This window comes from Xyrauchen texanus, chromosome 25, assembly GCF_025860055.1.
Source record: "Xyrauchen texanus isolate HMW12.3.18 chromosome 25, RBS_HiC_50CHRs, whole genome shotgun sequence".
Classification (NCBI taxonomy): domain Eukaryota; kingdom Metazoa; phylum Chordata; class Actinopteri; order Cypriniformes; family Catostomidae; genus Xyrauchen; species Xyrauchen texanus.
In genome coordinates, this window is record NC_068300.1 from 16,399,967 (window position 1) to 16,472,055 (window position 72,089).

The 72,089-nt window shown below is 36.2% G+C and overlaps 4 protein-coding genes and 1 long non-coding RNA gene across 6 annotated transcripts in view; 4 read left to right on the forward strand and 1 right to left on the reverse strand.

Moving 5' to 3' along the window:
• The first annotated feature begins 3,001 nt into the window (after positions 1-3,001).
• Positions 3,002-17,499, forward strand: LOC127619260 (solute carrier family 25 member 33-like). The gene is made up of 7 exons (XM_052092106.1): positions 3,002-3,145; positions 7,022-7,195; positions 10,420-10,497; positions 12,069-12,169; positions 12,870-12,936; positions 14,137-14,417; positions 15,806-17,499. Exons 1-7 carry the CDS (start codon positions 3,105-3,107, stop codon positions 16,006-16,008), a joined length of 945 nt encoding a protein of 314 aa, XP_051948066.1. The 5' UTR covers positions 3,002-3,104; the 3' UTR covers positions 16,009-17,499.
• Positions 17,500-18,986: 1,487 nt separating this feature from the next.
• On the reverse strand, positions 18,987-20,937 carry LOC127618367 (uncharacterized). Its single transcript, XR_007967426.1, has 5 exons — positions 20,427-20,937; positions 20,104-20,155; positions 19,767-20,013; positions 19,612-19,682; positions 18,987-19,298 (listed from the first exon to the last, which is right to left on the reverse strand). It is a non-coding gene; the product is annotated as an uncharacterized LOC127618367 (long non-coding RNA).
• A 1,771-nt stretch (positions 20,938-22,708) lies between these two features.
• LOC127618365 (transmembrane protein 201-like) lies at positions 22,709-42,305 on the forward strand. Of its 2 annotated transcripts, XM_052090754.1 has the most exons (11): positions 22,709-23,143; positions 24,244-24,364; positions 24,659-24,847; positions 25,191-25,370; positions 26,144-26,502; positions 27,946-28,143; positions 34,000-34,223; positions 38,902-38,961; positions 39,097-39,375; positions 39,820-39,948; positions 40,455-42,302. In XM_052090754.1, the coding sequence occupies exons 1-11, from the start codon at positions 23,007-23,009 to the stop codon at positions 40,550-40,552; spliced, it is 1,974 nt and encodes a 657-aa protein (XP_051946714.1). In that variant the 5' UTR covers positions 22,709-23,006; the 3' UTR covers positions 40,553-42,302. The 2 variants fall into 2 exon arrangements, with proteins under 2 accessions (XP_051946714.1, XP_051946715.1); XM_052090755.1 differs by lacking the exon at positions 27,946-28,143 and having other exon boundaries at positions 40,455-42,305.
• Positions 42,306-45,644: 3,339 nt separating this feature from the next.
• On the forward strand, positions 45,645-47,257 carry LOC127618366 (forkhead box protein L2-like). The gene has a single exon (XM_052090756.1). It carries the CDS (start codon positions 45,695-45,697, stop codon positions 46,553-46,555), a length of 861 nt encoding a protein of 286 aa, XP_051946716.1. The 5' UTR covers positions 45,645-45,694; the 3' UTR covers positions 46,556-47,257.
• A 4,022-nt stretch (positions 47,258-51,279) lies between these two features.
• The window catches only part of LOC127619325 (phosphatidylinositol 4,5-bisphosphate 3-kinase catalytic subunit delta isoform-like), a 31,703-nt gene continuing 10,893 nt past the window's right edge, over positions 51,280-72,089 (forward strand). Inside the window, exons 1-15 of the mRNA XM_052092207.1 lie at positions 51,280-51,523; positions 52,414-52,588; positions 53,741-53,969; positions 55,911-56,137; positions 57,784-57,963; positions 59,714-59,869; positions 62,302-62,391; positions 65,030-65,248; positions 67,775-67,871; positions 68,081-68,211; positions 68,357-68,407; positions 68,601-68,768; positions 69,326-69,447; positions 69,703-69,846; positions 69,952-70,051. Coding sequence (XP_051948167.1) covers positions 52,448-52,588; positions 53,741-53,969; positions 55,911-56,137; positions 57,784-57,963; positions 59,714-59,869; positions 62,302-62,391; positions 65,030-65,248; positions 67,775-67,871; positions 68,081-68,211; positions 68,357-68,407; positions 68,601-68,768; positions 69,326-69,447; positions 69,703-69,846; positions 69,952-70,051 — 2,055 coding nt within the window. The 5' untranslated portion in view covers positions 51,280-51,523; positions 52,414-52,447. The remainder of the gene's footprint in view (positions 51,524-52,413; positions 52,589-53,740; positions 53,970-55,910; positions 56,138-57,783; positions 57,964-59,713; positions 59,870-62,301; positions 62,392-65,029; positions 65,249-67,774; positions 67,872-68,080; positions 68,212-68,356; positions 68,408-68,600; positions 68,769-69,325; positions 69,448-69,702; positions 69,847-69,951; positions 70,052-72,089) is intronic.

Genomic DNA, 72,089 nt, shown 5'->3' on the forward strand with positions numbered 1-72,089 from the left:
ATTTACAGTTTACTGTACTGAACCTTTAAACATGAAAAACAGCACAGAACCTTTGTTGTTTTTAAGAGGTTTATTATTAACCAGGGGGTATCTTCAACAAGACAATGACTGTCTTTAGTTAGACATTTTTGACCAGCCAGCATAATTAGGTAAATCAAACAAGCCAATGTCAACAATACTGAATGACCCACTTATCAGTTCATAGTTGGGTGTTTGGTTTTTTCTTGCCTCCCTCTCTCACACACCCCCTCTTCTCATAGGCTGCTCTGCTTGTGGATTGTCTGTCCAGTGACAAATACATGTGACTGGTTATGGTTTCACATTCACTCCAAAGCCCTGGCAGGAGCATTTGCTTTGTCCAGAGACTAATGCATTGGGTTGCCTTATTGTATTTTATTGTATTCCATCGTATTTTCACGGCCCGGCCACCTTATCAGGTTGTGGTTCTACCTGACTGGACCGTGGCAGTATTCACCGCCTTTGTGTTTCTTTTTCCTGCTATGTTTGGTGGTGGTTATCACAGTGCGCCCTCCGGTGTTGTCACGGTCATACCACATTGCCATGTTGTGTGACGTCTTAGGAGGACCATAGTAAACGCTTGTTTACGTTTTGTCCTCATGTGTTCAGGTGTCGCTGGCATGCTGAATCAGCGTTTCCATGGGAACACTGATCATTACAACATTGAGCTGCGAGCGACAGCGGCCCCTTGTTTGTTTCTCTTATTTAAACTTCCACATGTGTCACATCAGATGCTGGATCATTGTCTACTTTCGTTGTGACTGTTACTGTTTGCGGTGTCTTAACCGTGTTCTGTTTAGTGTGAAGTTCCGTTCTGTTGGTTGGTTGCTTTGTCTCCGGTGGTGTACGTCCATCAGATCCCCGTTGCCTGGTGATCATGCTCGAGGAGGTTTCCTTGGTTTTGGCCCGCATGTCGTGAGACTGTTTCTGGGCTCTGCTTCGCACCACACCGCTCTTCAACGAATTGTTCTGGACCTCCACAACACATGCACTTTGTTGTGCTTTTGCGTTGACCAAAGACTCGTAGACAGTTTTCTACATGCTAAATCTGCTTTTGTGTCCTGTTTCCCCAGCACCGTTATATATACGCTTTATATATGATATACGGTATATATTATACGTACATTATACATTCTTCACATATCTGTGTAACAGTGCTTGACCAACCAGCACAGCATGCAATTTATTTATTTTTTGTCTTTCCAATAGTGATGGTTGGGTGATTATTAGTTTGGTTGACCGTTGTTAGGCTATATACAGTCTTGGGGAGGGTTGGGAGGGTTTCTTTTGAAATGTATTCCACTACAGATTACAGAATACAGCATGTATTCTGTAATCTGTAGTGGAATATATTTCAAAAGTAATTTGTAATTTTTTCCATTAGTTTACTCAAGGTCAGTAATGTATTCTTAATCCTTTGGATTACTTCTTCAGCACGGGTAGATTTTTTTTCTCTTGTAAAAACTCTGCCAGTACAGTAAGACAAAATACACAATATGTTAAAATACATTCTCTGAAAAAACGAAATATCTTATGTAGTGTTGTATCCAAATCAAGGTATTTCAAATTGATCTTGTTTAAGGATTTTTAGATATTTTTAGAGGAAAGCAATACAAAAATGATCAAGAATATGATTTTTGCCCTAATATCAAAGGTCTTACTAGAAAAAAAGAAATTATGATCCAACGTGTATTTTCTTGATTAAAAAAAATATGATTGTGTCTGGTAATAAGTGCATGTAAAAGGGCTAGAAATAGCAGTTTAGCTTAGCGTAAATCTGACAATTTACACAAGGTTTTTTTTCTGTTTCTTCTGCTCCAAACTTAATTCAAACTTCTCTGTCTGCTGGTATGAATGTAACACACCATAAGAAAGTGTTTCACCGCTGTTCAAATGCACTTTGGATCGCATCATTTATACATATAAATTATTCCATCTGAAAAGACTAAACATTAAATAAAATAAATGACAATTAAATGCAAAGTAATCTCTTTAGACATCAAAATACTTTTTGAATGTAACTTTATTCTGATTAACCATGATTTAATTTGTAACTCTAGTGGAATACAGTTACTTATATTTTGTATTTTATATATGTATTCCATTACTCCCTAACACTGGTCTTAGGTAAGTTACTTAAAAATGGTAATCCACTGCAAATTTATAATTATTTCTCTAAAATTGTAATCAGATTACTTTACTAATCAATTATTTGAAAAAGTAATCACATTACTAATTAATTACATTAAAATTTATTTCTAATACACTTTACTGCTCAACAAATTCAAAAAAAATTCTATATTTCTTGTTACACACTCAGCACCACACATTTTACCTTCACAATGACTCGTTATGAGGCCATAATTCATGTATTCTACATAAATACTATATTAGAAATAAGCATAACCCTATAATGTACTTAAAAGTAATTAAAGTAATCGAAAGTCAGTAACATAATCTGAATACAAAAAATAAAAATTACACTACTTTTTTTAACTAAAAAAAGTAACTGGATTAGAGTAACTAATTGCTTTATAATTGATTACAACACTGGTTATATACAAGTTTTCATTTGAATGTGTCTTTTGTTTAGATATGAAAAAACACTCAATTTAGAAATATCTATTATTTGTCTTGTTGATGAATGGTGTCAAAACATTTAAGAAATATAATTGTCCATTGCATTGCCTACTTATTAAAAGTGTTTTAAATTGAGCACTTTACATTAATTTATTCCTAATATTCAGTCTCTGTATTTCATCAACTACCATCTCCAAAGCACATCAAAGTTGATAACCTACATTACATGCTGTATTGAAAGTTTTATGAGCAGTGTATTATGTTACACATGATGTTCTGTTTCTGTTTGTGGCTGGAGGAATAGCGTGACGTCATAGACAACACCCCCGTCCAGCCTCTATGACGTAGATCACGCTCGGGTACTTATCGGGTTCTGCGCGTTATTCCGGGTTGAAAGCTGGAGAAGCCGGCTGTCGGGCTGACATCTTACCAGGCCGCTAGGCTAAGCGAACAAGTTTTTTGTAAAGTATAATCTAACGTTTTGCGAGGTACGATGGCACATTGAAATGGCCCAGAAAGATACGTTGTTACATCTCTTCGCAGGGGGGTAAGTGTAAATAACTTTTATATTGAGGTGAAACGAAATATGATGACGCTTGCCAGGCTGGAAGGTCGAACGCAACTTTATACGGAATATACGACATTAAAATGACTTCTATAGAATGGCACATTCGCATTCAAGCCAAAAATCCATTTTAATACGACTTGTTAATAATATCGCTGATATTGTTTGTTTTGAATGTGAGCTGTAGTAAAGAATGCTCTTGTTAGCTTTTAGCAAGCGGTGAAGCTAATCAGCGCAGCATCCCGTCACGCGACCGGTGCGTTTTAGATTCCATTTAGAAGCAGTTAGTTGTTAAATCAGTGAAGCACGCCAATGTAAATTATGAATACAATTGGTAAATGTTGTGTCTGGAGTGTGTCTTGGGCACCCTTTATCAGTAAATGTTTGAAGGATATACTGAGCGGTGTTGCGTTACGTATTAAAGCCCACGCGCTTTATCTTTAGCGAGCATTTCACGTTCTGCTATTGAAAATTTAAAAATAATACAATATATTTGAAGATAATTTATTATACAAGAGGCAACAAATATTATAATTTTTAATATTTTATTATAAATAAAATATCAGTAAGGAATAATTTTATGAATGCATCTTAATATTATTCTCTACATAGCACAAGACTTATTTTTTGGAGTTTCTACTTCATATTTTTGTTATTTAAAAATAAAATGAAGTGTGTGTGTGTGTGTGTGTAATATATATATTAGTATAAATAATGTCTAAAAATGTATTCGTTTTATATAGATTAATAAAAATAAAAAAAAAAACATTATATAGGCCTATATATATATATAAAAATACCAAGTTGAAACTCCAAAAAAGGATTGTGCTATATTGGGAATAATATTCAGAGTTTTTTTTTGTTTTTACATTTCTACATTTTGTATACAGTCTTGTGTCATAAAATGTATTTTAAAATGGGTGTGATGTCTTGACTTCAAATGGTTAAATTGTTTAATGGATTTATAGCGCTTATAAACTTGGTATTATATTTAAGTTATGTGGTATGCTAAGGAGATCTGTTTATGTATGTCTCCATTATTTTTGCTTCTTTGAGCAAAGCAATGTTAAATATGGTTTATTCCAAATATCAAACAAATGTCAAACATAAACTTTACTTTACCATAGTGAACATGTTTTGTTTGTATGGATATCCAAAACTAAATGATTATTGCTTAAGAGTCTGTTTATCTCCACTCATACTTTTGAATGAGTTTGAATATTTAAATTGAAGTGGGTTGTTGCTTTGGGCACCACACTTGACATGATCTCATGCAAGGTCATTCTACAATCATGTACAAACTACTTTGATCTGGTAATGACCTTCCACTCTCATATGACTGATATAAAAAAAAAATATTATCCTCTCTCTCAATAAGGCCACACTTTCAAAAGCACGAAAACACAATTGTTCTAGTGTCTTATGTGTGGCACATTGAAATGCGTTGCCTTTGCCTAAGTGCCACCTGCTCTTTTTAGTAAAATATGGAAGTGATAGGTTGGCTCATTCAAGGGCAGCATGTCCTTCCCATATCAAGCATGCATGTAATTCTCAGTTGGAGACACCTACTACATGCCAAAAATGTTATGCATTAGTGTATCTTATTTGAATGTAGGTGAACGTGTGACTAGTATTTAAAAGTACTCGTTTAGTATAAGCACAGTAATAAATGCACAATTGACTTGTGATGTCAGACATTGTAAAGAGTATTCGTGCCAGAAGGACTTTGAATTATGTACAAAGTAAGGATGGGAATTGAGTAATTTTGTAGTCTAGTATCTCTACCCACACACACACACACACACACACACACACACAGCACAAAAACATGAGTAATGAATGTTTTTTTGATAAGCTAACTTCAACAAACTTTGTGTTTTAAGAAGAAAAAAACAATTCATTCATTCAATTAGTATTATATTTCAATACATTTCTCAATGTATTAATGACTCTGTTGTAACTGCAAGATTTGGTGAAACATTCAGAGGGAAGGTACAGTATATTTCAGCATAGCCTACAGCAGGCAAATGTGCAAAAGAAAATCAATTTGCTTTTTTTATTTTATTTTTTTTTTTCTCTCCCCTCTTCCCCCCACTAGTAGGATTTCTAATGGTCAGTTAGTTGGTGCTGAACGAGTACTCAAATAATCGATTACTTGTGCACATCCCTAGTACCAATTATTGCACCAAAGCAAAAACCTTGACAAAAACAAACATTTTTGTCCATAATTTTAATGGTAATGGACTGCAAAAATGCTACAATAATAAAATGTAATTGGTTAATGGTTGTTATCTTAAATATATACTGAAAATAAATATAATGCATTTAACAAGACATGTATATTTACGGTAAAATGTAAAAATGATGTTTTTTGATGTAAAGTATAATTAACAGTAAACTGAATGTTATGTTTAACAGGAGTACATGTTGTTCAACTTATGGTAAAAACAATCAGGCATTCTGAGAATTCCCTGTGTGACAAATCACATTTCATAATAGAAGTTGTAATGAACTGTAAAATATACAGGCTTCAATATTACATCACTTAAAGCCTGAAACATGGTCGCCTTATTTTATTTATTTTTTTAATGGTAAATGTTTTGCAACCACAGCTGCCAGTAATTTACTGTACATTTTGCAGTTTTTTTTCAGTGTACAACTTAAAGTCAGAAAGGAGGCTAAACAAATCAGTTTGGGGAAAAAAGTCATTAGGAAAGGACTGAATTGACCATATCTGGCCTTTTTAATGGAACTATCTTCAGTTTAATCATTAAAAGCCATTTAAATAATGGTGTGCTTGAGTTTTCAGCTCAGTTATCCATTAGTTAAATTCAGGTTACATGCTATGAGGGCATCTGTTGTTTTACTCTATTCAAAGAACTGTCACGAAATGGGTATTATGTAATCACGGCCCAAACGGTCTGTTACAAAAATATAACCCTTCGTATTCAGTGAGCTGGATGCTTCTGTGAGAATACATGCCGTTTAGGAGTAGGTCAAGAAGAGACTTTCCTCTGGACTTAAGGCTTTATACGTCTGCCCTTGTAACTGATTGTGTCTCTTAGATGGTTTGGGGATTAATCTGTCCCTTGCATAGCAGTCTTGAGGTTAGATGCATGGTGCTCGTCACATGCCTTGTACATGCATAGCAGAACTCAAGACCCATGTCAACGTGTTGTGACTTCTGCAGCACGAACTGTGATTTGGTGTGTCACAATTTATTTGCCTTGACTCTTATTCGGAATAAACAAGCTACAAAATATATGAGTAGGGAAGAATGCTTTGAGAATTTTGTGCTACAGGTTGGACTGTATTTTTTTCCCCATCATTGGTTGGCTTATTTTTTAATTTTCCCTTATTTACACGGTCAGGCTTTGCATCATGTTACTTTTGAGTTGATTTATAGTCTCTGATATGACCTGCACTGGTGTAGGGCTGTAGTACATTCTTGCAGAGTGATCCTGCAATCAATGTCACCTGCGTCACATTGTTGGGGGTCAGTTTGCTCTCCTTGACCTACACTACTTTTAAAACTAGTAGCGTGAGGGTAGCCTGCCAGCATTGCTGACGCTCGCATGGGTATTTGCGTCTAGAGTTTAGTTTAAACTGGATTTTTGCTTCACCTCAAACAAGTGTAACGGCAGCATTTATCAAACTTTGCAATCACAAATGTTGGCCGTTTCCTTTTGATCTTAATTCTTTTTATGATTGTGACACCTTAATATAGCACATCATCATTTAAAATATAAAGCAATAAAATAATATCCGAGATTTAGACTTTGAACCACAAGGCATTGTAATTGAAACAGTTTTGTTGCAAAGACCCAGCATTCACAGTTGTTCTGTTGATGTTTACAGATGTGGTGGAACCGTAGGTGCCATCATGACTTGCCCCCTGGAGGTGTTAAAGACTAGACTGCAGTCTTCGGGCCTCACCCTCAGACCGGTTTTCCAGGTCCAGCTGGGCACAGTCAATGGTGCTGGATTCATTCGACCGGGAACCGTTACTCCTGGCCTGCTGCAGGTTTTCAGGTAAGCAAGACATTAGACAACATGATCTAGACCATGTTCAGAAGGTTATACTTCCATAACTACAATTAGTAATGCCGCAGTATATAATATGCTTGCTGTGCACAGTAAGCAATATTCTGTATGCTTAGAATAATGTGTAGTATACAACAGATCTTCATTGAATATTTTATTCCACCTTGTAATACACCCAACTTTATCTTCCATAACATCTGCTGCAATCTCTGAGTTATTTGATGGGACGGCCAAATAGCAAAAATTTTTTACACAAACTGGATTAAACATGCAAAATAACTTTATTTTCAAGATAACTATGCTATGAAGATGAACATATGTAATGTAAATGTAGCATACTTGCATTTATCATGGAATAATTAAGTTTCAATTACTTAATTAAAAATAAAAAAAATATATGCACTGCCTCGACAAAAGTGTCACTTACTCTAATATTTAGTTGGACCACCTTTTTAGCTTTGATTACAGCACGCATTCGTCGTGGCATTGTTTTGACAAATTTATGCAATGTCAGAACTTTTATTTCCGTCCAGATTTGCATAAATTTTATGATATCTTGTTACGATGACGGGAGAATCCAACTACTCATAGTCTTCTCCAGCACATCCCAAAGACTTGCAATTGGTTTAAGGTCAGGACTCTGTGATGGCCAATTCATGTGTGAAAAAGATTCCTCATGCTCACTAAAACACGCTCCACATTTGAGCCCGATTAATTTTGCCTTTGTCATCCTGGAATATGCCACTTCCATCAGAGAAGGAAAAAAATTCCATTGATGGGATAACTTGGTCATTCAGGTAATCAGCTGACTTCATTCTATTGCCGCATAACTTTGCTGATTCTAGACTTGAACAATTGAAGCATCGCCAGCTCGTAACACTGCCTCCAAAGGTTTGTACAGTGGGCACTAGCAAATTGAAGTAATTTTTTCACTATTAAACATAGCCGTGAGTTCTACTGTAAATTTGTACATAATTTCATTTCAAACGTTTTACATTTATGCATTTGGGAGGGGGTTTTATCCAAAGCGACTTACAGCGCACTTATTACAGGTACAATCTCCCTGGAGCAAACTGGAGTTAAGTGCCTTGCTCAAGGACACAATGGTGTTGAGACTGGGGATTGAACCGGCAACCTTCTGAATACCAGTTATGTGCTTTAGCCTTTTCGAGTTTTTTTTTTTTTTTTTTACCGCCACATATCTTCTGCGAAGCTGATGAGTCACCTCTATCCTTCCTGGTTTTAATAATGCATTGTACCATTCTTAACCCAATTCCAGTGATTTCAGCAATCTCCTTTTTACTTGATGCAGGCCAATAATTTTTTTTTTTTTTTTTGGGGCCAGGCTATGTATATCACACAGTCTTCAGTAGGACCATATCCGCATTAATCCATTTTAGTTTGCAAACACCATTTTAACAATTGTTTTCCAACGTATGCGGTTAGTGTGGAGAGCATTTTCAATGGAGGACCAAGTAGTAAGCTAGTATTCCATTATGAATATGGCTACAGCCTTCTACCCAGATTAAGTTTTTGTACACAGTTTTGGTCACGTTTTTGCCACTTGCGACAAATTTAGGTAAAAATGTTGGTTTTTGATCATTAGTGTTACATGTTCACCATTGGCCAATTTAATTAGCTTTGCAATGAATCTCCGCCTCCAGCAATGCACAAGCAATTACAAGCAACAATTGTAAATGACTGTAAAAATCAAGTTAGATCCGCAGACTCTGTAGGTTGGTGCCGTTTGACGTTATCAGAGTGGAAATCTGTCATCTGAATGCATTTAATGACACATTTATTGACCGTATTTATATGAAGGCAGATTAGGGCCTTGTGGTAATTATGCAGGCAGCTCATATACAGATGTTCACCACTGCTGCTGCTGATGAGGGGTGTTTTATGGCTGGCACTGGCCGGTTGCAGGCAGCCTTATGTAAACGCTGAGGAGTTCAGTGCATAAGTGATTAAGGTCCATTTGAATGTCTATTTCGGGGGAATCGGTCTGCCAAGGCTCCCAGGCCCATGAAATGTCAAATGATTCCCTCTTACTGTGCTCAAATTACACACTGTAAGCACAGGGTGTCCCTGACAGGAGTGTACTGGTCTGTTTGACTTCCAGACCTCAGGAGTTTTACTGAACTTTTAAACCTCTACCATGAAAATAACACCATGTCTGTGCTTTTACCATGTTGGTCGTAAGGAAACTTGTTTGTAACTACCTTTTTTTCCTTTTGAGTTTAACCGCTTAAATCTGCTGCATATTTTAGATGGTGCCTGTAATTTTTCAGAAGCCAAATTTAAAAACACCTTGCATGCATACAGTGAATTAATTGCTAAATATTGGTCTAATTTAACAGAAAATCCCCCAAAATATATAGATCGAAAAAAAGGATTCTAAAATGTTTCTTAATTTTTAAATCTTCATTATTTCATCACAGGTCAGTTCTGACCACAATTTTGAAAAAATGTAGAGGGTAAGCAAACACAACTGTCTGTGATCCAGTCTGCTTTATTTTGCAAAGTTATAAGTATCTGAAGTTCTTACAAATTCATTCTGCAATTCACAATTGCATTCAACAAAAAGTACATATATGCAGTCTTGTCACGTTCTATTAAGTTGATTCTTGCCCAAAAAAAAAAAAAATTTACTTCATTAAAATAGATGAAGGCTAACATTGTCTTCCATAAGGTGGAACACATACATTTGTTAACATCTTAAAAAAAAAAAAAAAAAAAAAAAAAAAAAAAAAAGAAATGTACCCTTTATGATGCTTTGCCTTTCAGGAAGTGCTATAGTGTGAAGATAAAAAATCTTTTCGGGAAAGCAGTTTTGCTCCCCACAAAATTGGTAAAATTGTATGATTTCATACGAGGGGTTCAAAGATTATTTTCTTAAGTAGAGTGATCTATAGCATATCTTCTGTTTTTCTGATTCAGACGTATAATAGTTGCTCAACCAGAGATATGAGGAAATAATTTTCACATTCAGCATTTAGCTTATGAGGAGGGGGGTGTGTGTCATATTGGTGTATCAAAGAAATTAATTTGCAAAAAATTGTTTCAGTACCATTGCGGCGGCATTGTTGCAGAGTTTAAACAAAGTGAAATGTAAACTGGTCTGCTGCAATCTGACCGAAATAAAGAACTACATGTTCACATTGTGGTTTAATCATCTCAGTTCATCTTATTTCTCCTTTTGTTCTTAATAGGTCAATTCTTGAAAAAGAAGGACCAAGATCTCTTTTCAGAGGATTGGGTCCAAATCTTGTTGGTGTTGCCCCCTCAAGGTAATTATGTGATTCAGTGCTTCTACAAATAAATGCTTGTCTATATGGTTCAGATTGTTGTCAAGGTTAAGTTGTACATTAAGCAGGGATGCATATATATATATATATATATATATATATATATATATATTATTAATTAATTACAGTGCTAATCCTTAACTGTTCCACTGTGTAATTTATGAAATATGAACAATCATAATGGGAATAGGTAACATTAGAGATTGAATAGTCCTGAGTCTTAACATTAGAAAATTCTCAACTCGTAAAATACAAGCACATTTGTTTCCCTCACAAAGTAGTGTTTTTAGCCATCAAGTCACTCTGATACTTCAAGATCTATGAACCGTGTTAGGTTGTTTTTGGGCTTGCTTTAAGCGCAGAGCCGTGCTGCAAGTAATGATGTGCAATTTCCAACATTTTGTTTGTTTCATTAAGCAAAAATGAATATGGGAAATGGCATGTCGTTACACACAGTAGTTGATCTTGAATTAAACTAGATCCAAAAAAAACGTAACAAGGTGCAGAAATGTTGAAATAACGGCGCAACATCAACTTGGCTCTCACTCGCATGAATACACTGTATGTGCACACGCACACTGTCGTTGAGATTCTCAGCTTCAAGCAAATAAGCCATAACAAATTATCGGCTAAAATATCTACAGTAATTCCATTTATAGACCCGATAATAATATTTAGATTTTTCCGTTATCTGCCAATAATATACTGGCCGATATATTGTGCACCCCTACAAAGTATTTTTATATATATTTTGAATTGTGGGATGTTTCAGTCAGCCTCAATGGTCTTTTTATTTTAAATGGTAAATTCAGCCCATTTTCTGCTCAAACAGATTCTTTGCAGTATTTTCAACATGTGTCATGGTCATTAGTAAAGCATTGTTTACCTCACTCTTTGTAAACAGATTAGTGTGATGGTATTTGCTTCGTATAAGCAAAGACACTGTACAGTTAGAGTATATGACCAAGGGCAAAAAAAAAAACCACCCTGAGATTGTCCAGTTCTTACTATAATCTCACAATGACAAATATAGGAAAAGGAGTTTGTTTTAAGAGAGAGTAAATTCTTAGAATAATTTTCTCTATATTGGTTTCCATTCTTCCTCCTAGATTGCCTTTTTTTATTATTATTATTATAATTATATTTTAAATTAATATTACTTAAGTAAGCTAGATAACATCAGTCAATATGGCCCATAAATTTAAAATATGATCTGAAGTTTTCTCTGACATTTTAGTCGATTCGGTCATTGTGTCCCACAGAGATCATGGCGGTGGTTCTAGGTGCTTGTTCAGCTCTTTTGTGCTGATGTACCCACAGTCTGTTCCAGACATGCAGCAAAAGAGATTGCCAGTGTGGAACAGACTGCACCGTCAGGAACTGTCTCTGCAAGCTGTTTGGCTTGATAGATAAAACATTGGCAACCTTTCAGTATATGTGGCCTTTTTCACATTAAAATGAACTCTGCACTGTCATGCGTGGAGAGGGGAAATGGGGGGTAGTGAGTCCAACAGATTATCACTCAGCTGTTAATGTACTGTTCTCTTCTTCAGGGCAATCTATTTTGCAGCCTATTCAAAGTCAAAAGAGACTTTCAATGGCATTTTTGTGCCAAACAGTGGAATGGTCCATATGTCCTCAGCTGGCTTTGCAGGTAAGTTCTTGCCAGTGATGTTTTATAATGATTTTTAAGACAATACAATAGACTTGGACTGTGTCTGAAATCCCATAGTTTCAGATTATATACTGAATTAATTTTAAATGGTTTTTGTCAACCATTGATTTAAGTACGTTCTTTTTTTTTTTGTTTATTTAGGAGTGAAGTATAAATAAATTCCTGCACATAGTGTATCTGTATGCTTATCCATGTATAAGCAATACAATAGACTTGGACTGTGTCTGAAATCCCATAGTTTCAGATTATATACTGAATTAATTTTAAATGGTTTTTGTCAACCATTGATTTAAGTACGTTCTTTTTTTTTTTGTTTATTTAGGAGTGAAGTATAAATAAATTCCTGCACATAGTGTATCTGTATGCTTATCCATGTATGCGTTGTCCCGCATGTTCCATTGGGGAAAACTATTTTCTCTGGTGTTAAGTACAATTTTTCCACGCGGAAACCTGTCTTTTGTCTCTACATGTAATATTTGAAAAGAGCCATCTGGTTCACAGTTCTCGTCTTTTTTATTTTATTTATTTATTTTATTTTTTTACATTTCTAATCTGACAAATCATGATAATGATTCTCAGAACTCCCTAGCCTAGTTTTTGGATGAAATGTGCTCAACTAATAGATGCTTTAAAGAAAAAGTGAATGTTTAGACCACTAATTGCAATTTTCTTTTTTCAGCTTTCTTGACAAACTCCCTGATGAATCCCATCTGGATGGTCAAAACAAGAATGCAGCTTGAAAAGAAGTATGTTGATGCCTTTACACTCAGACACCATTTTCCCATTCTCCTTGCTGTTAGACCAGAGAACTTATAGGATGAGACTGGTCATACAGTATAACATGCAGTATAAATGGGCGAAATTGTCACCCTAAATATGGCGGATAGACATCAGCTGTCCGTTTACATTAGGTCTAACCTGAAAAAAGGCCAATTTTATTTTACGCTATCTACTTGTTTTTTTTTACTAAGTATTTTAAATATTGTAAGGATTTAAATGTGATATAAGTGAATTCAGCCATTCTACCTTCAATGAGACTGAGCTTTTGAATTGGTCACACTCACTCTTTCCAAAGCACCATTCCGATAGGGTTGAAACGGACACAAAGCATGTTCCTATGGTTGTCAAACAAAACGGTATCGAAATGGTGCCCTCAAATTACAAATTCTAAATCAGAATATGATAATAAGTCTCAATTCGCTGCAAATACAAAACTATGAGAACATGCAAAATTGCTGTTTACAAAGTATAGAGCTGTCACAGAGACTGGTGAGTTATCTCATGACACTTACTTCAGTAATTTTGTATACATTTCCATGAAAAAAATCACTGCACTAAATATCTATTCTATCTAATATCTAAATATTCCAAATAAGCATAATTTGTCATCGTGAGACATGACAAATTATTTGTTTTAGACACTTAAGTTGAACCCCTTGTACATGTGAGTTTGAGCACACCCCATGTAACATGGAAGCTAATAATTGTTTGGGGGGGTGGGGTGGGGTGTAAAACCAATTGGCACTGTCTGTTATGCAATAGTCTGTTATGCAATAGTCATGAAGATTGGCATGTGATCCAAGCAACTACAGTATAAATATCCATCTTCACGCCTTCACTCACCAGTCAAGTCTTAGTGGGCGTTCTATATTTATGCTATAAAGAACGCCAGGCAGTAGATTGCTGAGGGTCAGATGAAAGATGTCAGATGGTGCGCTCCGAAAATAGTCTGCCATTTAGTTCAGTCCAACCACATTGTGCTTTTGTAAAGTTGATTTCAAGTAACTTGTGATTTTGTTTCTGACCTTGCTCATAGAATTCACGAAGTTCAAAACCTAAAAGAGGTTTTGAAACCAGAACAGTTGGCTCATGGTTCATCTTGTGAAATTCTTGACCTTTGTGATCCATTACTTCATCGTCTGACGGACTGTCTTTTTGTCCTCCAGGGCACGAGGGGAAAAGAAAATGAATGCGTTACAGTGTGCACGCTACGTGTACGGAACAGAAGGTGTGCGAGGTTTTTACCGGGGCCTGACCGCATCGTACGCTGGCATCTCAGAGACCATGATCTGCTTCCTTATTTATGAGACACTGAAAAAGTACCAAGCACAGAGGCGATTTACAACGCCCACAACTGACACCGAGAAGGGGGCTTCAGATTTCCTGGGCCTCATGGCTGCTGCTGCATTCGCCAAGGGCTGCGCCTCCTGCATAGCTTATCCACATGGTATGCACAAACACCTATCAGCCAGTTTATCTAAAGCTATTCACAGATTACTTCCTCTATAGCAATAAGACATACACTCAGGCCATCCATAAAAGTGCTGTTTGTGTGAGGAAAAAAATAACTATAATAACATGGTGCTGCACAAGGTCTTAATAGATAAAACGGGGAAAAAAGATCCAGATAACTTTTATGGGTTGTTACAACAACATGCTAATTCTTATTACCATAATACAAAATATATATAATGTTTCAGAACCATAATGCAAAAAAAATGTTTAAATTGTAAATACTTAAGTTTCAGCAATGCAAAGTAAATTAACCACATTTAACATAATACAAATAATAAATCTATTACCTTAATAAAAAAAAATAAAAAAAACACATTAAATGTTTTTTTAAGTATGTAATTTATTTGTAACGTTAATTTTTTTTAATTGTGTGACTAATTCCGTGACCGTATATTTGTAATATATACAAAACATTTATCATAATGCAAGAAATGTATATTGTTTTGTGAAGTGCTTTGCCTTGACAGCACTTTATTTATTTGTAAATTTTTTTTTTTTTTTTTGACAATTTAGCACTTTTAACTGCACGTTTTCATTACAACAATAATAAAATGTGTTCCAATTACCATAATGCAAAAAATATACTCTGCTGTTCAAAAATTTGGGGTCACTTGACTGATGTTCCTCATGATATTAAGGCATATGCTTAAATGTTTGAAATTGTTTTGTCTCCAAAAATATAATTGTGCCAACAAATTTTATTTCAATACAAAACAATTGTATTACTTTTTTTTTTTTTTTTTAATGGTTGAGTTAAGAAAAGAAGCCAATTAGTGCCCAGCATAGTGAAAAATCATCCCAGGGTGATACTCAAGAAAATGTCAAGAGTACATGTCTACAAATTCTAGGCAATGGGTGACTACTTTGAAGTGTGTGTGTGTGTGTGTGTGTGTGAGTGAGAAAGTGCTTAATTTATTTGGAAATGTGAGACTGTTTTAATGACAATTTAGCATTTTAATTACACCTTTTCATTACCGTAATGCACAAAATGTATATTGTTTAAAAGTACTGTTGTATCTGGATTAGAAATTGGAATGAAACACCAGAGGCCAGGGTACATAATGGCAGGATTATATGTTGTACTACCTTTCATTTATGCTGATTTTAATAAAATATTACAGTGAATCTAATGAGAATTATCATTTGGGAATTACATGAAATGAAAAGTAAAACTTCTAGACACAATGAGAATTTGGGATTAGTATAATTCTCCAACAATCTTAATGGTTCTAAAATTGGCTAAATTTTTATTGTAAAATATACATTATGCATGAACCATTCCCGCTTTCAATGAACAACCCTTCCTGGTGTCTCTTACAGAGGTCATTCGGACAAGACTACGAGAAGAGGGAAGCAAATACAAGTACTTCTTTCAGACGGCGCGCCTTGTTGCGGTTGAGGAAGGCTATACGGCTTTTTACAGAGGACTCATTCCACAGCTCATCAGACAGATCCCCAACACAGCCATAGTGCTTTCTACCTACGAGCTCATTGTCCATCTGCTGGGTGAACCCTCTAAATGAAGCTCCACAAAACAAGAACACAAAGAAACTTTGAGCTGCAGCTAAAGTGTGGACTGAATATAATCATGTGGTTACAGGAATGTTCTTGTATTGGGAAGTATGATTGAAATAATATCCAAAGACTTTTAAAGGCTTATTTTTTTTATTTAAGTTGAATGCACATGTTATCAGGAACATTTTGCTTGTTTGTGTTATGTAAATGGCACATATGGGATGGGTACTCCAGGAGTTTATGTACACTGTGTCACTGTACAAGGCAAAAGGTCATCTAAATACTCAAATAGTCCTTTTAAGTTAACTAAATTATTCTTAATATAGTAGCAGCTTTTTGTTGCGGTCATTAAATTCTTTGGGTCTACTATATCGGTAATGTCCAATGGTTATGTAGTTAATCATTAGTGGATCCTAGTTTAATGTTCTTGGAATGGAAATGACACCGAAATGAGGTTGTAGAATACCTCTTTAAGAGCTGACGATCTCCTGTTGCATTTTGAACATTTTAGATGCATTCTGGAGGCTGACCAATTAATTCTGATCTCTTTACTAGAGGGGTTTCATCTGTTTACTGTTTCTTTTCTGTGATCTGAAACTTTACAGAAAGGAGAGCCTTGATGCATATGCATCAGTTTGTTAAATAAAAGAAATAATGAAAAGTAATTGTTTTCTTTTTTTTTTTTTGAGCTGTAAAATCTGAATGCAAAAAGTGCCTTTTTAAAGCCTGTTGGGTGGAATTTGACTTAATACAACTACTTTGAAAATGGAGTAAGTGTGAATAATCCCATGATGCCTGTGGTATACATGAAGCTACATGAGGTACGAAAACAAAAATATGATCTTTGAGCCTACTAGTAAGGTCAAGGTATTATCTCATGTTGCACAATGCTGTGAGAGGTGAGGTGTTAATAAACAAGGTAAGTGGAATGTATTAATCTTTCATGTGGTGCAGCAGTGTGCTGATCATGTACCGTTTCAAATTATTTACTCTAAAGCATGTTAGCAACATCACATGTATTTAATATTTGGTTAACTTTCACTGAGCTCTTTATGTTGTGTATTCTGCTCACTACAATTGTACAGAGTGGTTATCTGAGTTACTGTAGCCTTTGTCAGCTCGAACCAGTCTAGCCATTCTCTATTGACCTCTCATCGACAAGATGTTTCTATCCGCAAAACTGCCGCTCACTGGATTTTCTTTTGGTTTTGGGTACCGTTCGGCGTAAATTAGAGGCTGTTAGAAAATCACAGGAGATCAGCAGTTACAGAAATACTCAAACCAGCCCATCTGGTGCCAACAATCAAGCCACGCTTCAGATCAATGAGATCAAATTTTTTTACCATTCACATCAACAATCAGAACATTAACTGAAGCTCCTGACCTGTATCTGCATGATTTTATGAATTGCTGCCACATGATTTGCTGATTATATAATCTCTTGAATAAGTAGGTCTACAGGTGTACCTAATAAAGTGCTCACTGAGTGTGTATGTGTGTATATATAGTCCTATTGTTGAAGCATCAGACTTAAACTTTATGGTGACCAAAAGATTACTTAAGGGACTTTTCCACTGCACGTTACGGTTCGACTCGCCTCAACTCTTTAACAGCTTAACTTTTCTATAATCAAACCTATTATGCATGCCTTTTTGTATTCTGTAGTTACCCTTTACCACAAGAGGGCGTATTCAGCATTTTCAACTTAAATTACGTGCCATACACTTGTTTAATAGGCAGCTGACATGAAAATAAAAATAGGTGATGGTAAGCATGTTCATTCACAAGTGAATTTTTTTTATATATATATACAAAACGCCCGTTTTTCAGGACACTGTATTTTAAAGATAATTTTGTAAAAAGCAAAATAAATTTACAGATCTTTATTGTAAAGGTTTTAAACAATGTTTTTCATCAGACACTTGCACACATAGACATCAAAGGGGGCTTGAGCGCCTGCCCTTGTTCTTCCTCTAGAAAAAGTGGCCTTTTTTAAAAAAAAAAAAGATGTGTATTTGTGTGTATAGCCTATGTATGTGTATACACACACACACACACATACACCACAGTTAGTTCCGGTACTCGAATCTGATTGGATGAGAGACGTTCCATGAGCACTGATGGTGTGAGGGCATCAGCACTCAGACTCTTGACTGTGTGTGTGTATGATTCCGCGTTCATGCTGTTCTAAACTAAAGGGAGTTTCTGGCTTTATTTTTGAAATTACATATGTAAGGCAGCAGGTGGTGGCAAAATATATTTTTTGTGTGTAATATGAGCCAGTTGGTGACGTAAAGTGTATCCGTTAGTCATTGTTTACATAGAACAGCATTCTGTGATCACTCCTATTACTAATACATTACCAAAGCTAGGAAATGGCTTTAAACGGACAACTTCAGGATTAAGGCTCATGCTGAGAGACACAACAGACTGATTTATTACAGAACTCAAGTGCTTACCTTTTATTGCAGTTTCCACATTGGATACATACTGATCAAAATGTAATGCTGTAATTACCTACGGCACTCGGCCTGAGCAATAGTATCCAGCTGCAGACCCGCAGCACCACCAGTGCCAGAACCTGAAGTGAGGGGCGGAGCTTACGTTCGAAACCGAGTAGCGCCACCTAACGTTTTGGAGAGTACTTTGCTTTTATTACAAATGAAACATCATACTTTATACGTATGTTATAATGATTATTTAAGGTACAGTACAATAAGCATTTTAAAACATTGATCTTGTGTAATATAATTGTATATAGTTATCTGTTTCATTGTATTATGAGAGTTACTTCCTGATCATGATGGTGAAAAAAAAAATGCTTGAAACTTATGGGCATTTTATATAAAATATACTTTATTTCACAAGAACATGTGCAGCATGCATTTTTCTTTTTTAACAAAAAACTAAAAAAGAGAGAAAATTAAGCATCAATTTAATAGAAACAATAAAAATATATACAACAAATGACCAATTCACCCCTAGGCCCATTTTACCATGACAATCCTGTATAAATTAAAATTAAAAATTAAAATGTATCAAATGAGGCATTCACTCTCAGGCCCATTTTGTCCTTACATTCTTGTAAAAATAACTCCATGTCATCCCTGAACACAAAATGAAATACAAAGGGCTCTCTGGAAGCTTCTGACTGTTCCAGGAGATTGTTGCGGGCCTTTTCCTTGTGGTCTTCATTCATTCGAATTAAAAGAGGCTCTTCCACTAGACCCCTGAGCAGATGGCTGTTGGAATGGAGCCATTTCACAGCTTCTTTCATGTGCTGGATTATTGGGAGCTCCTTCATTACAGAATATTAAAGGAAAATGTGACTTTATAAATGTGACATATAAATTTATTATATGTTAAGAGATTATATATACATATATATATATATACACACACACACACACACACACACGCCTCACTGCTGCTAAGTGTAGCTTGTTCTTCACATGGAAGGGACTCTTGTAGGGTTACTGCACTGGAATATATATATATATATATATATATATATATATATATATATATATATATATATATCTTGGTTAATTTAAAATTAATCAGAAGAGGGTGCAAATGTAACGGTAACGGAGTAAATGTCCAGTATCTACCTTTCAGAGAAAACCCCAAAGTTCTCCAGAAGAATAAGAGCCCACCATCTCCGTATGTTTGGAAAGTCGCACTGGAAGACAAAAATAGAGAAATCTTGATATTTCAACTGCTACAACAACATAAAGGTCAATTACTTGAACTGGTAATTACTTACAGATGTAAAATCAAAGGGTGCTCCCAAGACAAGATGTAGAGCATAATGGAAAACAGCAAAAATTAAGGAACATTATCTCTGTAAACGTCAAATTAAAAAAAATCTTCCTTGTTCCGTATTTAACAACTTAAAAAAATTAAAATAAAAACACCACCACACCAATCATTGGTTTAATTATATCAAAACAATGTCTCACCATCAACATGAAGACTCCACAGTCTACACCACCAATCTGTTGGGGGATATCCTAAAAAATAAAAATAAAAAAAAAGCATGAGTTTATTAAGGGTTTGACACTTCAGCACTTCCAACTTTAGCAGACTTCTTTATAACCAACCTTGTTTTTCAGTAGCACCCATGTGCCAGGTGCAATTTTGGCTGTCATCTTACTGCAACAAAAATACAAAAATAATAAAACAGATTTGTTAATATGAAGTTACATTGTGCAGCACACAGTTTGAAGCTCTGAATCCATGCAAAAACACAGTCAACAGTATTTGGGTCTTTCTTGTAAAAACTGTCACAGCATGCAAAATCAGAACATCATGCAAGTAACCATTAAGCAAGTTTATTAAACTGTTGAACGGCAAAACTTGAACACACACATTGAATTTTTCACCACATGATGTCAAAAACTTTAGACAACGTTACACAACTCACCATGCTCTCCGCCATGCTTGTCTCATTGTCAATAACTCCGCCCCTCACTTCAGGTTCTGGCGCTGGGGTTCTGAAACTGGTGGTGCTGCGGGTCTGCAGCTGGATATGTCTCGGCCTGCGGCAGAATCACAGCAGTGCTGATGTAGAGCCATATCGCACTCTTGCTCGTGTGAAATTGCTTATATATATTCCTGTTTGTACACAGCTTCCCTGTCAAACAAATATATTTATTTAATAAAAAATCTAAATGTCAGGTCGGGAGATGAGACTTTGTCGAGTTACGATGCCCTCCCTCCATGTCTCCGCGCAGATGAAGTGCAGCACACATCAGTGCCTCAGACACAAAGACAGGCAGTTAGCAATCCCTCCTGCTCTTATCCCAGTTGTGTTTTTCTTGGCTTGTGTGGACTGGAGGTGAGTGGTGATGAACAAAAGACTAAGCTACCAGTGCCTCGAGTTTACAGCTAATTAGCCAAAAGCCAAATATAGTTAACTTGTGTATAGCTAACATGCATGACTCATGAGCTACTTGCTAATGTAATAAGTTAACTAAATATTAGCTAAGGCAATATATCATAGCCATACAGGCTAATGTACTTAATGGAGACACTACAGGTGAATACAGTAAAATTTGTGTCTAATAACTTCATCACAATCACCACATTGATATGCAAATTAGGCGTTAACTAATTAGAATGCACTAATTTCGTTGTCTTTGTACAATGACAATAAAGTTGAATCTAATCTAATTTGCATATATTGAAGTGTTATGTATTCCAATATCCCCAAAATAATTAAAACGATTTATTGCCTTGTGCAAAATAAACAAATTATTAGTGAAACTATGTCCCTCTCCTTGGTGCAATCATTTATTCTAAATATATACTTGAAACTAGTAGCATAGAAAACATGCACATTGTGGCATAGTTTAATTTGCTGTTGCCTGCTCTTGTGATAAACCTAGTGAATACTAAAGAAGACCATGTTTTCCATGTTTGTTCAATGAACCATGAACAATTAATGAACATGCACCTGTGAACACTTACAGCTTTCGGATGGTAGGCAATTAAGGTCATAGTTATAAAAACTTAGGACACTAAAGAGACCTTTCTACTGACTCTGAAAAACACCAAAAGAAAGATGCCCAGGGTCCCTGCTCATCTGCATAAATGTGCCTTAGGCATGCTCCATGGAGGCATGAGGACTGCAGATCTGGCCAGGGCAATAAATTGCAATGTCCGTACTGTGAGACGCCTAAGACAGTGCTAAAGGCAGCCAGGATGGACAGTTTATTGTCCTCGCAGTGGGAGACGACGTGTAACAACACCTGCACAGGATCGGTACATCCGAATATAACATCTGCGCGTGGCAACAACAACTTCCCGAGTTACACCAGGAATGCACAATCCCTCCATCAGTGATCAGACTGTCCAAAATGGGCTGAGAGAGGCTGGACTGAGCCTGTTGTAAGGCAGGTCCTTATCAGACATCACTGGCAACAACGTCACCTATGGGCACAAACCCACCTTTACTGGACCAGACAGGACTGGCAAAAAATGCTCCCCACTGACGAGTCACGGTTTTGTCTCACCAGGGGTGATGGTCGGACTCATGTTTATCATCAAAGGAATGAGCGTTACACTGAGGCCTGTACTCTTAAGCGGGATCGATGTGGAGGGTCCGTCATGGTCTGGGTCGGTGTGTCACCGCATCATCGGACTGAGCTTGTTGTCATTGCAGGCAATCTCAACACTGTGCATTGCAGGGAAGACCTCCTCCTCCCTCATGTGGTACCCTTCCTGCATGCTCATCCTGACATGACCCTCTGCTGTGTGGCAGCAGTGCTTAAAATTGTGTTCACATCAACTATCAGAATGGGGAAAAATGTGATCTCAGTGATTTCGACAGTGGCATGATTATTGGCGCTAGATGGTCTGGTTTGAGTATTTCTGTAACTGCTAATCTCCTGGGATTTAGAGTTTACTCTGGATGGTGCCAAAAACAAAAAACATCCAGTGAGGGGCAGTTCTGTGGACAGAAACACTATGTTGATGATGAGAGGTCAACAGAGAATGGCCAGACTGGTTTGAATTGACAAAGTCCAATAACTCTGGGACCTACAAAATATTAGGAAGGTGGTTTTAATGTTGTGTGTGTGTGTGTGTGTGTACACACCCATATACAGGATTATTATTTATATATAAAATTCTGTTTAGTTTAGAATTGTTGAACAAAGTCCAACCTATTTTAATTTGTAGATGCTTTATCTTTATTAACTGGAGGAGTTTGGAATTTAATAATAATTAAATAATTAAAATACAATAATTTATTAATATAACGCCTTTATCCAAGCTTATCGTCGAAAATCAAAGAAAGCTAATAGCGCAAGAGGAAACAGAGGCTCCTCCTTTATATGAATATTTTCACCGTGTTTCACTTGATTGTCGTGCGGTAATGATTTCTTGAGAGATCTCGAGGCGCATTGACTTTTATTTTGATAACTCCTGGACATGACTATGTTGTAGATTGCCGCACGTGGCCTCTGTTGCCACATGCACGACTCCAGCGTTCTTATTAAAAATGCTGCTGTCAATGTCCCATTTTGCAATGGAGGCCTTTAACGAAATGTTACTACAATACCCGCCGTTAATCGTCTGTGGCATCGGAGCGACGGGGGTTGCTGCAGGAGGAGCGCTGATCTACAAACTTACAACCAGGTATTGTGTCCCTGCCCATAAAAAGTCGCTGGGCTTCGCAGAACAGGCATGAGTAGCTTGCTACGACTCTGGAGTGCATTACAATTCACAAAACGCTTTCCCGATATCTCAGTAACACGCAGAATACATTTCATGTAAAAGTTATTGCAGAAGTAAATACATTTGCGCTCACGCAGACTGTGAATGCGGCGCGCGCTTTCTAAAGGGGCGCGCGAGTGTTTCCTTAATGTTTGGAGTGCATACAAACGTAAACCGATTCATAATGGAACCCATAGTTGGCATATAGCATAGCTATTATAGTTATTGTTTTTACTGTAGAATTATAACAAAAAATTGTTTAAGAGCGTATAAAAAAATATATGTATTTCTATTATAACCATGTTCCTAATAGAAATTCCCAGTATGTTGTTATATTACTATGTTATATTATATTTCTACATGTCTTAAATGTCACTACTGTCAGAAATTAGGCTTTTACCACGTATTTCCTTAAGATAGACTAAAAGCATGCATATTAATATAAGATCCCAGCTTTGGTAAGTTTTCATGCTCTAATTATATGTGAATTAATCATATTTTGTCTAGACTGCCACTTTATCTGGCAGTTGGGCTATATACCATTCATTAGGGGAAAAAAAAAACATAATTTCCTGGAATCTAGTTCCTTCAAATTTCTAACTAATAGAAAACATGTCATCACTTGTTATGGTTGTTTAATCATATTTTTTTATACATCCAATTATGTTGCCATTGTTTATATTCTCACAGAATAAATGTATCCATGTAATCAAACTGTTATCAGCTTGTAAATATTTTCATTCTACTGGTAGGTAGTCAGTCTCAAATCCCAATTAATAAAATGCATTGATTGATTGAGTAAAGTTTATTACTCGACAGGTTGAATTAAAAGCTAGAGAATACATAAATATGAATTAAATCATGTTTTTCAGCATATCGCATTGAAAGAAATGAAGCCAAAAATTAGACTGTCCGGTCAAGCTAATGAAAGTATTGCATTGCGGTTATATCCTGCTATTGATGGGTATTGATTTGTAGCACTTCTAAGACTGATCTTCACAATTCTTGTTTTAATTCTACAGGAAGAAACCATCTCATGTCAAAGTAAATTGTTGGTTCTGCAATCAGGACACAGTGGTACCATATGGGAACAGAAACTGTTGGGATTGCCCATACTGTGACCAGTATAATGGGTTTCAAGAGGTATTGATTGCATCCAAAATGATGGGAGATACAGTATATTTGTTATGTGTCAGATAATGGGCCTTATTCATAAAATGTAATTGGTCAATTTACGTATGAAGGGGTTCATAAACCATTTACACACAGGTTTGTTCTGCTCGTGTTTGATAAATAAGGACCAATGTTATGTATGAATAATATTGATTCAGTGTTTAGACATGCCATACTTTTATGTGACCAAGCATGTGAGTGCATTGGGTCTGTGGCCAGCAAATTATGTTTTGAATTTGATGTTGATATGTTTTTGATCTGTAGAATGGGGATTACAACAAACCAATTCCTGCTCAATTCATGGAGCATCTCAACCATGGAATTTCAGCTAGTGTTCCTGAGTCACCTAAAACTCTGCAGTGGGTCAACTGCCAGATGCTTTTGTGCAGGAAGTGCAACAACAACCAGGCGCTCAAGATTAAGCAGCTGGCCTCGTTCATCCCCAGGGATGATGTAGGTTTAAAACCGACCCATTTATCCACATAATTTCGAGGGATTGTGAATTGACTTTGGTATTATTGTACAGTGTACATCAACTTCTGTCATGCTATTTTTACGATTTTGAGACTAAATCGATTGTTTAAATACAACATGGAAAAGGCATTATGAATCTGTCATAAATCTACTTTTTGATGGTAGGAACATCTAAAGCTCTATCCTGCTCTTTAAACATTTTGTTTTGAGTTTACTCCAAGTTTACTACATCTTACCGTGCCTGCGATGAAAGGCACCAGCTTAATAAGTAACAAACATGCAACCAGTAACATTAAATCTGATATGTTCATCATCGTGGCAGGAAAACTATGATGAAGAGATCGAGGTGTATAAGCATCACCTTGAGCAGACCTACAAGATGTGCAGGCCATGCCAGACTGCAGTGGAGTACTACATAAAACATCAGAACCAACAGCTGCGAGCGCTGCTCTTCAATCACCAACTCAAACGTAGTCGGGATGCTGATAGGGCTTTCGTTAAGGTGATTTTCACTATATATTTGCTTCAAAGCATTAGTACAGCCAAAATGGAAAATTCTGTCTGTTTACTCACCCTCATGTGATTCCTAACTTCCATAGAACATGGACATTATAAAAACATCATGGCCACTTTTTTCATACATTGAAAGTGATTGGGGACTCGGGCTGTGAAGTTCAAATGACACAAAAAGCACCTTTAAAAGTGGGTCGTATGACTTGTGTGGTATTTTCTGAGTCCTCTGAAGTCATACGATAAATTTGTGTAAGGAACAGGACCAAAACTTGAAGTCAAGAGGGTGATTAAATAACAGTGACAATTTTTATTTTTGGCTGAAACATCCCTTTAAGACCACATTGTTTAGTTCCTGCCATTGGACTTGACTTGACATGAAAATTAGAGCAAGTTCCTCTTTTATACCACTGAAAGTCAGTTTGATTCAGTGATACTAGAGGCTTGATTAGGTGCCAAGGAATTGACACGGGATATGCACTGAATTCAGATAAGTTGCCCAGATAACTTGCAATTTTACAACAACTTGGTTTGCGTGTGTAGCATGTAAAAAGTGTGATTAATGACCAATCTGTTACTACTGTTTTCTTAAATCACAGATAGATGGATGTAAGTGAATGCCGGAGATGAGAAAAAACCTGTTTTCTGTATTTCATTGTACAGCTACTGTTGAGTCATGTTGAGGTTTAAATCAGGCTTGGCATGCAACTATTAAGTACTCCTCTGTTCCTGTATCAAGTAATCTTCCATTTTTCTTTTGGACAGAACACCTACTCCCTCTCCACACCAGCCTGGTCTATCTTGCTTCGAGTCCTTGCCTTTTTCACCTGTGCCTTCTTGGTAGCTGTTGCTTTCTCTGGATCTGGAGATCCAGAGTTGTCATTCAAGGTCACACAGCCCTTAAGGGGAGTCGCCGCCCCGCCCAATCACCCCCTTAAAAATGGCAGTGAAACCAAGGCCAATGAGAGCACCAAGATGTGGGCCGATTTTGTGGGTCTTCTACCAGAAGAGGCCGCGAAGAACGCCATGCTAGTGTGGAAGTCTGGAAGTGATAACCAGATGGCTGTGGCCTCTGTTGGTTTCCTGACTTGCATCACAGCTGTCTTAATGGCTGGACATGTCAGGTGAACCACTTAAAACTTTTTCAGTACAGTGTCTTTTCATTATTTAGCACTTCTTAGGTCAGAAACATAGAATGCTGATGCAAATGCCTGGCCAATGCATTGCACGTGCACTGTCCTGTTGTACAAACTTCTGTGTTAAGTAACCGCGGCGGTAATAAACCTCATTATTCAAGGAGGCGATAGAGAATGTATGTTAATAATCCATATGTTAAGGTGCGTTCACATTGTCACCGACAAAGCATCCAGAATTTATCATTTTTAATCAGAATTGGCAACATAAGAACATCCATTGGCGATACGACCAAGTTAAGCAGAGTTCGAGTGTTCACACTGACCGTGATTTGCAGCACTTAAGCAAATGAGTCGCACATTTTCAGTGAGAATTGGTGAGTTCCAGCAACATGTGTAAGAGCCACCTTTGGTGGTGGAACATAGTTTAGTAGAGTTCAACATTATGCAAATGAGTAGTGATGTGAAGTGAAGACTACTAAGGCTGTAAAACATTTTTTTTTATCATGGTCAAATACATTAGCATATGCTAACATAGAAAAAGATGGACTCAAAAGAGGCATTCAGAGCGAATGGCCCCTTAGATGAAGGTCTTTGCCATTGAGTCTTGCTCTCTTATCAGTGTCTCTCTGCATAAGCATTAGGTACATGCATGCATACAACTGTTTAATCAAAAACAATGCGTTACCACTGGCATTATGAAGCTTGAGTCCGTGGTTGTGCCATGGCACCAGAATAGGCTACTGTGCAAAACTTAAGTTCACACATTGTAGTGTTTCTTTTCTTGTTTTACTTTTTTAATGCAGATCTGAGAATATGAACTGTATATGAATATGAAATCTATTAAATGTATAATTTTATGCACTTTGGTTAACTGCCAGATACTGCATGTTCTTTGCAATAAAAAATAGCTATAACACGATGCTGTTTGTATTGTAACGGTGGATGTAGGGGATATTGTCATAAAAAAAAAAAAAAAAATGTTTTGAGGCTTTTTTTGTTTTTTAACCCTACCTGTCTTTAAAATTCTAATATAACTTGATTTGAAAATGTAAATTTTTATTATGTTTCTGCCATTTTGACAGCCCTTACACCTACCAATTGGAGTGGAGACTGGGATTCACCGCATATAGTTGCATGTGATACACTGATGCAGAGACAGTAGTCCATGTGAACAGAGCTTTTTATTTATAGTAGCTATAAACGTGTTTATACAAACTAACTTTGAAGATACTAGTTGACCTGAAAGAGAAAACTGACTGCTAATGCACCCCTTGTAGTGTTGCTTAATGGATTGGATTTTGATGCGTTTCGGAATGCAACAAGTTAAATCGAGCTTGCTCATAGGTGTAAGTTTCTGGCCTTAGAATGTGAATGTTACCTAAAATTAATAGCTAAATACATTTTTCGTGGTTTTTTTTTTTTCTTTTCAAGGAGGATTGATGCATTGGCCTCAGTGCTGTGGCTCTTGTTGATAGGCTTCTACCTGGCTGAGTTTTACCTGAAGACAGACATCCCAGACTGGTTGGAAATGGTCAAGTTTGGCATCATATCTGTGTGTTGTCTGGTGGGATTCACTGCTGCTGTAGCAACACGCAAATTTATGAGTCCGAGAAGAGCCAGAGGTCACAGGTTAGAATCTAAACAGTGACACTATTTTATGGGATATTTAAGAGGGGACCCTTTTGGGACATATAAGATCAAGGGTTTGATTTTTCTCAAATTGCATCTCTTCTTCCCAGCTTTCCTAACAAACGAATCCGCTTAACATAAACCTCCATGCCCTTTAAAATATCTATTACATTTTATATTGTCCTTTGAATCACCATGCTTTGATTAAAAGATGTTTAGAGTGTTTTGATTCTTGATGGTCTTGCTCAAGGCAAAGTAATAGAAAAGGAAAGTTTGTTGTGTGCTTTCTGTTTTGTAGTTTAAGTCTAGTCAAAGTGCCCCTGATTTGACATAGACCAATGACCGTAGGCCAGCAATGATGTAGGATACTAGCACATCAGTTATTTTTATCTTTGGTTTGGTACATGTTGAAATCATGGTTAAGCTGTAGGATAGCTACTGCTGTTGCATTGCAAAATTGCATTGTTCACTAATGGATGGGAATGTTGCTTGGGGGGGGAAATGGGAATATAATAAACAACCGGGCTTCCCTTGATATTTCGGTGCGCAGTCCTCAAAACTGATGTGACTAATTTCAATTCTAGTGAGACTTTTCTGGTTTAAAGCGTTACGGGAAAGTCAATTCAAACCTCTCAAACAGTAGGCAGCCTGGACATGCCAAACAGCACTGAGGAAAAGAGCAACACTGTGCTATGCGCTAATTTATTTTAGTTATACGTCACTTTTACAGAATCGCGATTTTTTTACATGAGTAAAAGTAACTTTTATATTTTGACAATGTTATAGTTTTAAATGAAATAATCTAAAGATAGAATCTATTAGACCTCATTTTATATCAACAGTGGCAGATGTAGTTAAAGTTTCAAAATGTGTTTTCAGCTAGCATTTATTTTTTTCATAAATACTTTAAGTTGTTGTTGTTATTGTTATTATTATTATTGTTATTATTATTACTGTTATTTAAGACTAGCTACGCTGACATAACCATGGTAATGAGGAGCCTTTCCTCCTGTGTAATATGTATGTTCTGTTTTGAATTATGTTTGAAATTAGGAAAGAAACCGGATGATGATAATAATGGGCTCATTAATAAATATTCTCTTTTTAAAAGGGGGAAGAAAACTTCCTGTACAGTCAGGTCCATAAATATTGGGACATCGACACCATTCTAATCTTTTTGGCTCTATACACCACCACAATGGATTTGAAATGAAACGAACAAGATGTGCTTTAACTGCAGACTTTCAGCTTTAATTTGAGGGTATTTATTAATTATTAAAAAGTGGGAGGCACATATACAAACTGTTATAATTCCTACACCGTTCACCTGATTTGGATGTAAATGCCCTCAAATTAAAGCTGAAAGTCTGCAGTTAAAGCACATCTTATTCGTTTCATTTCAAATCCATCGTGGTGGTGTATAGAGCCAAAAAATACAAACATGGCTAACAAAAGGCAATAATGGCTAACCAGTCCTTAAGAGGGAAAAAGATACAACAAAGTACAAAAACTCAATCAACAAAATCGAATCAAAGAAAAACTGAAACTGAATGTTTAAATTATAACTATTTTAAAATGACAGACTACAAATTCCTGAAGTCGAAGCTTGTCTCCTAAAGGCAAAGGAAAAGGGCAGATATTTGTTTTACCTACTTTAAAATGAGGAAGCATATAATTCAGTGGCATTGTCGAGGATTTAAGGCCCATATTGAATCTGTACATTCACAAAAAATTAATGCATATATAACAAACTACATGAGGTGAGCACAGTACTAAATCAAGGAGTTTGTTATTATTTTGAAAATGGATATGACCAGGTCGTATATGAGATATCGAAGCAGTCACTCAAGACTCACTCATTCATACTTCTTGAAATGGGAAGAGAAACCGGTTTGTGATTTATGTAAGCATTTCTTGAGTGTAAAACACATTTTAATAGAATGTCCATTTCTAAATTATATTAGACAACGTTTTAATTAAGCAAATATGTTAATGGACATTTTTAAAAAGGTTTCTCCTGGAATAATTTTTCAATAATTTTCATATATTAAACTGAAAGATTGTATATAATTGTTGTTATTACTATTATGTATATTTTTGTATATTGATTTATTTTTAAGACAAAATTGTAAAATTATTGTAAACTATGTTTAAATTGAATTTTTGCCATGAATATAGCCATTGATGCTGATATGGCATCAAATTATAAATAAATAATGGCACTAATTTGTTTGTCAAATGACCCCAAGGTTTTTGACATACTTTTGAATGTTGGAGGAAAGAGAACCTAACTGTTGCAGGGCAGGAAGGGGTCTGGAAGAACTTTAAAAAAAAATAACTTCTGTTTTACCTTTTCCTTTTGCCTTTGCAAAAATGGTTTGCCATCCAATGTTGGATGTCCTCTTGACATTTGAAAAGCACTTCAAAAGGGCAGCTACTGTCTGGTCTGACAGGTAAATACAATTTTGAATCGTCAGCATATCAATGATAAGAAATATTATATTTCTGAAAAACAGAACCTAGGGGGAGCATATAGAGTGAGAATAGTAAAGGGCCCAAAATGGATTCCTGGGGCACACCACAAGGAAAGGGAAAGGGCTGATGTAGAGGTAAAAATTCCTTATGCTCACAGAGAACGTCCTCTCTCTCTCTCTAGTAAGAGTTCAACCACTCCAGGGCCACACCCTGAATGCCAACCACACTCCAAACGATTTGACAAAATAGTATGATCAATAGAATCGATTACAGCACTAAGATCCAATAAAACCAACACTGCATTTGAGTCCAGTGAAAGTAAAATATCATTAGTGACCTTCAACAGTGCGGATTCTGTACTATGTAAAGGTCTGAATCTGGACTGGAGCATGTCTAAAATATTAAAATAATTCAGATAAAAATATAGCTGAATTGTCTAAGAATAGACTATTCTCTCCAAGAGATATGACGTAAAAGGCAATTTGGAAATAGATCTGTCGTTATTGAGCACAGTTGGATCGAGATTGGTAGAGGCATTAAGAAGAGGGTGAACAACTGCATGTTTAAAACTAGTAGGAAATACTCAAACTGTGAGCTCAAATGTGACAGCTAGCATAAATAGCTCTCTAGTTAATGAAGACATCTTTGAACAGACGTGCAGGAATAACATCTGTAGTACAACTTGAACACTTCACCTTTTAAAACTAAATCAATGAGCTGGGCCAAAGAGACTGCTTGAAAACAAGTTAAATAACTGAATGGTGGATATTCCTGTGGTGGATACAATTTGAAAGGCTTAATGGTAGTCTTGGATTTTATTATCAAATTATAGAAAGTTCTCACCGGTATCAAGAGATGCATTGAGACAGGCAACTGAAGTAGGGTTTAGCACCAAATCAATCGATAGTCTTAAAATAGTACTTTTGGACATGTTTGAATTTTCTGAAATAAATTTTTAGAGGAACTTTGATTTAGCCTCTTTCACTGATCTTTGATTACTGATTAGAAATGCCTTTTAATAAATCAGATATTGTATATACAATGCTTATTATATAACATATGTACTAAAATGTTATCTATCCATTACATACTACTTAGTATCTTGAAGTCTAATTCGAAATGGGGATATTTTCAAAACGTCACCTGCTTGTAATTTGTCTTTTATATATTGTATTCTTGTTGTCTTACGTGCGTATGATGGCATGTGAAAGAATGACTATAGATTGTATGTTTTTCTAGATTTACATTACTGTAATCCTCAACTATATGCATTCAGCATATAGAGTACTTACTGATGTGACATTTACTGTATGCAACTTCCTCAATCTTAAGTCTGTATATCTCAAGTCACATTTTCTCAGATATGTATCACCTTGTACAAATGTTGTACTTAAGAGCGACCCAAAAGTATGTTCACCTTAGACAAACTATAGGCTGTCAACATATACTACAGACTGTGCCCTGGCCTATAGGTACGCTTTTTAGTTTAAATATTTATACATTTTGTATTACCAAAAGGTGTGTTAATGCACTATTTAACATTTTAAAATCCATTGATTAGCAGTAAAGTGGCTAATCATTAGTGTTAACATTTCATATACAGTATAATGGTTAATTTCCCTTTCCTTTATAGTATTTGACTGTTGGCATCCTTAATCTTGAATATATATATATATATATATATGTTTATAGTTTGCCTCCCAAATGCTATTTTTATTTATTTTTTGGTAAATAGGCCTTTGGGTCTAGAATTGACATTGATGTAAGTGTCTCAATCATGTATGCTGGTTAACCAGCCAAAGCTTTATTTGTATTATTGTAAGGATACTTGGTCCTTTCATTGACTACCAATTCCCTCTTAACAGGCTTGAGTAAATTGCTGCCTTTCGCTCACATTTCACCTTGTGTCCTCCTTTTTGGTGTAAGTTTGCAGTTATCTTGAGATCCACAGGTTTCATATGATAGCAAATGTGAGCAGATAAGTGGAGTTGAAAACAACAATGAGGATTTATTGTGATTGGACACATTAAACATTGTGTCAGAAGGTACATGCCATGGTGATGTCAAAGATTGATTGGAAAGTTTTGTAATTTGGTATCTCTTGTCCAAATTCCAGTTTCTCTGCCTGATTTGGACCTTGCAATTATAAAGCTGAGGTAAGCAATTATAATACCCTAAAACTATAAGAAACTAAGATCTCAAATGAATAGGAATTTGCCCGTTTTCATACTAAATTTGTAGTGATCAGAAGCCACAATGTGTTTTTTAGCTTTATGGTTCTTTATTGCTTTTCCTTTGTTTTAGGACCAGAACATGGTCAAATTTGAATGCAGAATAACATTCTAAAATAATTGGTTTCATTCTCATCAACCATTTGTGCCTTTTTATTATTAAAAGAGCTAAGACATTAGTGTTGCTATTGTCTCTCTGGTACAACTGATAAAGATTAAGACTTTTGAATGACCCCAAAGTTGTGAAAGTCAAACAACTGCATTGTTAAATTATGTGAAACCGTTTCTGTCCAGAAGAATAAGCTTGGATTTGTTAAGTGTTTTGGAGAGTTGTGTTTTGAGTAAAGGAGCATGTTTGAGTAATTTCGGTTGTCTGCTTGGGTTGTTGAATTTTATACCTGTATTATTTAACCTAGTTACAAAAAGTGAAATTAAAATGGGAATTGTGAGTGCCGTTTCTTTCTAAAATATCTCTGGTCATTTCGATGTAGGTGTTGCATTGAAGTTTGAGATGGAAGCTATTGTGCTTTTGTATAGGCTATTAGAGAAACTTAACCCAATAAATGTGTATGACATGCAGTAGCAACACTGTCTTTACTGAGCAAATGGAGGTGGATTGCAATCTATTCGTGGCATTGGATTTCATAAGTTAGCAAATTTGCTATATAAAATTTTGATGTTACTTGTGTCAAATTACCTTGGAGTGCAATATTTACATTTCTGTCTGCAATGTGGAAATCATTGGCCTACATCACTATGGTCTACTAGATTGTAGTCTATCATTAGTTCTTCATGGGAACAATGATCGGATTTAGTAGTCAGGCAATCAGTAACCCACTTAGTTTGTATTCAGCAGAAGAAAGTCATACACCTCTGGTAGGGCATGAGAGAGAGAGAGTCAATAATGAGAATTAATTTTTGTGTGAACTATCCCTTTAATGACATGGAAATCTGTGGAGTTTTCAACAGAATTCTGTGGAGGCAGATTCTGTTACAGGTCTAGCAATCAGTAATCAATCTATTCACAGAGGAGTTAACTGCTTTCATTACAACAGAAAACAATGTTTCACCAAAATAATAACTGAAAGTGATTTATGTGATCTGCCCAGTAAAACTCAGCGGTGGATGGACTATTCTTGGTGTGTTTCAGGTATCTGTCTGGCTTTTCGTCTGAGCTATACTACAGCAGTCACTCTTCTCTGTCTGCACCTGTGTCTGGATCCTCTAACTTCATCCCCATGCCGCCTCCAAACCTGTCACAGCTGCTCATCCGCCAGCAAAGCCACAGAACACGAAAGGTCCCTCCCTCCTCGTTGCCTGGCCGACTCAACAGGGCCCTCTCTTTGGGAACGATCCCCTCCCTAGCACGAGCAGGTGAGTGCATGTTAAGAGTACTTCACATAGTATGCTTGTCTTTGTGTATGTGTGTGTCTGGTGTGGGGTTGAATGAGAGAAAATCTAAGAGAATGAAACTGTGAAAATGTTCATCTTTAGCCAATGTTGGAACACAAGTATGTATGCGAGTTTGTGTACCATATCTATTGTTATTAGGTTTAAAAACTCTTTACCTCATATTTGTGTGAAATCATATTTAATGGTGATTCATGTGGTATTTCATTTAATATTGATTAAACGGACAAGTGTGACTTATTTGTAAAAAAAAAAAAATTACATGTTAATTATGTTACCTGTTAGTTAGATAAAAACTGTAAAAGGTACTTTAGGATAAGGGGTCGACATTTCCAATGAAAATGGCCTTCCTGAGAAATAGAGGCTGTAGAATGAGAAACCCTCATTTGCGAGGCCCCAAGTGCTGTTTTGTGGAACCAGTACAGAGGTGCATGATGGGAAAGATAGGGGTCACTGAATGGAATGAGTAACTCTGCTCACTCTTCACTTCACCCCAGACGGTGCCGCACCTAGCAAGGGAATGTTGCCAGATGCCAAAGAAAACTGCAATGTGTGATTTAAGAAATAGTCTGTGAGGTGTCTCCAGCTACCTGCACGGTACTGGGATTTTCCCTCCACTGATGGCCTTTGAGTTACAGGAAATTACTTCTGTACATTATTTTATCCTCAGATGTTGGAGAATGTCAGTTTCATCTTATTCCATTTATTTATACAACAAATACACTTTCACTTATTTACCTTTTTGATTTGCTGTTTTTATGAATTTATTATCATTTAAATACTGTATGACTTTATTTTGTGGAACAAGATGTTACGCAGAATGTCAGTTTCAGTCACAATTTTATTAAATTAAAATAAGATGCAATGAAATTTAAGTGTGACTGAGGCTAACATTCTGTCTAACATATTTTTGGTTCCCCTGAAGAAAGTAATAAGGTTTTGGAACAACATGAGGGAACATGATGGTTTTCTAATTTTTAGGAACTATCTCTTCAACCATCTGTGGACTGCATTTGCAGTTAAACTACTAGCATAACATACTTCTCAAAAGGTCTTGCAGGGATAACATTTATGTACGTTTGCCATTGTTTTTAAATTTGAACTTTCATATGGGACATAGGAAGACACGTAGGCTTTTTAAATCCAGGGATCAGGATGGTGTCATTACTAGTGTTTAAATGACTGTTGTGAGATGGTAGAAGTATCATGGTTTGTTTCATGTTTGGATCTTCAGATGAGACCAGATGAGATGGGGAAACTTTAGCCACCTTTAATCAGATGCAGAGGCTCGGCAGGTGGGATCAAAAGGCTGAAGCCTGGTCTTTGCCACTGCCTTTAGCTCTTTATTTAAACACACACATATCAGAGAATCTCAGTGTGTTCTATTTATTTTCCACCATATAGACCTTATTACTTTCTATAGATATGGGAACATTCACAATTTGGTCTTCAATTCTACACTAGGAAATGCTGTATCAGTCAAAGGTTTGGACACACTTGACTGCATGTGCTTTACAATTTCTAAACATAATTTGATCTAAAGGCACTAAATGCTCAAATATAAATTCTGCCTACATATGAAATTCTTTTCCAAATCAACATTTAGTTAATGAGTTGGTAGTAAAGCAAAAGTAGTAAACAAGTGTCAAACATGGATGCCCCAGAGTGTGCAGAGCAAAAGTAGGCAAACAATATAGACAAATTGTGCCTAATTGGAAGAAGCCAAAATATAAGCTAGTTTAGGTTTTTTTTTTTGGTCTTTTGATTAATATACATTCTCATTCTATTTTTCATTTGATAGTTTTAATGAATTCTAAAATGTGGGAAATTGTAATTAAGAATGAGTGTCCAAATTTTGATTGGTAGTATCTTCAGTAACAGAGCATCCACTGAGATCATTTGCAGCAGGCTCTGTTCAACAGAAATATTAACATATCTCTCATCTCCCTGCCTGCTCGCGATAACACTTCCACAAAAGTTACTGAAAAGGCTTTCATGTGAACACTGCTGTGTACCTACTCCATCATATATCTTTACCCATTCTGTCTGTTATGTTGATTATTTGATTGGAAAGCTCCAATATACTGTTGCAGCTGTGTTGGCTCCACAGAGACATTCTTGGAATGAAAGTATGAAAATGAGAAATGACTCTACTCTGCAGCTGGATACTTGTTTTTAAGTTCCAAGGAATATCTATTAACCTTTTTGTGGGACAGCAGCTTTCACATTCTGTGAAAGTTGGCTATCCATTGAAACATTTAAAATATAAAAAATGTATGTTTTAAACTAGATGTAGATGCCATCTGTTATCTGAACAACGCAAGACAGAAGGGGCGGCAGGAGTGAATGGGGAAACCTGTTTGATCCTGCTGTGCATAGAATTTTCCGGATTCAATAAAAGTTAAGCTCAGTCGACAACAACATTATCCATTAAAATGGTTATCATTTTGACTTGCCTCTCCTTTTTCTTTTAAAAAATTCAAAAATCTGGGTTTCTCTGAGACATTTACAATGAAAGTGAAGGGGGCCAATCCATAAACGTTCAAATACTCACTGTTTCAGAAGTATATTTACAAGACATAAACAATATGTGTGTAATTAATTTAGTGTGATAAATCACTTGCAAACCTTTTTGGTTTGTCATGGCAATGAAGTTGTAAAATTGGCTATAACTTTACAATGTCAACAAACCCTAATTTACTGTAACAATTATGATTTTAAATAACGTTACATATCAAATAATACATGAATTTTAAGAATGAAGTCCTTTTAAAAAAGGTTTTCACATTTCAGCCTTTAAACCTCCAATAATTGGCCCCCTTTACTTCCAATGTAAGAGCCTCACTGTACCCTAATTTTTTTCTCGCACCTTTTCTCCCCAATTTGGAATTCCCAATGCGCTCTTAAGTCCTTGTGGACACATCTGATCACGTAGCTTGTTGAGCGCATTACCCCAGAGACATGGCACATGTGGAGGCCTCCCGCTATTCTCCGCGGCATAAATGCACAACTCACCACACACCCTTCGAGAGCGAGAACCACATTATAGCGATCACGAGGAGGTTACCTCATGTGACTCTACCCTCCCTAGCAACCGGGACAATTTGGTTGCTTAGGAGACCTGGCTGGGGTCTCCAGGGGTGGCAGTAATTTATTTTCACTCTGAGCTACCCAGGTCCCCAATTTTTACTTTTTAAAGAAAAGTATGGACGAATTGAAATAATTGTTGTGGTAATCAACATAATGCCGCAAATGCTGGAATATTCCTTTGAGTTCTCCATTCTGTTTAATCTAGGTTTTCCCATGCTCCTTAAAGTCCTTGAAAGTACTGGAATTCAGACGTATAGATTTAAGGACTGGAAAGTCTGTGAAAATAGACTTTGGCCCTTGAAAGTGCTTCAATTAGGGCTGAAAAATGGGCTGAACAATTGCTCAGAATAAAATGGAATGACATGTGATATGAAAAATTATATTCTCAGCCTATTATTATTATTCTACAAAATATATTTCTGTAATAATTTCTTAAGTTATTATTGGATTGCAAAAATTAACAGATGCACATTGCATTCATACCCTTCCATGTTTCGCTGTATTTGTTTTATTAATTCTGATGCTGTTTAACCAGAGAGTGCTCTGCAGCCTGAGAACCAGATACAGCCAGAGAGGAAAAAGTTGCAGCACACAGTCCAGACACTCCAAACTTTCCAATAATGTCAAAATAATGCAGAAAGCGAAGTACTACAGAATTATTGAAAAATACTAATGTATAAAACAGAATCAATGTTGTGGTGAAGTAAAGGGGAGCTGGCGTTCCACAGTAGCAACATTTGGATGAAAAGGGAAATGCTCAGCATTATTTCCTTCAATTATAATGCATACCTTAGTTCTATTAAAGAAGCAGGTGATCTATATAAGCACAAACTCTGAAAGAGGCATTTCTCTGTGAGATCAGAATATTCCGGGTTCAATACAAGTTGAGCTAAATCGACAGCATTTGTGGTTCCAGTGAGGCACTTACAATAGAAGTGAATGGGGCAAATTTTTGGGGTGTTTAAAGGTAGAAATGTGAAGCTTATAATTTTATAAAAGCACAAATGTATTCTTCTGTTAAAATTAATGTATAATTTGAGCTGTAAAGTTGTTTAATTTTTACAGTCGTTTTAGGGTTTGTTGACATTACATCGTCATGGCAACTAAGTTGTAATATTGGCTGTAACTTTACACAGAGAAGGTTAGTAAGTGATTTTTATCACACTAAAATATACTAGAATATTTTAGCGTTTACCGATTGGCCCAGATTTGTGTTTTTTTTTTTTTTTTTTGTTTTTTTTTTTTGAGAATGAGGGGTAAGACAAAATACATTTGTGTTCATATTATGCCACATATGCTGTTTGAGCTGAACTATTTTTTTTTTTTTTGTTGATGTTTTCATGCTCATTTCTTTATTGTCAGTAAGCACGTTTAATACCTTTTACTTGATGCACAAGCTGAATTATCAGATGTTTATTAATCATTGTAATAATTGCCTAAATATTCAGTTAATCATTCAAATAATTTATTAGTCAAGTATCAAAATAAGCTGTTGTGGATTTTTCCTGGATATACCTTATATTGTTTTTCTGAATTGTTCTCTTATTTGTAGATTCAGGCTTCCTGTTCAGTGGAAGTAAACCTTCACAATACAAAGGCAATCCACCTTCAGGTAACTCAAAAGGATTAAATGAAGACCTTTTTTTTTTTCCCCCATCCTGACATAAATCAGATTTGTAATAATGCTACTACAGGTTTGTAGTAAATTTATCAAATTACTCATAAATTTCTTTTGTCTTTCAAATAGACTACTTCCTAAAATCTGGAAGCCAACCCTCCTCTCCTGGACCGTCTCCAACCCCTTCTGTGGCTAGTTCAGTCACCTCCACCTCCAGCTCTGCCAGGCAGCGTCGGCCCCTCATTAGCCCAGCGAGACTCCACATCAGTGGGCAAAGGCTGCAGCTCTTTTCCTCTCCTCTGGAGCCTTTAAGTTTTCCCTCACCGCCTCCCTTTCTGTCTGAGCAAAGCCATGTGCAGAGCGGAGGATTTTTGCCTGATGTTCCACACATTCATTCACTCAATCAAGGTATATAGCACTTATAGATTTAACTACTTTTCAAGTAACCTTAATGAAGAAAGAGTCTCGGTGTGTCAGTATTTATTAGTTCTTATAATGTTAACAGTGCGTTTCAAATTCCAATAATCAATTTACCTGTACATGATTATTTTTATAAATAATATTTTATTTTATTTTTACAGCTATTATACTACCAAGATTGTTCTGTGAATGTTTAGCCAAATCATATATAAGTTAATTTTGCTGAATCAAATAACTTATTATATTACAAATGTATGAAATGTAATGGTTTATTATTACAGATGATGTGAATGTTTCAAATTACCTGTACATATTTCAAAATTGTATATTATACTACGAAGATGAATATGAAAGTTGAGTCTGCAGGCTAACCTTTGTATGTTCTATTTTGTTCATAATGTTCACTATGATTTTATATAATTTTGCACCCAGGTTCACTGATTGATGAAGGCAGTGAATTTGAGCATGTGGAGAAGAGAAAGGGCAGCTCCTCTGTGTCTTCAAACTGCCAAGTAGACACAACCACTGGAAATGGATGTGACCGCAAGTCTGAATGGAAGGGTAAGAGCCTGATGTGTCAGAATAGCAGCATTTAGACAGTCCAAAACAAAGTTTTTGCAGGTTCACAAACACACTCTTCAAACTACGCAAACTAGATTTTGTACATTGTACAATATGGGTCAGACTGCCATTCAAAGCACAACGCGAGTATGTATTGTATTGTATTCTCAGCATTGCCACAAGGGGTGCTATACAAGATTATATATACTGTGCGCTGCTTCCATGAGTTTTCTCTTTCAAGTTAACTACTGTCATGGCGGACCAACAGTTGGAAGAGGATATTGCTGCATAAAGTCAATATATTTATAGCAACTTACTTGAATAATAAAAAATGCTGTTTAATGGCACATACTTTGGAAGTTAGCTCTATTGCCCCCTTACCAGTAACAAGAATGCATGTTATGCTCAACCAGACCACACTTTGGGCAGGCACTCCCATCTGCACACGCATACATGAGTAAAGTATGTTTCTGACTCTTTATTTTGTTTTTTTGTTATTTGCACAGGTTTCTTGGGCCTGTCCCTTTGGCCTGGTCTACTGTTCACAAGCCTGACTATCAACCTAACCTTCATCTGCTTCTATTTATATTACAATTGGAGATGAAAATGTGGGTCAGGAGTCAGAGTTCAAACTCATCTGTGATGTATGCTGATCTTTATACCCTGTGTACTCTGTAAATCTGGGTTCTTTAACAGGAAATACATGGGGAACATTGGTCTTGTGTGATGATTTCAACCATTTTTTGCTGCTGATGCTGCTGTTTCTGAGTTACAAAGTTTCCTTACTGGCTTTTTGCCTGGTCATGTAATGAGACAACCTTGTTCTCTTAACTTAAGCTCTGTTAATACAGAGATTCTCCATTTATGCAGCAAAGTACGGTGTGAGCTTTGTAAAACATGTTTGTGCATGTTCAATCATCATTTGTTTGTACTTTTAAACACTGGATGTGTACGAGAACGAATGAGCATGCTGTGTTTATTTAATATAATGATGTTTGCTGGACACGTGGTATATCTTTATTAAACATACTTCTGGCTGTTCTTTGCCAGGTACTGGTGTACATGAGTATTTTTGTATATCCTGCTTCCTCCAAGGATAATGCCATTTTCTCAATTTAAATATTTGTGTTGATCTACCTATGTCAACAACCATGACACTGAAAAGTATTGAGTTATAAAATATCCATAGAGCAGATTCCTATTTTATTCATTCAGGCTTTGTTTTATGATATAAAACCGGATTACAGGATATAAAATTGTTTCAATTACCAGATTGAAATAAATCTTCATTGTAACAGTTATATGATGTTTTGTTGTCTTCTGTGTGGCATATACTGCTTCAATGAAATATTACATGCAAAAATGATCATTTAAACTCAAAGCTGAGTGTATTGATGTAGCAACCATCTTATTTAAATTGTTTCTTTTTGTGTGTCTTTCATTTGTTAAACTGTGTGTTTCAAGGTAAAAGATCATGTATTGTTAATGTCATGAAAGAACTGTGTACATAAAATAAATGTGCCATCTTAATGTGATATTAATATTCCTATTAACATTGCTGACTATCTGTACTTTGTTTTCACTAGAAGTAACTGGAAGAAAACTAGATGACTTGTATTCAGAAATTCTTAATATATTTGATGGAAATTTTAGTTGCTTTCTTGGTGAAAAGATGGTTCTGAATGGCTTTACACATCTTTATAATTGTCATTGTGGAAAAATTGTTTGAAGTTATTATATTGCTATGTACTTGGAGACATTCTCCTGTTCTTGCAGGTTGCCCTTTTAAATTTGTCGATTGCCTGACAGGTTCTACATAAGCAACATTTATAAAAAACACTAATATTTTTATATTTTTTGGTGATGTGTGACACATCATTGAAAGTGAACTATGAAAACTACTCCAGAGTTCCAAATGTTTATCTTTCTGTATCACTGGTTCAGTGTAGACAGTCTGTCTCCTGAGAGTCAATGATAAGAATCTCTGCTCTCTCAGCATTGTACATAAGTGATCAAATGCTTCTTGCTGTAAGAATGTTTTATGTTACTTTAGGATACATTCATGCAAAGAGAATATTACTTGTGGTCAAAGTATTGAATCTAGATCTACCGCAGTGGATTAGCTGAATTCTCAAACAAAACTACAATGTTACACTGGTGTGCAAAGGGTGAGCAGATCTGTCAGAGCAATTGTGAAAAACAAGTCACTGAAAAAGAAAGTTAATGCAATACATAGCAGTAACATTAGATTTCAGTGGCAATTTATATATATTTTTTTCATGCTACTCAATAAAATAAATGAATACTGTTGTTAGATTAAATTGCATCATTAGATGAACCTGTTAATATTATGTTCTGATAAATTAATGGGGGAAAAAATCCAATTAGTCCATGTATCTCAGACATCTTGAGCTCATTAACAATTTGTTTAAATTATCAAACCATTCATTCAATGCAATACAATTATTAATAATAATAAAAATATACTTTATGGCTATATATCATGTTCTTTTTAATGGTGATGGCCCATACATATACACTCACCTAAAGGATTATTAGGAACACCTGTTCAATTTCTCATTAATGTAATTATCTAACAACCAATCACATGGCAGTTGCTTCAATGCATTTAGGGGTGTGGTCCTGGTCAAGACAATGTCCTGAACTCCAAACTGAATGTCAGTATGGGAAAGAAAGGTGATTTAAGCAATTTTGAGCGTGGCATGGTTGTTGGTGCCAGACGGGCCGGTCTGAGTATTTCACAATCTGCTCAATTACTGGGATTTTCACGCACAACCATTTCTAGGGTTTACAAAGAATGGTGTGAAAAGGGAAAAACATCCAGTATGCGGCAGTCCTGTGGGCGAAAATGCCTTGTTGATGCTAGAGGTCAGAGGAGAATGGGCCGACTGATTCAAGCTGATAGAAGAGCAACTTTGCCTGAAATAACCACTGCGTTACAACCGAGGTATGCAGCAAAGCATTTGTGAAGCCACAACACGCACAACCTTGAGGCGGATGGGCTACAACAGCAGAAGACCCCACCGGGTACCACTCATCTCCACTACAAATAGGAAAAAGAGGCTACAATTTGCAAGAGCTCACCAAAATTGGACAGTTGAAGACTGGAAAAATGTTGCCTGGTCTGATGAGTCTCGATTTCTGTTGAGACATTCAGATGGTAGAGTCAGAATTTGGCGTAAACAGAATGAGAACATGGGTCCATCATGCCTTGTTACCACTGTGCAGGCTGGTGGTTGTGGTGTAATGGTGTGGGGGATGTTTTCTTGGCACACTTTAGGCCCCTTAGTGCCACTTGGGCATCGTTTAAATGCCACGGCCTACCTGAGCATTGTTTCTGACCATGTCCATCCCTTTATGGCCACCATGTACCCATCCTCTGATGGCTACTTCCAGCAGGATAATGCACCATGTCACAAAGCTCGAATCATTTCAAATTGGTTTCTTGAACATGACATTAGGAACACCTGTTCAATTTCTCATTAATGTAATTATCTAATCAACCAATCACTTGGTGTTCACTGTACTAAAATGGCCCCCACAGTCACCAGATCTCAACCCAATAGAGCATCTTTGGGATGTGGTGGAACGGGAGCTTCGTGCCCTGGATGTGCATCCCACAAATCTCCATCAACTGCAAGATGCTATCCTACCAATATGGGCCAACATTTCTAAAGAATGCTTTCAGCACCTTGTTGAATCAATGCCACGTAGAATTAAGGCAGTTCTGAAGGCGAAAGAGGGTCAAACACAGTATTAGTATGGTGTTCCTAATAATCCTTTAGGTGAGTGTGTATGTATGTATATATATATATATATATATATGTGTATATATATATATATATATTAGGCTATATATAAAAAAGGCTTATTCTGTCCTTTAAACAAATTAAAACATTCAGTCATTTTCTGTTCAAATGCAATACTAAAAGCTTTGGACAAGCTCTTTGAATTCAACAGCTATCCAAGAAAAAAAAAAAAAAACAGAAATGATCGCACCTTTAGAGCTGATGTAAAACCATGTTAATTATTGCTTGGTACTTAAATATGCATTTAATTCAAACTTTGATAAACTGACATCAATTTTCAACACAGATATTGTTACAATGTCGCGTCATCATTTTATACAGCGATTTAGGCTTAGTAAGAGCGCCGCGTTTTTTAGACGTCCTGTCTAGTTAAAAAGAATGTAAACTTTTAAAAACGCGTCTCGAGACACCTGCGTTCTTCTCTATTCATTGCGTTGCGTCTAGCTTTTTTTTTTTCTTCTTTTTTTAGCGCAAGAACGGCCCTTAAAGGAATATCCCGGTTTCAATACAAATTAAGCACAATAGACAGCATATTACAAAAAAAAACAACTTTATTTTGACTCATCCCTCAAAAAAAAAAAAAAAAAAAATCTTGGTTCCAGACGTGAGGCACTTATAATGGTTGTGAATGGTGGCCAATTTTTGAAGATTAAAAAAACTCACTGTTTCAAAAGTATAACCACAAGACATAAAGGTTATGTGTGTAAAAATGATTTAATGTGATAATATCACTTAGGCCTACTAGCTCTTTCCGTGTAAAGTTATAGCCAATTTTACATCTTCGTTACCATGACGATGTAATGTCAACAAACCTTAAAAAGACTGTAAAAATTACAATTTAAACAACTTTACAGCTCAAAGAATACAGTAGTTTTTAACAGAATTGATGCAAGTGCTTTCATAAAAATTATTAGCTTCAAATGTCTGCCTTTAAACCCTCCAATAATTGACCAGTTGACCCCATTCACTTCAATGGTTAATGCCTCACTGAAACTCAGACTTGTGCTTTTTTTTTTTTTTTTAAGAAAAGAAGGGACGAGTCGAAACAAATTGTGTGGTAGTCAACATTATGCCACAAATGCTTTCGGTTGAGCTTAACTTGTACTGAAACCGGAATATTCCTTTAATTTGTTGACGCCTGCTCCCGATACAACATTAGTATGATTGAAATCTAATGTTAAAGCAACAAAGAGGTGCTTCAAAAATATTTAGTTTGAAAGTATAAACAACATAATTCTGTTTACAGACACGCTCACTTGTCTTTACGCGCAAGCGCCTCTGATGTTGCTATTCAGATCTGTGATTGGACAGACCAGAGGTGGGAACACTGATGAAAAATGGCACAGCTGTGCAGAATATACAAAAGTATACGGAGTAAAAAGTATACAAAATTATTTTTCTCTGTTCTTGAGACCTGAACAGTCAACAAATGTTTTAATTTGCGCATTGCACATAAACACAAGCTTTTTCAAAATCGGACTGAGAGCAAACCTCAAATATCTTTTTTTTTTTTTTTCTTTTTTCTTTTTGAAGGCTGCAATTTGAAACTGTACAAGTTGTACAATCATGCATAACCGTAATAATAAAATAATAAAATTTTAAAAACAAAAATGCAAATTCTTTTGATTTCACTAAAGCAGTCTTCAAGCCTATGTTGTCTAATACCAGAGAACATCAAACAGATGTTTTCTGTAACAAATTTAACAAGCAGCCAAAATATGTCTGCGACCCTCTTTCATGTTAAATGTGCGAACTATTGACCTGAATGCGACCCGTGGGAAAAAGAGGCAGGATAAGTAGGTGAAGACTAAAGCAAACCTGACGAACACCTGGGCAATCTCATTTTGGCTTCTGCGCAGTGCTGAATTAACTTGATCTCCCCAATTCATCTCAAGTGCACTTTGGCAACTGCGATCATGGAGAACGGTGAGAAGACATCTGGACACAAACACAAGTCGAACTCCCACGACACCGTGTCGACTACCACGGAGGACAGTTCCACAAGGGATGGAGTTGCCAATCCACCTGGACCTCCTGCATCTAAGCCGCCTTATTCATACGTGGCTCTCATTGCCATGGCCATCAGAGAGAGCGAGGACAAGAAACTAACACTGAATGACATCTACAGCTTCATTGTTTCCAAGTTTCCGTATTACGAGAATAACAAAAAAGGATGGCAGAACAGCATCAGACACAACCTGAGCCTGAACGAGTGCTTCGTGAAAGTGCCCCGGGACAGCGGTGGGGAGGGGAAAGGCAATTTCTGGACGCTGGATCCTGCGTTCGAAAATATGTTCGAGAAGGGGAATTACAGGCGCAGGCGGCGCATCAAGAGACCCTACAGACCACCCACCTTAACGTATTTACCTGGAACTTCGGGGTTTAATTTGACAGATTCATATTGCCTGCAACAGGAGCCCGTTTACTGGCAAACCCCGTTCGTCAGCAGCGCCACCACCGCCTGGAGTCAACACCAACCCAGCTCTCCATCGCAGCTTGCTAACTTCCAGCACCTGCAGCCCATGTTCGGCAACGCGCGTCCTCTGTCTCCAAACGATTTCGCCAACTCTCCCGTGAGTTATTATCACGGTCATCCTCACATCCTCCCGTCCTACAGGGCGTATCAGCGGCATCCGAACGCTCTGGTGCCTCTGAGCGCGCGCACGTACAGCGGGATGACGCCGCCGGTGAGTCCGGGCGGAAGCTCCATCGCCACCTGCAGCTATCAGCAGCCTCACAGCAGCCACCCTGAACTGGTGCATCATGCATTCGAATGACGAATTACAGACTAATGTGGATCCATATTTGATATTTTCAAATCATAACATCAGTGTTTCTTGATGTTAATCCCTGGAAATAGTAAAAGTGTTAAGTGGTCGGAAATAATGTTTCTGAATTTGGAGACTTGGATAGGCTATTAAAAGTAAAGTATGTACATAACATAAAGTATGTCGGATAAGAAAAACAACATTTGTTGAATTTGTTATTATTTTGAGTAAAATTAAGTTCTGAAATGTCTATATTTTTACAAGGTTGCAAACCAAACATAAATTTCTACATTAGTTTAATAATTAATAGGCTACATTGAAAGTGATGGGTTTACAGTTGGATCTTAATAAATTACATACTTTCCAATGTTTATTAATAGTTACGTTGAAACTGTTTTCCTCATTAAATTCAGCAAATGTTTACAGAAAGCATCAAGCAAGTTAAGCATATTTATTTTGCCATATGTTGAGCTATAGTTGACTGAAGTTCTTAACTTTTTGATAGCATTTTACTGTGTAGAAAAGTTATTGCTTAGGACAGATGAGGTGGACCGTTTTTAAACTCTTTGCACACCTGCATGCTTTACAAGAGTTCCTTATCTATTCAGAGGTATGTTTTCTTTGAAGACGCGTTTTTATATTAAATAGACATGTTTATTGTCTGTATTCGTTTGGAAATATTTTTCTATGTAAACTTGTTCAGGTTTTTCTCTTGATAAAATTTTGCTAACTGATCAAAATGTCTCTATCATTTATTGGAGAAATTATTTTCAATTATGTCAAAATTTCATCTGATAATGTTATGAATGAACAGTTATTTAATGTCGCAAAGGGAATAAAAAAGAAAATAATTTGGTTGTAGCACAACAGCAGAATAACTGGACTAAAATTCCTAGTTTTTATTTGAAAATATTACAAAATACACATTTTATTCAATATTTTTTTTTATTCTAAAATCTGTATAAGTGCTATGCACATATTTCATTAATCAAAATGTACCAAACTATGAATTCAGAATATAAGACCACGTACAATACGCACCATAATTCTCTTTGTAGTTTAATGGCGCCCTCTTCTGGAATTGTAATATATTAGCTGTCAAAGCTGTTCTATACTGTATCATTTCCCCTAATAACTGATACATATTTATCTATTGATATATTTAAGTTTAAATATATTTAAAAATGTTCGTTTTAAACTATAGTATATTTTACTATTTAACCCCCCCCCCGAAATGTACATTCTATTGATAAATGGAGGATACCCTCCCCTTGAGATTGTATGAATCCATTTGCAATAGCATGTTTATAGCATGAAAAAAGCACGAGACACTGGATGACACGAGATGACTGATTATTGTGTCTGTTCCATGTGTTTATACTGATCTAATCTGGTCATTGATCCCAATTTGGGTTTTGTAATTTAGTAAGTAAAACTTCAGAAGACATTGATAAAACCACTGGAATCTTATGGATTACTTTTATGCTGCATGTATGTGCTTTTTTGGAGTGTCTAAGTTTTGGACCCCATTCACTTGCATTGTATGGACCTACAGAGCTGAGATATTCTTCTAAAAATCTTTGTTTGTGTTCAGCAGAAGAAAGAAAGTTACACATCTGGGATTGCATGAGGGTGAGTTCAAACATTCATTCATGATAGAATTTTTATTTTTGGATTACATATTATTTTAAAGCAGTAACTGACCTAAAGAGCCTTTGAGAAGAAAAAATTGTCATAATTTTATGACAGTTCAGACAAGTTGCTGGTTGAATAAATAAGAGATCAATTGTAAAGATGCCAGAATCCCAAGGATAGACAAGGCTCTGATACTGTTGCCATGGTGAGGAAAGTCTGTTTTAACAGCTATTTTTTAATAGCTACATTTTAAAAGAATAGCTGGATATAATTTAGTTGTATAGTAGATGGATTCTATAAAAAAAATTGAATTAAATTATAGCAGTACCAAGGTTTGGCAAAATTCAGAATTTAAAATGTGGTTCTCTTTCATGAGTTGGAATTTGAATTGTTTTAGCCACACACCTGAAAAGGAATCTGAAGTGGAATGACACAAAGAGGAATTTACCGAATTGCAATTCAAAGAAATTTAACTGTAACACAATAGAGGAATTCCAACAGTCCAACATTTTGGTCCTACAGTGTAAGTACAGTTAATAGTAGAGCAAGGAGAGTTAAGTAAAAAGTGTAAAAGAACAAGGTATAGCCTAATGAAAGTATGTCAACTTCTTGTATAGCAATCTGGGGTTAAGTGAGCACAAGGGCAATTGAGGGCATTCAACTGAATGTAGAAACATACCAGCCCACATATTTAACCACTACACTGCCACAACTCTGAAATATTCACAATAAAAGAACAGAAAATGAATTTATCTGCAAAGATGTTCATGAATCAATTCAGGTCTAGACCTGTTTCGTAGTCATAGACTAAGCATGAGGTCAAATCATCAGTTCAGTTTTGCTGTGGTAAAAGCTATTTCACCTATATGTATGTGTACAGCCTGAGGTTACAAATCTGGACTCATAGGCCAAGTCATACGATCAAGATGACGATCTAACCCTAACCTTTTAAAATGTACATTATGGATGCAGTGTACTAATTTGAGTAGCCCTGCCATCTAATCTCTGTGCAACAAGACTGTTGGACCATTATCTTAGAAGCAGAGATGTATGTATGTCCTTCCATAATTTCCAATAAATGGCATCTGAAGCCCCTTTCTACAGCTATATTTGATTAGTTCAGGGGCTGTAATGACATTGCATGTGTTTGGTTTTTCCCGTCACCTCCAGTAACTTCCCTGCGGTGATCGACTGTCTGGCAGACTGGTGCACTTTGCCCTGCAGTGACTGGTTGGTAGGAGGGTAAAGGTGGGCGGTTGCAGGCACAGGGGTCTTTGGCTTTATTTGACTCTGAGTTTCTGTTCTGCACATACACTTCCTGTTTTTACAAGCTGTGAGCATGTTCAATGGTGGCGTGCATTTTAGAAGCCTGTTATCATCACAGGTTCACCACAGTCTGCTTTTAGATGGCTGAAAAGAGGACCTTTGTATGTGTGTACAGAGGAAAAAAACAATATGTGGTTAAAGGCCAAAAATGAAAATTGTGTATGACTTTATTTCTTCTGCTGAACACAAACAAAGATTTTTAGAGGAATGTCTCAGCTCTGTTGGTCCATAGATACACAAGTGAATGGTAGCCAGAACTTTGGAGGCCCAAAAAGCATATAAAAGCAGCATAAAAGTTACCCATACAACTCCAGTGGTAAAGTCCATATCTTCAGAAGTGATATAATAGGTGTGGGTGAGAAACACCATTCACTTTCATTGTATGGACATTCAGAGCTGAGATATTTTTCTAACAATCATCATTTGTTTTTTGCAGAAGAAAGTCACACATATGGGACGGCATTAAGGTGAGTATATGATGAGAGAATTTTAATTTTTGGGTGAACTATCCCTTTAAATCCGTGCAGTTATACATCTTACATTCAATGCAGTGTTTTGATGAGGGATCCAGAAATTAGGCTGAAAGGGCACCATCTATCAGTTTAATGTAATGCAAGTAAGTGTGGGTGTTTGTGTTTCAGCAACAAAGTAATACCTTTTGCCATCCACATTTCTGAGTGACGGAAGTGTCTTCCCCATGGACCTATAATAGTAATTCGCTTGCAGTGGCATCCAGAATTAGATCTTCCTTCACTCTCTCAGAGGAAGACACGTCTGTTTAGTTTTTATTTAAACATGAGGAAATATTTAGCTCCATAATTCGTCGCGTAAAAGTAAAGCGTTTACGCTACTCATATCACGTGGTAACTGGGGTCGAATAAGGGGCTGTTCACACCAAACACATTTTTGCTCTTTTCAAAAAAATTAATAAATACAAAATAATATATTTTATATATATATATATATATATATATATATATATATATATATATATATATATATATATATATATATATATATATAAATAAATCTAAACATGCGCATTACGGACATCTTTGCGTCGCGTCTTGTTGTTTTTTCAGTGTTTCTCGTAATGTTGTGAAGTTAAAAAAAGAACGTCTCGAGACACCTGCGTTCTAGCTTTTTTCAGCGCGAGAACTCCTGCTAAAATGCCCAGCACTGAAGAGCACATAAATGCCAAGACCATTTAAAGAAAATAATATAGAATACCAAAACAATAATTGACTTTAATATCGAGAATACAACCTGGACCCTTACACAAATATTGACCTAGGTATGGCACATAAAAGGTTAAACGCAAATTAACGCACGAGTGATACGCGCGTGAAAACCCCCAAAATGAGGAAGCCAGTCGTTGCTGAGGCACAGCTAGGGACCGTTACTATTGTTTGCAAGCGTTCTAAAAATGCAAACCTTTATTACAAATGCATCAATGCTAAACAATGCTAAAAATATCCAAATGTCATGTAGAAAAAAAATAATTGAGGCCGAGAATTGTGTATATTTTACATATAACAACAGTGCAGAAAACGTTGTTCCAAAACGTTTTCCACAGTGGAAACACTTTCCTTTGTTCGAAAGATTTCTATTGAAGGCAGAGATTATTGATTATTGGTATTGCTTTACATAACAAGAGGAGAGAGAGAGAGAGAGCGAGAGCGAGAGAGAGAGAGAGAGAGAGAAAGGAAGGAAGGAAGAGAGTGCGAGAGAAAGAGGAAGAAAGACAGACACTATGTTGATGATCCCTACGAGTTAGGAACGCACGGCGCACAACACGCAGTGCAGATAGCTTCTCCACCTCCAATCATTAAAGGATTATCAACACTTCAGCTGGCATTTCGTTCTGAAATAATCAGATCGTTCAAATACTGGTTTCTAGATCTGTCCTCAGAAATACACGCGTCAGGAAGATCTCAAGTTTCAATGTCAAAGTGAATGGAGCATCGCTGATTCTGAAGATGATGGAGAAATGAACAACTGGTGAGGCTTTGAAAGGCAAGTTCAAACTGTCACATTTTGTCTCGCGTTCCCCGTTGCTGCAATATACATGTGCAATGGCTTATTCATAATGGCTTACGCACAAACATACCGGTTAACACCTGCCATTTTAAAATGCATCATAAATATTATATATTTTTGTTCCTTCCTACGCCATTTTTTAAAGCATATATATATATATATATATATATATATATATATATATATATATATATATATATATAAAATCGACAGACTCATAGTTCAAAATATAGTAATATAACCATCTGCGCTATGAAATTTTCATGGTGATTAGAGATGATGTGCGCCACGTTTCTCGGATATTGGCCCTCCAGCCGGCTTTGTAACCTTAGACACTTCATCACAGAGCTGCAGTATGTGCCACATGCATATATGAATTGAATGATATAATATAATAAACTATAGGCTATCCCATTTGGGAAATTAACCTATGAACTCATGCATGTAATACTGTTCATTAAATGCATGTGAAGTTGTCGTTTTGTCTTTGGTAAAATAAATTATTACTGTTGTAATGTAGTGATCATATAAACAAATGTGTGCAATTAAATGAGCTCTCTACCTTACAAGAGATTTAGCAAATACTTTTAATTTAGTGTATAATCTAGTATGAAATGCTGTCTTTGAATAAAGCAGCTGGTTTACAAACCATGGTAAAGTGATCAACCTAGTATAAAAGACATATTATTCTGCACAAGCAAAGTGTTTAATCTTTATAATGTCTTATTATGTAGGGTATGCTATATTCTCTCTTTGAGGTCACTCCCTGTCTCTGTGTAATTGGTTCAATGGGTTGTAGAGCTTGTAAACATTTAATGTGTATTCAGTGTTGTATCACTTGTGTTAAAGTGTCTGTGTGTGTACAGCAGTGGGATCGGCTGTAGATGAGTGTCCTGCACCATGCCGCCGGGGGTCTACGGCATGCAGGATGTGTGGGAGAGGGAGGGTCGGCAACAGGTCAACATGGAGTTTCTCCTCCCCACGGGGATCTACCTTAGCTTTCCCATCGCATGCAGTGACACCATTAGTACCATCAAGAAGGTGAAGAGGCCCCCCTGATTGTCTGTAAATATTAATTATGGTGTGCCGAAAAAGCTAAATATGGTAGTAATAGACCACTGTTTTTTAATTGAACTCGGGTAGTTGAGAAATAACATGGACATAGAAATTTTAGACTAAATTTATATGAATATATTAGGGAAATTGTATATTTTAGGTGCTGTGACTGCACAATTTCTTTGAAGTTTTTCCACTTTTTATCAATTTATTTTTGCTTTTACTAATTCATTTAAAGTGAGAGTTTTTCCAAAAATGAAAAGTTTCTCATTTAGTCACCCTCAAGCCATCCTAGATTTTAGAAGATTTTTAGAGGAATATCTCAGCTCTGTTGGTCCTTACAATGCAAGTGAATGGTGGCCAGACATTTGAAGCTCCAAAAATCACATAAAGCAGCATAAAAGTAATCCATACTTCTCCAAAGGTTAAATCCATGTCTTCAGAAGAAATATGATATGTGTGGGTGAATAACAAACCAATATTTAAGTCCTTTATTTTACTGTAAATCTGCACTTTCTAAAAGTGAAAAGAGAGATTTATAGTACAAAAGGACTTAAATATCAATTGGTTTCTCACATCTATCATATTGATTGTGAAGACATGGATTTAACCGTTGGAGAAGTATGAATTACTTTTATGCTGCCTTTATGTAAATTTTGGAGCTTCAAATGTCTGGCCACCATTCACTTGCATTGTAAGGACCAACAGATCTGTGATATTCCTCTAAACATTTTCTGCAGAGGAAGGAAGTCATAAACATCTGGGATGGCATGAGGGCGAGTAAAAGATGAGAGAATTTTCATTTTGGGATGAACTAACCCTTTAAATGATCCTGCTATGTGACAAGTAAATTGTTAAAAGTACAAATATTTAATGTGTTTTCTCAATTAATATAACATCATGGAACCTGGTTTAAAATCATTATAGATTTCCCCAAGCATTTCATGTAAATTGCCCAATCTTTAAATAGATATATTCGCACACAATAATACAATATATTACGGACGACAATGGCTAAATTGAATACTTGTAGATGTCCTACAACAAAGATAGAGAAATAGTTTAAATAATATAAATGAAACGGCTGTTAATACCATTGCAACACATTTTAACCCTTCTTCATGGCATGTGTTTTAGTTGGTGTGGAAGAATGCCAAAAGCGAGCCTCTCTTCAGTGCCCTGAGTGACCCGGATGCCTACGTCTTCACCTGCATTAATATGACTGCCGAACGGGAGGAGCTGGAAGATGAGCAGCGTCGCCTGTGTGACGTTCGGCCCTTCATGCCAATTCTCAGGCTTGTGGCTCGAGAAGGAGACAGAGTCGAGAAGCTTATCAACACCCAGATCAGTCTGCTCGTAGGGAAAGGTCTGTTTCATACTGCAGGTCTATATGTCTACAGCTTATCTCAGAAGCTATACTGCCAGCTCACAATGGGAGTGCACTTACCACTGCAGCAGAATGATGTAGTTTTGGCAGCTGTTCAACATATAAGAAGAATTTGTGTTTATTGAAACAAGTGGTGCAGGCATGAGGTTAAAGGGATAGTTCACACAAATATTTAAATTCTTTCATCATTTATTCACCATGTTGTTCCAAACCCTTATTACTTTCTTGTGAAACACAAAAGGAAATGTTAGGCAGAATGGTAGTCTCAGTCACAATTTGCTTTCATTATGTGGAAAAAAGATGCAATGAAAGTGAATGATGACTGAGGACAACATGAGGGTGAGTGAATGACAGAATTATTTAGTTTTTGGTGATTTATCCATTTAAAATAAAGGTAAATGCCATTTTCAGGATGAGTCCCCTCTTTTTAGTGAATGTATGATAGCTTTTTTTTAGAGAGTTTTTTGTATTTGTTGTATTTTGTAATTAAAAATTTAGCATAAACGCAAGATATTGGACAGGCCATTACATAAATATAGTTTCCATTTATCAATTAATTTCATACAAATTCCAGTAAACATAAAAGCTAAATCAATACTTCTATTGACCACTTTTGCCTTCAAAAGAGTGCCAATTCTCCTAGGTACACCTGGACACAGTTTGTCTTGGTTGTTGGCAGATAGGATGTTCCAAGCTTCTTGGATAATTTTCCACAGTTCTTCTAACTATTTAGGCTGTCTCAATTATTTCTGTCTCTTCATGTAATCCCAGACTGACTCCATGTTAAGTTGAGGGCTCTATGTGGGCCATGCCATTTGTTGAGTGGCTCCCTGTTCTTCTATTCCAGTGGTTCTCAACCCTGTTCCTGGAACACTGCACATTTTGTATACCTCCCTTTTCTGACACAACCAATTAAAGGCTGTTTCTCAATGTGCGTTCTTTTGTGTTCTTATGGTCTCGTGGACTCATTCTACGTCATTATCCACATGCCGAAGTTCGATTCCAATCCTCAAGAACGCAAGTACCGAGAACGCAGGACATTACCCGGATGTGTGCTATGAAATCAAGGATGCATCGGATGGGGCCTTTGTGAGCAAGAACTCGGTACTACGGTGGCAGACGAAAGACATTTATGGTTTTGATTAGTTTTTTCCTCAAGAGTTTCCCGCTGTAAGCTCGAGGATGTCTGATGGCTCGTGAGAGTCATTATACTCCGTTAACATTTTATTTATATGGGCATAATTTTAATACAGTAAAAAACATGGAGAAAATAAGTATTTATAGATTTATTCGTTTAGCATGTCACTGCTCATGCAAAACCTCACTGGTGGGATAATGCCAGTAGTTCTATGTTCAAATGTGCTGTGACAGTTAATTGTGCAACAGGAAGATCACAGCACATCTCAAAACTCACAATAGATGCATTCTACATCCTCCTGTCCTTCCGAGTTCGTTCTTCCAAGGTAGCTTGGCAAGACTGGTCTACATTCTTTGTTCTTAGAATTGAGAAACAACCAGGGTCTTGTGGTCTCCACTAACAAGCTGATGATTTGAATCAGGTGTGAGATATCCAAAATGTGTAGTGTTGGGGGGGGGCTCAAGGAACAATATTGAGAACCTCTATTCTGTTTGCAAAAGCAATGTTTGGGAGTCTAAAATGTATATTTCCTATTGACACACTAAAGCTAAAGATATAAATAACCATCTTAAGACAAATGTTTTTGTGAAACATCTAATGTGTTTATGACTTTTGCACAGTACTGTGTATATGTATATTCAGTAAATTCAATATCAGTCATATGCTAACCAGCTTTCTTGATAGTATCTTCATAAAAAAGACCTATTGGTTGACCACTAGTTTACACCACAATTTTATTATCCTCACTTTGTTCTAAATGCCTGAAAACCTTGTCTCTACAGGCCATCATGAATTTGACTCTCACAAGAACCACGAAGTGAACGAATTCCGAACCAAAATGCGAACATTTTGTGAAGAGCGTGCTCAGGAGCGTCAAGTGTTGCCATGGTATCAATGGATGGAGTATAACTTCCCTTGTGACTTGGAGCCATGCCCTATAGTGGCAAACTCTGGGAAATCACGCAGTATGAAGAAGATCTTTGTCAATGTGAAGTTTGAGGGCAGTGAGGTGATTAATATTTTATATTTTATTTATAATAAACTCAATTTGCATTTCATGGAGGAAAAATCAGTGCTTGCAAGGCAGCAACAAAATTGTGTTAAAAGTTTTAGATAAAGCTTAGGTTTTGGGCTTTGGTTCTGTGTAAATGAAATGTTGCATCAGAGCTGTTTAGCAATTGTTATGACACTCATAGAGCAAGAATTACCACACATACCACACCGTCTTTCCAGTGTAAATGCGGCTATAGATGGTTAAGAAATTGCAATAAAGGAGACCAATCGCAATTCAGAATACAAATAATCATAATTCGGTATGCAATATTACGATGACGTCACTGCTGTCAGTTACATTTTGAATGGTAAACACTCTGTTGGTTTAAGTCAATGGAATTATGTGAAACTACACTTTTACATTTCGCAGTAGTGTTTACAAATCCATTTGTCAACATTTATCTAATTTAATCTGCAAAGTTTGAATGGAGTCTGTATGTTAAGTAGTTTAGGCTGAATTAATTGCATAATAAAATTTTCATACTTTGGATATAGGGGTTTAGATAAATCCCTAACTAGAATGTTTTAGGAATATCAATACAGTGTTGCCTTGCAAGCACTGTAATTCCATAGCTCTTACAGTACAATTTCACCTTCTGAGAATTCATTACTTCACTATAATTCAATATCTACATTCTCTTCGTGCTGACCATGTTAAATGAGCATTTTATCTAGTTATATTGCATTTGACAGTTTAACCTGCACTGCACTCATGCAAAAGTCTAATTTTAGACTGACATATTTTCTGCCTTTGAAAACACAAATCGTAACAGTCAGGAGATATTTGACACAGTGATGATGTCACTAAGCAGCATCTGCAGGCACACTTGGGTCTCACTGACCCAATTTTCAAGAGGCCTTTCGTAGTATTTCTGTGTTGTGTTGCTTGTCAATCCCCCACCCACTCATATGAGCTTAAACCATGTTTTGAGACAGAAAGTCTGAAACGTCTGAAAAAAACCCTCCACCCTACGCTTGTTTTCAAAATGCATGACATGGATCAAAAGGCCAAAGTGTTTCACCATTGAAGTTACAAGGGAAAAACAATAATTTTATGAGTAATTCGTCTTACTATTGTGAGTAAACTCGACTTCTTCATTTTAGTAGAACTAGAGCAGGGTTTATTCAACTTTTTTGAACCAATGACCCCTTTCATAATTTCAAACTGACCATTACCATTGTTATGGGAATCACGGCAACCGTGACCAACCACTCCCATGCAGCACTCCTTTATCAACTCCTTCCAGTGAACTTTGTAATTGCGCATTCATATTTCTATATTATATTCATGGTGTCATGAGAGCTGGTTTGATTTCATCATTCGCAAGATTGAGTGTTGCACCCCTTCTGATTGAACACTTTTTGCTTTGAATAGAAAAATCTTGAAAAAAGTCTTAACTGAAGAATTATTTAAAATGCATATGAAGAAAAGGAAAAAATTCAAACGCTTCTGGAACAAAGACTGCTGGATATCAAGTTTTTCAATTAGAATTTTCCACAGGGGGTCTGTGGAACCCAAATACTAAACTAGATATATCTAAAGTATATTCATTTAACTACTGTACATCATCAAAATGAGTTCAACATACCTGTTCTTTGTAGGAGACCTTCGTTCTACAGCAAGATCTTCAGGACTTGCCAGTGGTTCTCAAACGGAACGCCCTGAGAAAGAAATCCACTGTGTTCCGATTGGTGAAGCAGGACAAGCCAGAGGATTACACCCTGCAAGTTAATGGGAGATTGGAGTTCATTTATGGAAAATATCCACTATGCCAGTTCAAAGTAAGTCAATGAAAATGAAGAAAACATCTCAACTTCACAGTTGTTTCAAAGTCTTTTCAAAGCACCCCTTTTAGATTCTGCAAATTCCATTTGTGTAGACACAACCCATCTCTCATTGACCCATGCTGTTTTTTTAAAGGAATAATTCACAGAAAAATTTGAATTATCTTATTATTTGATTAACCACATGCCATTCCAGATGTGTGTGACTTTCATTCTTCTGGAGAACACAAATTAATATTTTATGTCCATGCAATGGACTCATTTGTTAAGTCGCTTTGGATACAAGTGTCTGCTAAAACAATAAATGTAAATGTAAATACTAAGCAATTGAATCATGACCAAAAGTTTGATGCTCCAAAAAGCACATAAAGGCCACATATAGGTAACCATAAGACTCCAGTGGTTTAATCCATGTCTTCTGAAGCAATCCAATCAGTTTTGGATAAGAACAAACTCCTTTTTTTCATTATAAATTGTGACATCTGCAATCTCCTTGGTGATCATGATTTTCAGATCAATTACAATTCTAGCGCTATCTAGCGTTCTGCAACTTTTTAAGCTAACTTTATATGCTCTGTGGCGCTGCAAAATTTTGGTCACCATTCACTTGCATTATATGGACCTACAGAGCGGAGATATTCTTCTTAAAATCTTTGTTTGTGTTCTGCAGAAGAAAGAAAGTCATACAAATATGGGATGGCATGAGGGTCAGTAAATTATGAGAGAATTCTCATTTTTGGGTGAACTATTCCTTAAAAACTCTGTCCCAAAGTTTGTTAGTTAAATTTTTATTCCATTTTGCTGCAAGTTAAAGATTTTAAAACCCTTCAGCGACCTTGAATTGAATTCATTGTACATTTAAAAGACTTTACGGCTCTCAAGCAGTTGTTGATTTAGAAACTCCCAGTACCTGCAGAGATGAGTCATACTTATATCAGCCTTCAAAACATCAACTACATTCAGGATAATATGATTTCAACTGCATTAAGCTACCTAAATGAACAGGCTCTGACGATGATTACTACATGAGTACTGGATCTGGTCCTATATTTGGGAAAACAGGAACTGATAAAACCATCTGTATCACTGCTACCATTTTCTTTCTTCGCTGTCTATCTCTTTGTGTCTAAGAAATTATTACAAACGATCATAACTTTAGAAACAAAAAATTAATTCAGTCTGTGCTCTAACTTTTTAGAGCTTTTTATTTAAAAGCTGAAGTGTGTGAGAATTTTTTATTTTGTTATATTTCTATTCTTCTCAACCTCATGTTGTTCCAAACATGTATGACTTTCTATATTCTATGGAACACAAAAGATTGTTTTAGGCAGAATGCCAAGCTCCATTCACTTTTATTCTGTGGAAAAAAGATGTAATGAAAGTGAATGGTGAAAGAGACATACTGCCTAACATCTCCTTTTGTGTTCCACGGCAGAGAGAAATCATAATTTTATTTCTATTTATATTGTATTTAGTCATTATTTTTGCAATTCCATATGGTGACGTGAGTGGTGCAGAATTTACACACTTCGGCTTTAAGATTTTTTTATAGCTTTTTGTCATTTTATTAATAGCAAAATTGGAAAGATGAAAGGAAATTATGGGGAGAAGAGAGCAGAATGGGATCGGGGCACGATGTGGGCTGGATTCAAACCTGCCTATCTCTTGTGAGCAAGACTGTGTCTTAACCACATGTGCACAACCTAATTTTTCTCTATTTGTATTCTCTTTTTTTCAAATCTCACAGTATATTTTTTCATGTTTGTACGGTGGCCATACCGCACACCTGACTATGGTACATCATTTAGCCATCATCAAGTACCAGGAGGAACAGGGTGGCCTCAGTAACCAGGTGTCCAGGAGTCGCGTTCCGTCCAAACCGCCCCCACTGCCTCTGAAAAGGGTGAGAAGGCAATTTTACACCAGAACATGAGCTGTCATTAACACTTACTCTTGTAACTTGTGTTGTAGTCTTTGACCTCCGTGTACTCTCTTTGCTATACAGCTTACCCACAATGATGACTTTTTGGCCCTCTGTGACCCCTTCATAGAAATGTTTTGAATTTATAAAATGGAGCATAAAAGCTTGTCTCTGCTGGCTCAATTTAAAAAAATGAATTGCTACAAGAAATGTTTTTATTTTATTTTGTTAACATTTGTAATGTGGCCGTTCAACAGGAATAACTGTTCATATAGAATAATTAGTGGTTCTTGCAAATGGAAGCTTCACTATTACTATTGCTCATATTCATAGTTAGGGATATGAATAAAAGTTTTAAACTTTAGTGTGCGTAACTCATACCGTATCATTTGTGCTTTGAATATCATGTGGCATGTTGAGGAGAGGTGTGCTTTTACTTTTATAAGCGATCAGACTACGGTATAATGTTTGCTTAGCGGAAGATTAAACTGGCATAAAAATTCCTTAGACTTCTATTGAAGAAGGGACCTGAGGCATATCTAGATCCATATCAGAGAAACCTGGGCAAATCCAGTGCAGCAGTCTAGTTCTATCAGGAAGATTCACAGATTTGAGTAAATTTTTAGATTCTATTTATTTGATGAATATAAAAACAGGAATTTAATGTCTCTCTTTGGTGTAAGCCCAATCTGGGGGTCCAAAGAAGTTGTATTCGAAACCATCAGATCCTGCCGGAGATAGGAGGCAAGGGCGAGGAGCCTACCCCCGTGCAGGACGGGACTCAACTGGTGGCAGTGGGGTGGTGGAGGTTGCCGTTTTAGCACACTGAAACAGCAATGTGATAGATTGTGAGCAGACTTCTAAAGCAATGGTTTTCATGTGATTGGCTAGGAGTTATCTAGCTAATGGTGCGATGATGTACAGCTGCTAGTCTTTGCGCTAGAACAATGCTGTGCTTACATTTCCGGGAATAAAAATCCCATTCATTTTCTCCATAGACAAATAAATTTTTAACAATGACTTATAAACCTTTAAAGACAGACCTACCATGAGCTCCGAGGTTGTTAATCAATGGGATATGCTTCTGTTAAAGCCATCAGTCTGTGTTATTTCAGCTTTATTTTTTGAACATTGTGTTTAATAGCAGAATTTATGTTGAAGAATAACACTGCCCAATGTTCCATGATCAAGTAGGAAAATATCCACCAATCAGAGAATCCAGAGCATGCCAAACAAGCGATGCTGTGACCCTTCATGTCCATGATTTAATCGAGTCAGTCTTTCTACACACACTTAAACTACTTATATATTTGTATACATCTGAATTTTTTGCAGTAAAGGTGCACTCAGTTTTTCCTCATTAAAAAGTTGAACTCCTAAAGACATGAATTATAATTTTGCAATATATGTAGGAAATCATGACCACTCACATTAAATTTAAGACTCAAGTCATATCAGTAACCTTATAAAAGCTGTTTTATTCTACCGCAGACGGGGACTGCAATGTTAGAATCACATGACCAGCCAAATACTACTCGCTTAATCTCAGTAACCATACTGTTATTTGACACTTTCACTCATTGATTAAAGTAATCATGGCTGACTGTGAATTCTTAATTTCTACAATAGCATCTGAAATTGAAAACTATTGATTTTAAATAAAGCTGCATCCAAGCCGATAGGTGTCAGTGTAAGGCCAAGATAACACAGACAAAAGTTACTGAGTGGACCTTTCAAAATTAATTTTTTCTATTCTTATAATAACATTTGATATTTATCTATCATTTTTAGTTCGATTTCATCATTTGAGATGCTTCATGGGATTGTAGTGCATTCCCTTAATAAATACATAAAGTATGCAGTCTTGTACCTTAAGTTATGTCTTTTTTCGCCTGATTTTCAAATAGTTTCTTGCTTCTAGTTAATAATGTTGTGATTCACCTCGGAGCTGTTTTGTTTGGTTCATGTCTTAGAACTAGTTTATAAAAGATTTTATGAAATCTCTATGGAAACTGAATGGAAAAAATATTTCCAGAACCAAGACGGTTGAAAAAGTGGACAGGCACTATCCGCTGTCTTAGTAAATGGATAGCAACACCATGGCAACCCCACCCACTTTACCCAAGCATTTAAATGTAAAAATCGATTCACTTTAGATGTTTCTACGTATTTACATTTGTGCTGTGATTGTTTGGTGTACCAGCTACACTTTACAATGAAAAAATGGTACTGTGCCAAATTCACTGCTTGGTTTACCTTTGAAATATTAGATTCACACATTGCTAGTTCCCCCTTTTTTAATTTGGTGTTTGTTTCTCTGTTACTGTAGAGCATGCATAGACATAAACAAACAATTAGGAAAATGTTTAAGTTTCATATGTTAAGATGAAAATCTTAAAATATTTTCTCAACAGCAAAACACAATGTCGCTGTGGTGTATTCAGGAGCCGTTCTACATACACCTTTTACAGGGCAGTCGAGTGAATGCGGACGAGGGCATGAAGGTAAGTACACTTCTTGTTTACTTGTTTGTATATTTGTAGTTGTTTGCATTTGTAAATTGCTAGTGAGATGCGAGTTCTGTTGTTTAGCATCTCAACTGTGGCAGGCAGTGAGGGGTGAAATCATGAACACTGTGGTCATGTGACCCTGACCGCACGTTTCCCATAATTCATCAGAAGCGGTTAAGTGAAACATCAAAACAGGAAGTGGGGAGTGACTATCTGGCTTTACGGCTCTTTCTCTTGGGCCTGGATTCTTTGAAAAGGCCAGCACTGTTGCATGTGTACACTACTTGCATCTCCTTTTTTTGCTTGCCATAGAAGTGAACAGACATTGGATGGTTGTTTCTATTTAAAAGTCATGGGAAACTGACATAGACAAGTTCGATGTTTCATTTGTTCCTTAATCTAGTCTGAGGAACAATTATTGCAGTGGTAGACAATGTTAGATTGGTATGTTTGCATGAAAATGCATTTTATCATGCAAAAACCTTCCCTTGGAATTTGTCATTTGTTCTCAAAACAAATGGTTTCTGGCTTTCAATCTCTAGAACTAGCAGTTTCAGCATGAAGAATCAGATTTGAGTTTTTGTTCATTGCATTTTCCTATAATATTCCGTGTTCAATATAAGTTAAGCTCAAACAACAGCATTTGTGGCGTAATGTTGACTACCACAACAAATAATTTTCGACTTGTCCCTCCTTTTCTTTAAAAATAAAAGGCACTGTGAGGCACTTACAATGAAAATGAATGGGGCCAATTTTTTTGAAGAGTTTAAAAGCAGAAATGTGGGGTCCTGGGTAGCTCAGTGGTAAAGACACTGGCTACCACCCCTGGAGTTCGCTAGTTCGAATCCCAGAGTGTGCTGAGTGACTCCAGCCAGGTCTGCTAAGTATCCAAATTGGCCCGGTTGCGAGGGAGGGTAGAGTCACGTGGGCTAACCTCCTTGTGGTCGCTATAATGTGGTTCGTTCTCGGTGGGACGCGTGGTGAGTTGAGTGTGGATGTCGCGTTGGATGGCGTGAAGCCTCCACACAAGCTATGTCTCCGTGGCAACGCACACAACAAGCCATGTGATAAGATGCACGGGTTGCCAGTCTCAGACGTGGAGGCAGCTGGGATTCGTCCTCCACCACCAGGATTGAGGCAAATCACTACACGACCACGAGGACTTAAATGCACATTGGGAATTGGGGAAAAAGAGGAAAAAACATTTTAAAGCAGAAAGGTGAAGCTTACAATTTTGTAAAAGCACTTCTATTAATTCTTCTATTAATACTCATGTATTATTTGAGCTGTAATGTCATTTTAATCGTAATTTTTACAGTCATTTTAGAGTTAGTAGCAAAATAGTAAAATTGGTTTTAAGAAAAGGTTAGTAAGTGCTTTTATAACACTAAAATCATGTTAACACATTGTTTATGTCTTATGGCTATACTTTTGAAATAGTGAGTAATTTAACGTTTATGAATTGGCCCCACTGACTTCCATTGTAAGTGCTTTACTAAAGAAAAGGACGGACGAATCTAAATTATTTCAACTATATAGACTCGAAACTATATTATTTCGAATCTAAATAATATCAACATTATGATATGAAATATCTTTTTTTGTCTTAAAACAAGTCTTAATATCCTAGGCAATTTAGCTTCTCAAAGTTTTTCTTGTTTAAGGATGTTTCAATGTTTTTGTTGGAAAACAATCAAAACAATTTTTATTTGAAAACATTTGACATTTTTTATTTGCAATGTTCACTGCCTTTACTCGTAAAAGAATAGATGAATAGATGATCTTTGGCATGCTGTCAAATACTACAGAAAATAATTGCAACTCATTCCAACTTGCACTGACAGTTATGCGCTCACACTGAAAGTGGCAAATTTCACACACTGTAAGTGGATTTCTTTTAGTCAGTCAGTTTTCTGTTTGTTTGTTTTTACAAACTGAATTTTTCAAAGTTGCCACATTGGGAGCCTGCTATTAAACAGTGACCGCATGTTTAATGTGATTTAAATGTAACAACCTGCCCTGACCCTTGTCTGAATGTAGGCCAGTGTGTTTTTTTTTTTATGTTCTATTGTTTCCCAAATAACTTTTACACATTATGATATCTGGATTGTGTTTTGGAGGGTAGAATTTATGTATTCAGACTATTGAATCAAAGCACCATAGTTTCTGAGATATGGTTACTAGCTCTTGCGACAAATTCCCCATGTAACAACTAGCCCTAGTCTCCCCTACATGCCTTTTTCTGCCAGACACTCATTCACTTCCTAATTTTTTTCACTACATTCATTCATACATTGTTTCTCTTTCAGAAAACTGAAACTTACTCTGTTTTTATTTCCTGAATGTAATATGCATCACTTATTCCCTGCTGAAACCATCTTAAACCATCCTAAGCTTGTTTTTGCTGGCCTTAGTTGGTATTCCAGCCTGGTCTGATCTGTTGGCTGGTTTTAGAGGGTTTCTGGACAAGTTGTGAGCTGGGAGACCAGCTAGACCCACTTTAGACCAGCTAAGACCATCCTAATCCTGCAAACTAAGTCCAAAAATCTAGCTAGGGCTATTGTTTTTAAGCAGGGTTCCTTAACCATTTATGTATTTTCCATACACTGAAATCATTATTGTTATCACTCAGCTGGTGGTTCAGGCTGGCCTTTTCCATGGCAGTGAACTCCTTTGCAAGGTGGTGACCAGTAATGAGGTCAGTGTTTGCTCTGAACCAGTATGGGACCAGAAACTAACGTTCGACATCTGCGTGAGTGACCTGCCTCGTATGAGCCGCCTCTGCTTCGCCCTCTATGGTGTCATCGAGAAAACCAAGAAGCGCCCTACCAAGAAGAAAAACAAAAGAGCGGTATGTTTAAGTTCATCTTAACAGAAAACACTTAGCATCCAACAGACTGACTGACAAGAGATGAAACACCTGACTCAGATGCTGTACTTCAGTGTTTGACATGCAGGAATGCAAAATATATTCTTTCAAATGTTGCATCAAGGTAATAAATTATGTTTAAGTGTAAATTAGTATGTGTAATTAAAGGGATGGTTCACCCAAAAATGAAAATGATGTCATCGTTTACTCACCTTCAATGCATATTTTTTCCATACAATGATGGTGAATGGTGACAGAGACTAAAGCTCTACCTAAGCATCTCCTTTTGTGCTTAATTTCATAGACAGGTAAAATTGTATTAAAGCTGTTTCCCAATATATTTTAGAGTTGTTTAGATAGCATTTATGTAGTGATTAAACCTTACACTTCTCAGAAAAGTACACATCATTGTTAGGATCTTATACATGATGCATTATTATTTAAACCCTCATAACAGGATGTTGTGGTCCATTGCCTCCTTAATGCGAGTAACCTAAGTTAAACGTTAGGACAGAGCAGCTAGTTGAAGTCAAATCAGAACTACCCGAACACGCCTCTTTTTAGCTCACTGTCATGTGATGTGCAGACAGTGTCAACTGAAGCTGCAGTGTTGTAATTCCCAGGTGTCTGTGTGTGTGTGTGTGTGTGTGTGTGTGTGTGTGTGCGTGCATGTTTGTATGTGGCTATGGTGGGCTGTTTTTGGCAAAAAACGCCAACGCATATACTTCTGCTTTCAGTGTAACTTCTCTTTCAGTGAACAAAAGAGAAAAAAAGAATGTGTCTCTCCACCCCCTTCTGTTGTCCTCATGTTATACAGGCGGAAGCCCATATTTGACAATCTTTATATTGAAATGGCTTGTGTGTGTGTCCATTTGGCTTGTGAATCTTATAGCGTTTGTCTATACTACCTGTAACACAAGTTCAAGTTTGTGCATCAACAGGTTAAAAAAATGTTTAGCTCTAGATTTAGACAAAATATTTACATTTAGACTTTGAATTTACAGTTTAAATTTAGAAATCATTTGTCTATATTCTCTAGAATCAGATCTATGATTAAGATTAAACTTTGATTTATACAGAATAACAATTGAGATGACATTAGATCTGACATTCATAAAGTGAAATTTGTAAATCGTTTTTAAACATTTTTCAAGTTAACTCTGGTCAATTATTTACTGCAAAGGTTATTTTTATTTTGGCAACACAGGTTTGTCTGAATCTGTGTCTTATCTTGAATATATTTCACAACATTCAATTGGTTTAACAACTTCATGTTTATATGGACTACTTTTAAAAAAAAAAAAAAAAAAAGATTTTTAATAAAAACTTTCTAAATTATTTGAATAATTACAAAAATGGTTGCAAAAAAAATAACAGCATCACACAAATGGCATTAAGGCTATAGTGGAAATCATTACCAGTATGTATATAAAATCATCCACATTGGTATATACTGTGTGGTTTAGATCATGGTTTTTAAAAACTGGTACCCCCAGGGCCTGCAGAACATTTTATAGAAAAGTGTGTAAAAGAATATGTAAAACAAGGACAAAAAAAAACTAAACAAAAAAAAACCTTTTACCTAATTTTATGTTATTTCAATTTCATTCTATTCTATTTTCTGAAGACTACATTTGAATTTCAGTTGAATTCTTTTTACATTTTTATGTTCATACATGTACCATTACTCTAGAATGCAGAAAAATATGCAGCAATTATTTTAGAGATAATGTTTTATATTTTAAGCCAATTATTTAATCTGGTTCAAATGCTCTATGCAAATTTCGTTACCTGAAAATACAGCTTTCTTTTATATGAAGGAAGGAGTCCCTCGCAAGAGGATCATCATATTTGGGGGTCCTTTGCATCAACCCCTGGTTTAGATGATGATGCCAACTAAATGCCAATTAAAATTACTATTGTGTAAAAAAGTGTAATGTCAATATGGTTAAAAGGGTCATGACTTAAGTAATCACATTTTCCTTGATCTCTTGACATATAAGAGGTCATTGTAATATAAAAACATGCTGTAAGTTTCAGAACTCAAATCTTCCTCCTCACTGCAAAAAGAGCATTTGTTGAAACCAAGCTGCCAAAATGATTCATTCTTTACTCTCTCCACATTGTGATGTCACACTGTGGTAGACATTAAGCATCTGACCTTCTCCACAAATACACATCAACGCTAGTTTACCTTTAATCATGTTCCTAGGCTTGCCCATTAGCAGTGAGCAGTGAGATGGTAAGGAGAGAGAGAAGGTCAGTCAAGAGCAGAGAGCCAATCATAACAGTGTGTGTTTACTGTCTTAAAGGAGTAGCAGCACCAAAACCGTGTTTCTGACTGAGGGTCAGAATGAGGGTGGAAAATGATAATAATTTACAAATATATTTTTGGTGCAAAAAAATGTTAAATGTTTTTTAAATGAACCTTAAAGAACATTTTAAAATTATAAAGAAGGCATGTCATGCCCCCTTTAATATACCTTCAAATGCTCTCTCTTTCCACAGGATTGCCCTTTGGCCTGGGTTAACACAATGGTGTTTGACTATAAGGACTGCCTAAAGACTGGTGAATTTTCCCTGTCCACCTGGCCCTCCGTTCCAGGTACTTGCTAATTAAAGCTGCTTCTCTTGGTATGACATTTGGTTGGCGAGATATTTTAAAGAATTCTCTAGTACTCCCTTGTAGGAAGGATTACACAGCATGTTCTGAATGTTGTGGCGGAGTTCCCTTCTTTTGAATAGTCATGTCTGATATCGCAGACAGTAAAGGACCTCTAATTTGGTTTTAATGGCCAATGTCTTCATTTTCAGATGATAAAGGTGATCTATTGAATCCTATGGGCACTGTGGAGAAAAATCCAAATATTGACAGCACTGCTGGTCTCCTGATTCGGTTTCCCAACATCAGACCACACCCACTGTACTTTCCTCCATTCGAAAAGGTGCCTTTTTGTGGTTCCCCATAATGGTTGTAGCGTTCTCGTAATGTCTAATGCAATAAATGCTATATGTTTTTTGAAAATGGATTGTAATTGATATTGCATTTGAAAGCTCTTAATTCGATCCCTATGATCTTATTGTTTTCAGCTAAATGAGCTGGGGCTAAATGGTGAAAAGGTCATTGCTACAAAAGAAGAGGTGAGGAATTGCATTCATCGGTCTGTTAAAAGGGAAAAATACTAAATGTTTACTAAACAAAGGGCCTGGATTTCTAAAGCACTATTATGAGTTGTGGTTGACCAAGGCAATGAACATGTTCCAATTATTGATTCAGATCACTTACGATGCAGATGCTGAAATTCTGGCCTAATTCTGTCTTCTCTCTCTTCAGCACATGAAATTGAGAGAGATAGTGGACAATAAGAACCACACAGAGTTCTTCGAGGATGAGAAGGAGCTCCTGTGGAAACTGAGAGGGGAAGTGAGGCAGCGCTACCCAGAGAGTCTGCCCAAACTCTTGCTCATCACTAAGTGGAACAAACACGAAGATGTGGCTCAGGTAGGATGAAGCACTGCTTCACCTGTTTTTAAGGGCTAGTCCCTTTAAAATAAATAAATAAAAAATATGCTTGCAGATACACTGTTTTGCTGATAAGCAGTGTTACAAGCTCTAGGGCCTTGTTAAATATGTGCCACAGATTTATGATTGTGAAAGTCTGTTCTGTTTGAACATGGTATTCATTTTATTTGTCCAGGTCTTAAAAAAGGTCTTAAATTTGACTAATCCTGACTAATTGAGGCTACCTTTTCTCTTTCTATCAGTTTACTTAAAAATTTGTTCTAAATAAGGGATACAAAGAGATATCAAATGAAGATAATTTACAAAAAGTACATAAGTTTATGTTTACCTTTCAGTCTATATGTATATATGTGGTCTATGAGATGACCGTGGTTTCCTTGGAATTATCAGGGAATCTTAATGTTGTGATTTCCAGACCTGGAAAAGTCATTGAAATGAATACAATCTAAAATAAAAAGTAATGGAATTGTCTTACACACAGACACCACCCAAAATGCTTTATTTCTAAAATGCATTGTTTTTTTTGTTTTTTTTAGATGGTTTATTTATTGCAGAAATGGCCAGACCTGCCCGCTCTTCATGCTCTAGAGCTTCTGGACTACAGTTTCCCTGACCCTCATGTCCGTTCCTTCACCATCCGCTGCCTCAGGAAGCTGCGGTGGGTGGCACTGCCTCGCTCATCAACACCTGCTCTTTCATCTCTGCTCTCGAGAGCTATTCTCAAGAGCTAGTGGGGATCATGTCTGTCATGAATACTTAATAATATTAATTATATATATTATAATATTATTACTTAATACTTAAATTAATTGATTGAGCCTTATTTAGTTATTCAGAAGTGATATAGATGTAGTATATTGTTACAAATGGCTAATCTGTAATTACATTTAAAATGTTTTTTTTTCTTCAACAGGGATGATGAGTTATTTCAGTACATTTTGCAACTGGTTCAGGTGCTGAAGTATGAATCTTACCTGGATTGTGACTTGACCAGTTTTCTTCTGGAGAGAGCCCTGGTCAACAAGAAGATTGGCCACTTCTTATTTTGGCACCTCAGGTACAATCTGGCTTCACAGCAGTTTTGTAGTGCTCTACAGTTATTGTGCCCTTCTGTTCCTGCGGGTGTAATTTTGGTTTTGGTTTTGGTTTGCTCTCTCTGAAGGTCAGAAATGCACGTCCCCTCAGTCAGCTTGAGATTTGGACTTATTTTGGAGGCGTATTGCCGTGGAAGCATCTATCACATCAAAAGTTTGATGAAGCAGGTGTGTTACAGTTATTCCTAATGTTTTCAATTGATGTCTCTTAATAAGTCCTGTACTTTTCTTTATATTCATTATTAGCTATTTTCAAATTTAGATTTGTACTTTTTCTTTCCTTGTTCATTATGTTCACAAATTGTTTGCTGAAAATATAATTATCTAAAATGGGAAAAATTTCAAACAGACCTGTGGACACCACAATATACATTAGATTAACCTACATTTTTTCCACTTACTTTACAAAGTTGCAGATGTACTGTGCTTGGCATCAGCCTTACTCTGTTTTAACCCTGCAGCTACACTCATTGACAATATTTCTTTATTTTCTTGTCTTTTGTGCCCTAGTGTGAACTGCTAAAGCTGTTCACTTTTGTATCATGATCTCGGGTGCACTTCTCGGAACTTGCAGCACATATATATTACTTGTCTTTTTTTCTCAGTTACTCGTTCTGATAATAGCCTCTTTGCAACAAGCCCTTTCTTGGAATTCGCTTTGGAAACTTTCAAGAACATACAGTAAATGTACATATTTAAATGCTGTATAGTAAGTGAAGACATACATTTTGCCCATTGTTGCAGGAACATCTTTCTTCTTTGTAGCCACAGTTCCATAGTAACTGTGAGCAAAAGCTGTGTTCATTTGAATGTTTAATAATAGCCAAACGACTGGAGGGAAGAGGAACTGCACAGTGTTGTTCAAAGTTTGTAGCTGCAGCTGCTTTTACTTATCACCAGTGTTGGGTGTAATGAATTACTGTAATTAAATCACTTTTTTCATTGAAAATGTAAGGGATTACTCTTATTTTTTCAGTAATTTAATATGTTACTCTGATGTAATTGTTTTAAATGTATAGACTATAAAACAATTCTATTTAAAACAATAGTGAATTTAAAATTGAAATGTAAAGTTTAATGTTAAAATGTATGTTTTCTAGTTTAATGCTGCCCCCTTAAATTCTTTGGACAGTTCATGAATAATTTATTTGATTTTATATTATTTATTTGAAAGAATTAAAAGAACAGTTTCATGTCTATCCTTGTATTTTTCATCTGGTTGAGGATGATAAGGGTTCTAGAAAGTAATTGTTTGAAAAGTATTTGCATTACTTAAAACTAGAGTGATTAGCACTGTAATCTAATTACCCTGTTGAAGATGTAATTAGTATTTAGTAATTAATTACTTTTTTAGAGTAACTTACGCAACACTGTTTATCACCTCAAATGTTGTTGAGTATCACACCCCTGTCTAGAGTTCTTGTTGGGACTGCATTATTATGGCTGTATTGTACATATTTGTGTGTAAATGAATTTACAAATACAGTGCGGTTCAAAAGGCTGAGTGCACTTGTGAAAAGGCTTTTATTTAGCATTTTTCTCATTTAATGAAAAAAAAAAAAAATCAGAACAAATGATAGAATAAGTGTAACAATTTGAGTGGAATGTTGAATTTTTTTAATAAAATACGTGAATTTCTTAGTATTTAGTACAGTATGTCTAACTTTTGCTCTAATGACAGTATGCACTCCAGCTGGAATGAAAACCTGATGATCCGTGTTATCAAGCACAGTTAAAGAGATGGTTCACCCAAAAATAAAAATTATCTCATCATTTACTCATCCTCATGCCATCCCAGATGAGTATGACTTTCTTTCTTCTGCTGAACACAAACAAAGATTTTAAGAAGAATATCTCAGCTTTGTAGGTCCTCACAATGTAAGTGAATGGGTACCAAAATGTTTAAGCTTTAAAAAGCACATAAATTCAGCATAAAACTAATCCATAAGACTCCAGTGGCTAAAACCATGTCTTCAGAAGCTATATGATATGTGTGGGTGAGAAACAGATCAATATTTAAGTTCCTTTTTTCTATACATTCCCCTCCCTGCCCAGTAGGTGGCAATATGCATGAGAATGTGAATTGCCGAAAACAAAAGAAAAAGTGAAAGTAGAGATTGATGGTAGAAAAGTACTTAAATATTGATCTGTTTCTCACTCACACCTATCATATAGCTTCTGAAGACATGGATTTAACCACTGGAGT

Excerpts from the sequence above, each read along its gene's own strand:
- LOC127618365 (XM_052090754.1), top strand. The coding sequence starts at position 23,007 with ATGCTGCTGTCAATGTCCCATTTTGCAATGGAGGCCTTTAACGAAATG. Across the intron at positions 24,365-24,658 it reads AGTATAATGGGTTTCAAGAG|AATGGGGATTACAACAAACC; the intron begins GTATTGATTGCA and ends TTTGATCTGTAG. Across the intron at positions 28,144-33,999 it reads AGAAGAGCCAGAGGTCACAG|GTATCTGTCTGGCTTTTCGT; the intron begins GTTAGAATCTAA and ends GGTGTGTTTCAG.
- LOC127618366 (XM_052090756.1), top strand. The coding sequence starts at position 45,695 with ATGGAGAACGGTGAGAAGACATCTGGACACAAACACAAGTCGAACTCC.
- LOC127619260 (XM_052092106.1), top strand. The coding sequence starts at position 3,105 with ATGGCCCAGAAAGATACGTTGTTACATCTCTTCGCAGGGGG. Across the intron at positions 10,498-12,068 it reads GTTGGTGTTGCCCCCTCAAG|GGCAATCTATTTTGCAGCCT; the intron begins GTAATTATGTGA and ends TCTCTTCTTCAG. Across the intron at positions 12,937-14,136 it reads AGAATGCAGCTTGAAAAGAA|GGCACGAGGGGAAAAGAAAA; the intron begins GTATGTTGATGC and ends TTTGTCCTCCAG.